The 71239-nt window shown below is 45.3% G+C and overlaps 5 protein-coding genes across 5 annotated transcripts; 3 read left to right on the forward strand and 2 right to left on the reverse strand.

The window, feature by feature from the left end:
* Positions 1 to 6301: 6301 nt before the first annotated feature.
* LOC128715276 (tuberin) lies at positions 6302 to 14041 on the reverse strand. The gene is made up of 6 exons (XM_053810161.1): positions 13969 to 14041; positions 12994 to 13892; positions 10212 to 12916; positions 6881 to 9488; positions 6627 to 6794; positions 6302 to 6550 (listed from the first exon to the last, which is right to left on the reverse strand). The coding sequence occupies exons 1-6, from the start codon at positions 14039 to 14041 to the stop codon at positions 6302 to 6304; spliced, it is 6702 nt and encodes a 2233-aa protein (XP_053666136.1).
* Positions 14042 to 14461: 420 nt separating this feature from the next.
* On the forward strand, positions 14462 to 20200 carry LOC128706755 (uncharacterized). Its single transcript, XM_053801698.1, has 9 exons — positions 14462 to 14571; positions 14677 to 14881; positions 14946 to 16086; positions 16161 to 17188; positions 17371 to 19085; positions 19157 to 19271; positions 19345 to 19592; positions 19664 to 19760; positions 19850 to 20200. Exons 1-9 carry the CDS (start codon positions 14462 to 14464, stop codon positions 20198 to 20200), a joined length of 5010 nt encoding a protein of 1669 aa, XP_053657673.1.
* Positions 20201 to 21163: 963 nt separating this feature from the next.
* LOC128718527 (uncharacterized) lies at positions 21164 to 22354 on the forward strand. Its single transcript, XM_053812149.1, has 3 exons — positions 21164 to 21294; positions 21367 to 22185; positions 22258 to 22354. The coding sequence occupies exons 1-3, from the start codon at positions 21164 to 21166 to the stop codon at positions 22352 to 22354; spliced, it is 1047 nt and encodes a 348-aa protein (XP_053668124.1).
* Positions 22355 to 22658: 304 nt separating this feature from the next.
* LOC128719583 (spermidine synthase) lies at positions 22659 to 23673 on the forward strand. Its single transcript, XM_053813209.1, has 3 exons — positions 22659 to 22786; positions 22860 to 23457; positions 23536 to 23673. The coding sequence occupies exons 1-3, from the start codon at positions 22659 to 22661 to the stop codon at positions 23671 to 23673; spliced, it is 864 nt and encodes a 287-aa protein (XP_053669184.1).
* Positions 23674 to 25251: 1578 nt separating this feature from the next.
* Positions 25252 to 29328, reverse strand: LOC128706867 (protein suppressor of sable). Its single transcript, XM_053801809.1, has 3 exons — positions 28537 to 29328; positions 26564 to 28309; positions 25252 to 26469 (listed from the first exon to the last, which is right to left on the reverse strand). The coding sequence occupies exons 1-3, from the start codon at positions 29326 to 29328 to the stop codon at positions 25252 to 25254; spliced, it is 3756 nt and encodes a 1251-aa protein (XP_053657784.1).
* Positions 29329 to 71239: the final 41911 nt, after the last annotated feature.

Genomic DNA, 71239 nt, shown 5'->3' on the forward strand with positions numbered 1-71239 from the left:
GATCGATACTAAACAGCGTGTATGCCGCATCATCGTGTAATGGGCTCCATAAAGGAGTTGATGTGTAAAAGTGAATGATCGCTGATCAAGTAGATCGTCCGACGCGGGTAGTGAGTCCCTTGTGTTGGTAAATCAACAAGGGAGAATTCATTTGCATTAAATTATTCTAATGCGCTTAGAGAGGTATGTTGTCGATTCTACGCGTTGAGATCTGAGATCTTTGCATTGCTGGACATTTAAGAACTTTTCGGTGAAGTCATTAAATGACGAAAGATGAATGCGAAAAGAGATTCATATAAGGAAGAGAATATCAGTTTTGTTTCATTTATTCTTCTGAAGTTTAACTGTTAGTAATTGTACTAAACATCCTCCAAAGTTAGGAAGGCTTTTCGCCGTATGGAACATAGCGATCGCTCTAACGAAACATCCCATTCGACGAGAATTACCCGAAGGGGAAATAATTGCATTTATTCTCACGATGACTACCTCAAGAATCCTTGACATTCTAGCATGGTTACCCGACCAGGTTGTGAAACTTAGAACCACCACAACAAATCAAAGCTGATGTCTGGCACGAAATTCATCGCCGAATAGCTAACATTCCGCAATGTCTACCGTACGGCCGGTGAAGGTGACCGTTTATATTAATTATGATATACCGGATGCGGTGTGTCATAAAGAAATTCAACACCACAAAATAATGGTGACGGAAGCGCGTTCACACGGCGGGCAACTAAACTCCACACAGAGCCTACAACTCCACTGCAACATCACAATTCCGGGAGATGTAGAAGAACGAGTGTTTTTTTTTTCTCACATCTTCAAACCACATAATACGCTGGGAAAAGTTTAACAAAGCATCAGTAAATATTTCTTCCCACTCGATCGGTGAATGCTTTAGGTTTATGTAGGCATTTGGACCCGGATCACTCCGGACTCGGTTAGGTTAAGCTCGCTCTGATTAACGTCTAGTGTTTGAATAATGGGAAAAATCATTGCCTGGAATGTGCTTCACCGGACCGTGGAGCGTTGTGAGTCTTATTGACGTATAGGAAGAGATCATTAAAAATGTTCTACATCTCCAGTTTCAAATTCTCATCCAAATTTACTGCTCCAATTTGTGTTTAACCGAAGCAATCACTTCACAAAGATCGTCTCGCCTAGCGTCCTACTTACAATAGCGCCATTAGCACGAAAGTGTGAAACAGATGACGACCATCGTTTCGAATCGTACTTTCGTTTTTACCAACTTTTAATCACAAATTAGAGAAACACATCAGATCTGAAGCCTACTTACCGGAACTGTTTTGTCTTATCCTGCAAGTTGGTTACGAGCGTTCGGCGCAACGGAGCCGGCGATGCACCCGGCGATACATCCTGCTGCTGCTGTTGGGCGACGATGGCCCGGGCAAGAATTAAATCTTCCTCGCGCATTTTACTAACCCCTAGGTGTGGAAGATTTCTTTCAACTGACACAATCACTCACTGGATCCTTCTTCTGGAAACACACACCCACTCGAAACTCGCTACCCGCACTTCAACTTTCAGCCTACTTTGACGCAAGCAATCTTCAAGACTGATCACTGGACTGATCGCGCTTGGCCTATCTAACCCTAAGCACGGAAGCACGCTGGGATAGCGCAATCGGGCTGTGGCTTCTTTCACGCAACGCTGCACTCCAACTGCCGGAAAAATGTCCAATTCTGTTTATTTCCTCACGCTTCACACAATACGACACGGTACCGGATGCACAATATTTCCTTATAGATTGTGCAATAATAAACATCAACAACAAATAGGCACTTTGTATAGTATCTGACAGCGTAGTTTGACTTACTGACTGTGACTAGCCCTTCACCGACGCTGGTTTTTGGCTGTGTGTCATTATCTCTCACGTCTACTTACGATCACTGCACTACGATCAGGTAGGAAACCAACATGTAACACGCTCCCAACACACATTCACGCCACTAGTGACCGAAATTGTGAACAACTAGTTCTCCATGGTGCCGTTCCGTTTGCGTTATGCTTCTTCGCTTTGTAATCTTTTCAGAGGCCAGGAACTTCAACACAGAAGAACGCCGATACAACAACAAAAAAAAACGCCCTCCACTGCACACACGCGCGACCGCGACTGGAAACGTCCGACGGTCGAAGGTGGAAACCGAACTGAAGTCCAACCGTTGGGATTCTTCCATTTTTCTACGTTTCGCGCGATCTGTGCACCACAACTACACCAACAACGAGCCGCGATCGGCTGGCGTGGGGTGGGGGCGGGCATCCGAAAGGTGCGAACGGGACGCTGCTGTTCGCCCCGCACGTACATCAAGACGTACGACGATCTTCTCGCACGGACACCTTCTCCAACCCGTGTAGGATAAACATTTGCGCGGAGTACGGCGATCGTACATCATGGATAGGAAAGCTACGACACATTGAAACAACGATGTTGTCCGGATGGATGCGCAGCGTGTTGGATGTGATAAGATGTAATGTATTTCTCAATGATTGATTGATTATTTAGCGCAACCCTGGAAATATCTACCAAAAGTATTTATTGGGCAACAGAAAGGTACGTGATCTTAAATAGAATTCTAACAAACGTGATCAATTGGTCGTAGTTTGGAAGCTACCAAACTAGTGTTGTGCTTGCTGATGACTCTTAAGGCAGGTGGATTGGTTTGGTACATGACGGACAAGTGCTATAGATCTAACAAATCCTTTATCTCTTTGAAATAGAGATTATGTTCCATCAATCGATCTTCAATCAACCAAGTTCAATCTGAATCAGATTCACTAGATTCATCTTCACACTGTTGAAAACTGCTAAACATAAGCTGTAAAGGTGTCGTGGTCTTGCGAAATCAGTGAATTATTTTCGTATATTTAAGATATCTAGCATTAATTGCCTCCATAGCAAAAGAACGCATAAGAGAAATATAGTAATCGTCAGAAAAAATTTCTTAAACAATTCTTAGCCTGGCCATACCGTCATACTCATATCATATATAGCTGTATTAGTTAAGTTGTTATGTGTTGTGGATCTAAAATCAGACCGTAAACATTGTCTAGGTATTAACAATCTATTCTGGAGCTAGGAAATTAGTTTTGCTAAGTATAAAAGGGGCGTCTCCTGGAGGAAAATTTTCCACTGTGAAGTCATTCCTCTAGGTTCTAAAGATTCTAGCAAAGAGCAAACATCTAGTCCGGTGGTTAGGATAGGTGACATTGCTATAGGAGGAGACTACTACTAAATTACTACCTAAATTTCTAAATTTCCGCTGTATATTTTCTATTCTTATGTTGTTGAAGCGGTGACCAGACAATAAAAACAAACTCCACGACAGGAATTATTTGTATAATAACAAATATCCGTTGCTATGAATTTCAAGACTTCAAAATGCGTACCAAAATACGAACTCTTCAGGTATTCTTCAGCCAACCAAACATTTCTATAGATGCTACAGAAGGTGACATATAACTCCTATAAAACATCAAATTACTTATAGCAATTTGAATAACAACCACACATCAAATTAGTTACATTAAATGATCGCACCATGCATAATGGCGATCGTTCTAGCCGAAGTTATATGCCGTTCCATCTCTTCAAGCTCGACCTCCTGCGAAGGATACTCACACTCGGCACAGGACTGACGGCGCAGCTGCAGGATCTGCTTGTGCTTCTTCCAGCACACGATGCCAGTAGTCATCACCACCACTAGCAACACACCGCCAACGCCGTAAAATATAGCCGACCACAGCATACTCCTGCAGAACGGTAGTTCGTGATGCGAGCGCCTAAGGTCCTTCACCTCCGTGCTCATGTTCGCGAGCAGATACCCGAACAGTTTCCGCACCTTGTCGTGGCCAATGCTGAATCGTCCCGCACGTCCAAAGATCCACACGTACTCCAGCTTGTTGTGTCCGAGCTGAGCGCACGAAAATGCCAGCAAATAATCTTTCTCGTGCAGCCCGAGAACGGTCGTGTTAAGAAGGGTCGTGCTGCCCGGCTTGCCACTGTCGTACATATGGGTACCGCGTAGTTGCAGCTGAAACGGCTGAAAGCACTCCTTCTTATGCTCCAGCACAATCACGTACTTGGAGCTGTAGTGTTCCTCGATTTCCAGCTTCTTGTCGAACAGCGCCTCAAAGCGTACGTTGGAAAAGTAAAGGATTTGTCCATTTTTACCTTCGAACAAACGAATTAGAAATGGTTCGAAGCGGATGGCTTTTAGGAACGGACATCGCCCGTACACCATGGTGCCTTTGATGTGGACGACACACGCTACCAGCACCGTTACGATTAACTGCCACATCCTTTGTCGATCGGAAACGTTCGATTGCCGTGGTCCTCCGAGGAGTGGTCCACGCAAACCTACAGTCTAGACGAAATCGAATCAAATTGGAAGCATTAAACTATTGTTATTGTCATTGGACGGCACCTGTTGTAATTAGATCTGCACAGATCTGCCTGATAAGGAAGGTGTACGGTACCACATACCGATTGCGCATTCGAAATGTTGTGGCCCCGAGGGTATCGCCATGCTGAGCGCTGGTGGGAAAATTGTACACACGAAGTTTGAAAGTCCACATTTAATTGCTAGGTAGGCTAGCAGCGTGGCTGTCCACGGTGACAGCTGGCGTATGATTTAGGAGACGCCCGGAGAACCAATGTCCAGAGCTTTCAATTTTCATCTGAACTTGTGCACATTTACTTCACTGATTGCTGTGGAGCGGTCTAGTAGCAGCAAGCAATGTGTTAATGGAGCGAATGAGAATAGAAAAAGGAAGGGTAAAAACTAATGAAACTTAAAAGTCCAGCAACGCCTTCACAAAACCTCCAGACCGGTCTGTCTGAGGGTAAATTGAAAAACGGTGTCCTGGTACACTGCTGAGGTTAGGTTGATTAATTGATATTGCATCTGAAAGCATGTTTGCCCCAGGCCATTCACGTATGTATCACTCCAAAGTTCGATTGTCAGCTTCATGCTCTGGAATATTGTAAGTGAATAATTTTTAAGCTGATACACAGCTTATTCTTCAGTGCAAGGTACTACATCAAGCTCAATCCTCATCATCTATAGTTAAATGATAATATGTATGTGATTATTTAAAGTAATATATTTTTTTCCATAAAATAGGGCACAATTCATACTTACAAGCATATTGGAGAAGCTTATTAGCATAACGATCTACTTGGATGTCCGGAACTAGGTTTTAGGCGTCAGGTCCAGGTGGAGACTAGATCCACGAACACGATTGGACAAGGTCCATGTCTCAGAGACGTATGTGAGTATTGAAACTGTATAAGTTTGCTCGTCGCTGAAGGTATTTTGAGTAGAGGTGATTCCCCAGACTGTAGAAATACCGGTTGACAGCCAGCAACACTCCAAAATAGATGCAATTTTGGACCACTTCGAAAGTACGCAACCTGCTAGGTCATATAATGGCTTTAACTAGACTTATTATTACATCGCAGGCGAAGATAACCAGGCCTGCACTACAATCTCTAATCTTAGCCAAGATGATATTCGTTCCGCCATCTTCGGTGTGTTAGACCAAACGCAAAGGCACGAGATCACTATTTACTGCCACCACTTTCTCACTGTATTCACCCTGTTGTAGTGGTGATGGATCTTGCCATCAGAATGACCGATCTATTTTTTTATATCTTCTTTATTATTTGTACGATAACAAGTATGCAAACATTATTGATATTATGTCATCAGCTGCAGTCGCTAGACCGTATCTCTATATCAGTTCATGCGTTGTTCTCTCCTAAAGGGGTTTCGAGCGATGGGGGGAAAAGAGTGGCGGTATGTAAGCCGGTGAAGAATAATCCTACCGCGTGTCTTTTGCCTTCCTTTCGTTTCAGTTCCAGATATTTCCCCAAACGATACGAAACTGGCCTATCGGTCACAAAGGATAATAATCTCGCATTAATGCCCAACACAGGTGCGCACAGGGAAGTTTTCGAAGCAACATAATCCGTTAACACAATCCGGCGTTACCGTCCACGTGGCACACGTGTTGACACCTTCCTTGCCCATTGCACAGCTCGTAACGATGCACTATCACGCCAGCAAAAAGGTACCCTTACGCGGCCAACGGAAAAGGTAACGTACGATCGACACAATGCGGTTATAAGGTTTACAATCATGGACACGGAGGGAGGGAGGGGGATGGGGATGGTAGGAGAGGAGAGAAAGAGAGATAATGGATTCCAATTTAAAAAAAAAAACACAATAGAAATATGTATAACAATTGTTCTGCCGGTGCGCTCGGTCACGATCCTTGCTCAGACGGTGTACTTTGAAAAATCGTCCACATGATAACTGATGCCACTGGTTGCACTGTTGGCGGCCGAGCTGAGATCGTTTGCCGAGCCACCGCCCTGCTGCAGCTGCTGTTGCTGCTTCTGCTGGTCCTCCTGCTGCTGCCCATACCGGGAGCGAATGTTTTTGATCTTACGCAACCGCTCCAGCCAGTTCGAGGAGTACGGGCTAGAGTTTTTCGTTTTCAGCGATTGGGCAACCAGCGAGGCTAACTGTAACCAGAACAAAAAGTGCACATGTTAGGAAACTGTTGCTTTACAGTATCATATCCCCCAATCGATGACTCACGTTCGCATGCAGTGCCATCTGGCGGGCCAGTAACGGTGCCGTATGATCGGAGACGATTTTCGTATCCCGCGTCACGTGCTGGGCGATGTCGTCCTTCGAGCGGATGAAAACGCGATTGCTGTTAAGCTCGATTGGCTCCACAATTACGCACGCGTAATTATACTGACCCTGCAGTGACGAAACGAAACCCCAATCAATTAATCTACCACTGCACGAGAACAGGCTCGTTCTTCGCTTGCTAACAAACAACTCACCCGGATCGTTTTCAGGTCATACTCCTCACCGCTCTCGTTGTACACGATCGTGACGAAATCGTTCCCGATGTGCTTCTTCTTCTCATTACAGTGCGGATCCTGCCGCTTGTTCGGCATCAGTGTCGCAACGTGGAACGTTAGCTGCACGATGTCATCCTGGTAGATGTACGTGAACGCACCGTCCTTACCGTTGCTTTCGAGATCGATGAAGATGTTCTTCTCTTTGGCGTCCTTGATCGCGACCAGCGTACCGAGACTGCTCAGAAACTCCGCATACCGCAGGCTGCCGTACCGGTTTTTCAAAATCTCCGTCTCGTTCCCTGCCTGGCCCGGCCCCACATACAGCACACCGATCTTGTGCATCTCGAACGGCGGTATCAGATCGAGCAGTGCGATCGCCTTCTCCGGATCTTTGTCCATCAGCAGCGGACACTCGCTGCCGAACTGCCCGTGGTGGTACAGCTGCAGGAAGACAAAGCTCGGACTGACCACCGTACGGTTGATGTGCTCGTTGCGCATCCGCGACACGTTCGCCGCACTCCACTTGGAACCATCGCGCGAATAGTGCTCCCGCACGGTGGAAATGGTTTTGGAGCGACCGCGTGGCAGATTGTCATTATCGTTGGTGGCACCGCCCATGCCGAGCAGGCCACCCCCCATGCCTGAACCACCCATCGCTGGAAACGATGGCGACGCGGTGCCGGAACTGGACTGCTTCAGGTTGGTGGTGTTCCGCGCTATCAACCGGGGCGACAGTGGTACCGGCGATTGGGGCGGTTTGCTCGTTACCTTCTCCATCGGCAGCTTCAGGCTGAGCGCGGACGAGGATGACGTGTGCGTGATCGGATGCATCGCGATCGGTGCGATCATCTGCTGGCTCGCTGCGTTCGACACGGTGGCGCTTTGTGAGTTAATCGCTTCGTTCGATGCGGCCCCACTGTCGGTGAGTGCGCGCGTTGCTAGCGTTGCATCGTCCGCTGAGTGTTGCTTGCGGGGCGCCACCATCGAGGCGGGCATCGGATCGAGTGTGTTGGACTCGGGCAGCGAGGTTGTGATCGCTGTCGCCTTGTTCGCACTGAACTCGGCTTGATGCTTCGCCGTAACCGTGCCGCGAACCGTCGGCGGCGCAACAGCCGATGCATCGTGCATGTTGCTCTGCATCCGCAGTGCCGTCGGTGGCGGAGGCGTTGAGCCGGCGATTTCCTCCGGAATTGCCTCACAGCTGACACCTTTACCGTAGGCGGATTTTTTCTTCTCCACCACGGCACCTTCGGTGGTCTGGCCGGGAGTAGTTACAACAGCTGATCCCGAATCGCCGCCAGCAGCAACCACCATGCCGGCCGTATCCTGTCCCACGTTCTCTTTCGCTTTGCTCAAAAACTGACTGTTCCATTTGGTGCCCATCTCGGGGCTTGAGTTGACTCTTCGAACCGGTTTGCGCGTACGGCCCTCCGTATCGTCAAACATGACACCCTCGGTACCATCGTATCGAATTCTTCGCCCATTCTCATCACTATCATCGTCATCGTCATCCTCGTCGTCTTCATCGTCGGAAGCTAGTGCGGTGCTCGACTGCTTGCCGGGAATGTTAATAGGGCCCGATCCGCCACCACTCAGCGATGCACCCTCTACACCTCCCGAGAGGACATTCTTCAGCTCCTCGTCCTCGCTCTGTTCCTGTTCCTCCTCTACCGACGGTTTCTTCTTCGAATCGGTTTTCTTGACCATTTCAAACACTTCGTCCGAGATGGACACTTTTGCACGCGTGTGCTGGTACACGGACGCTTGCTGCACGGAAACATTCACCTGTTCCGCACTTCCCAGGTTGGATGGTTGTATGTCACCTTCGGATGTAAAGGATGGTCCGGCCGCTAATCGATCAACCATCGTCGCCGATGGAATATCAACACTGCTACCGAAGGGTGTGATTCCATCGGTACCGTACGGTTGCTGGCCGCCAGCGACTATTGTCAGGTAATCCGTCCCGACCACCCCACCGCCGACGCTGGGCGCAAATAGTGATGTAAGATCCTGCAGCGCTACATCACCCCCGAGTATATCGTGCGAAACTTGCGTTTGGATGCGTGTTATCCACGAAGTAAAGCCGGTCGGTCGGCGAACGCATACTTCCGCCCAGCCCGTACACACGCAGGCGCACGGTTGTACCGGCTTGTCGAACCCGATACCGGACGACGATGAGGAACCACCGGTCAGCGAGCTACTGAGCTGCTGCGGTAGGATCAAACGGTTGCCGATGGTGGCCATTAAACCTGGTGGAGCGCGCGGTGCTACTAGTGAGCTAGTGCGCTGCAACTGCAGTTCCCCTCCAGCCGAACCCATTCCACCCATACCCGGGCCAATTATAGGATCCGCCGAGTCGGGATTACTTCCACGGCGCGATAGTGCTTCCAGCGACCCGGACGAGTAACCTTCCTGTGAGCCCTGGCGGAAAAAGCGATTGCCAGCTGTTGTAGTTCCAGTGGCCGCTAGTCCGCCGGCAGACACGGGCCCGTGGGCGGAGTGCGGTGCCGTTGGGAATGGTGTTGCCGCTGTCGAAGATGAGGTCGAACTGGACGTCGTCAGATCGGTGCTGTCCGATTCATTTGCGCTAAAATGATAAAGTACGGCCACACAGTAATGAACCGAGTTTTAATATTTGTTGTCTGTTGAAACACCAGCTTAAATGGATTATTGTTTTAATTTTAAAATGAAAAATAATGAGGACATTGGTATTTGTTTAATCAATTTTTAACAACTCGAAGGTAATGGCTGAAGAAATATTTTTTTTTTGTTAAAAAATAGCATTTAGCAGAATTGTGTGTAATTTAATGTAATTTAACACTAGAACTACCGAACCAGTCATTTTGGTGAAAAAAAAAACTTTTGTAAGTTAAACATTTATACCGTGGTTTAAGAATCAGTTTTAAAACTCTTCGAAATTGATCACAAACTAATTTTGAAAAATTAATCAAAACGTTTGGTATTTCTAATGTAAAAAAATTGGCGCTTGGCTAATAATAGGTTTGCACCATGTTTAGTACAAATGCACTAACTGTTCAATAGTACTTGAAGCCATTCTGGATCATTATTTTACTATACTGCCTACCTTGAACCCGACCTTAAGAATCGACAAATGAACCATTTTATCCTACAGGTAGGGTAACGCAACAAATGTGCTGGAAGGGCCAAATCGATTAATACTTGCATGCAGCGGATGAAGATGATAATCCGAATCGAAGGACATTGGTAAAAACAATGGGGGTGGTGTTCAGAACGGAACAGAACAGGTGGGAACAATTACCCCGACACAACAGCAAACTATCGATCTTACCTACTGTGTTGCAAACTGGCTTTGGTATACCTTTTATTCGACGTCGATGCCGACGCAGGTGTCATCGGGGCTCCTCCATTGTCGGTTGGGTACAAGGTTTTGCCAGTACCCGTACTACCACCGTCCGCTCCCAGCCCTATCCCGGACAGTCCGGAATCTTTGCCGGATGAGGCACTGCTAAACTGTGGCTCCGGTGAAAGCGGCTGTCCACCACCGACCGTCGTCGTGGTGGTCGCGGTGCTTGCGCTACTATTCGACTTCGACAACAGTGCATGGGTGTTGGGCTGGTGCGGGTACTGCTGCTGATATGGAACCAATTTTGCACTACCGGAATCGGCTCCGCTACCACTGTTTGCCGCCGACTGGCAATACTGATGGCACCGATCGCACAGCCCGTTCCGGAAGGTGACGCCCGAACAACCGCTCGTCGTGATGGTGATCAGATCGTGCCCGACCAGCCAGGTCATTGATTGACCGCCGGATAGCAAAAAATCGGCCGACGGCAAACGCTTCGAGATGCCGGAGCAGGGCGAAAACGTGTGGCGCACCATAAAGTCAACGCACGTATCCGCCAGCTCACAGTGGAACCGATACATATCGTCATTGAGCGGTGAAATCGCGTATACCTTCTGCGTCGGTAGCTGTGCGGATGATTGCGCGATGGAAACGGCCGATCCGGACGCGGTGGACGATGCGACACCAGCCGTACCCGATGGGCGCTGGCCCGTTTGTTGCTGCTGTTGCTGCTGGGATTGCTTCTGTTGCTGTGCCTGCTGTTGGATGCGATCGCGACGGCGCGAACTTTGCTCCGTCAGGCTGGAGCTACGCTTGCGCTCGGACGAATCTTCGTTCACCTGCGAGAACGCTCGCGATCCATCCTGAAACGGTACGTGCACGTACGATTCGAGACCCTGCACGATAAACTTTACCAGCTGGTGGCGCATTGGCAGCTTGCACTTGATGAACCAAGCCGCCACAACGTAATGCGCCAGCGAAACCGTATAGTGATCGTACCGGAACGGGTTGGTAAATGGTAGCGACATCGCCATCACGCACATGTACGTGCGCATGGTAAAGTTGCCGAACCGGAAGCTCGGCACCAGGATGAGCGTGGACAGAAATTCCAGCACCGGCAGTGCGACCATCTTCGTGCCGGTCATTTTGCTCAACTCCAGCAGCAGGTCGGCCATCTTCGGCATCAGCTGTTCCGGCATCTCGAGCAGCAGGATCGTAAGCATGCGGATGCATTCGTGCGGACGACGTGAAATTAAGCCCTGCTTTAGCGCGTCGATGATGTTCTTCTGCGTGTTAAAATCCAAATGCTGATGATACATCGCGAGACTCGACAGGGCGGGTAGTATCAGCTCCATGTAGTCGGACATCTTCGGTACCATGTTCGCGGGCAGCTGCAACTTCTCCAGCTGCATCTTATCCGTGTACATGCGGTAAAGTGTGCGGGCGAGTGAGTCCACATCGTTACCCTGGATCAGTGCCTTGTTCTGCATCACGCTGGGCAGTTCGGTCAGCACAAGCTGAATCACCTCCCAGTCCTTTTCCTCCTTCAGGCACAGCACGATCACCTGGCAGCCGCGCTTGATCGAGATCGTCGTAAGGTTCGTGGCCGGGATACGATCCATTGCCTTCGAACCAGCATCGGAACCCCCGGTGGCGGTTAGATTTAACTGGCTGGTCGATTGACTCGACAAATATGGTTGCGGCTGTAGGCTCTGATGCTGGTACGGTCCCTCTATGCCTAGGTAATGCGAAAACCGCACCCGATTACCGTCCTCCGGATCGGGATAACCTATATGGAACGAACCGTTAGCGCGCGCCTTCATCATCCAGGAAAATATCCGGTAACGAACGGTGGTCACGTTCGCCAGCACGTGCGGACGCTGGTAGTGCAGTTCGAGCAATCCGATCAGCATGCTATACACACGGATCGCGTGCAACGAAGGCAACCGGTACAGCTTCACGATAAACAACCGTATCAAACCATCCACCAGCAGTATAATATCTTCGGCATCCTGCTCCGACCGAACGACCTGGTTCTCGTCGTACGGACGGTGCAGCAACTTTTCCACTATTTCCAACAGCTCGATGCAGCGTTTCGTCTCGCAGTGGATCGTAAACTCGATAAGCGTCCGTGCAACCGCCTTCCTTACTTCGGCATCCTTCTCCAGCGGTACCGTGCCCAGATGCACGATCACAATACGCTCGAGTATTTCATCCTCGTACGCCGCTCGGTTGGCAGACATTATCCGTTCGAGGGCTTGTATCGCGTAGATTCGCACGTTACTGTTCTTCATGCGGTAAAATCGATCCATAAACTGGCACAATTGTTTCAACCACTCCGACCGTGTGGCCGATATTTTACTGGCCCTATAGTCGATCAGCTGACGAACCGATGCTTCCGGTCGTTCGGTAGACACGTGCTCGATCAAAGCGTACACTTTCTCCGGGTCCGCGTTCATGATGCCCTGCTGCAGGAGCGTTTCGATCATGTTCAGCGTTTCGTGAAAGTGCGTAACGACCGTATGTTCCGCCGGTAACCGATGTATGGCGAGGTTGTGCGAAATCTCCGTCATGATATCGCAAATAATATCCCACGTTGGTTCGTTCAGCTCGTTGCCCGACTTTTGTATTAACCGATTCATGCTCAGTATTACTTCGTACGTAACAATCACATGTCTACTTTTCAGTGCCTAAAAGACGGAACCCAAGATTAAGCAATATTCGAACATAATAAACCATCTTTTTTAAATGATACGCCTCTACTTACATTCCAAAAGCTGGTCAACACTAGCGAAGGCGAACAGTTGAGGATCGGCACAACGCTGATACCCCACAGTCCGACGTTCGTGTGAAAGATGGCCCCACGGAGCAGAGCATCGTCCTGGTGAAAGGCCGGATTGTTCAGTATGTTGCACATCGTTAGCAACGTCGCATGCCCGAGTGCCGTCCCGAAGAGATTCTTCATAATCTTCCAAGAGTGTTGACAGTACGCCTCCTGGTTAACCATCCGGCACAGGATGATAATGAACAGCGTGAGCGATTCGTTCGGTATGATCGCGTAACAGATGAAGCAATCCAGCACCGACAGACACAGCAGTATCGTGTTCGTTTCCTGCTTGTTGCACGTCATGTCGAAAATGTACGACACAACGCCGACGAGAAACTTCGGTTCCAGGCTGGCGGCATTGTACTTGATCAGGTTCACGATCAGCTCCAGCAGCGAATCAATCAGACCCGCCTCGTGGATCGGTTTAATCCACTCGAGCAGAAACGGGCCGATCTCCTTTTCGAAATGCTGAATGTTCTTGCCCGTCTCGGTGAGCTGCTTCAGCATCTCCAACCGATAGGAAATATCTTCCGGTTCGCTGTGGCTTTCGATCACGCGATAGAACTGGGCCCGCATCATCCCCAGACTGTCGTACTGCCCCTGTATGAGCCGGCAATAGAAGGCCAGTGCGCACTGGCGTTGCTCCATCAGCTTGTTGCCGACGAGCAAGTCCTTTGTCAGCTCCCACAGCGATTGTACTGCGTCCGGTTCGAGTCGGGACGTCATCACCTGTTCGCCAAAGTCTCGTAAAGCTTTGCATCGTTGGGTGACGGGTGTTTCTGGCCGCAGCTCGCGTTCCAGTTCTGGCGAGATCGGTAAATCATGGCGAGAGCTTGACACTAACCACAAAAGAGAGACGAGAGAACATTGAAGCAAATGAGAAAAGCGCCTGAAATTGCTACACCCGAATCTTACCACTGCCGGGCTTGTATATGCGGAAGAACTGCTTAATCTTGGACAGTTGGTTTTCCCGTTCCCTGGCAGTCATCTTGCTAGCCGTACTGCACCAGTACCGCGTACGCGTTCACTTCGGCTATGGGTTGGTAACGGAGTGCATCGGTTTGCAGAGGGCTGAAATGTTTATTGGCTTTGTGAAGAAGGATATCGATGGATTGACTATTTTTCACTCCTCAGCACCACCAAACCCATCCTGATTTTCTTGCTTTTTTTCTTTAGGAACGGCCTTTTGACACTTCACCGACCGTCGGGCTGGTTCGCAGACGTCACGCGACAGCTGACAGCAACGGCCAAGGTGAATAGAACGTATCACAAAAAATGGACGACGCTGGGAAAATTTGACAGCTCGTCCAATCTGGTTTGAACCCAACCGCCGCTAGCAGTGCCGTTTGTGTTTGTTGAAAAGAACGCGCTGTGCTGCAGTGCCCGTGTGTGCTTGTGAAAAGAAAAGATGAATTTTGACGAAAAGAAGGAAAATATTCAACCGCTCCGATGTGGTCGAAATGTGGACCAGCTCGAGTATGCATTCGTTTCAGCGGAACAATGGGAAGAGGAACGAAAGTAAGTTTGTTTGTGCGCTGTGCAGCTGCTTCCTGACAGAGGGATCAAGATGGAGAACAATATTCATTGGACACTCGTGCTTCTTTATTGCACTCCTTCGAACAGGGTTCACGAAAAGGAAATCGACAGCTATGATGGTGATGATCCTCTGCTTCCGTGGTATGAATACTTCTACTGGATGGAACAAACGAACGTAAGCAACTTCAAGCCCATGATACAGGAACAAGCGCTCCGTCGGTGTGTGCAGCTGTTCGAAAACGATCAACGGTACATGCAAGATCATCGGTTCATCAAACTGTGCATAAAATATGTAAGTTTCGCGAGTTTCTAGCATACCGAGTTGGTGCTTAATTTCTTTTCTTGTACAAAATCAGATCGACGCCCAACCCTCTCCGGTGGAGCTGTACAATGAACTGTACAACCGTGGCGTTGGCACGCTGTGTGCGGAGCTGTACATTGCATGGGCGTACTATTACGATGCTGTCGATAACTTTGCCAAAACGGAGGATGTTTTCCAGAAAGGTCTGCGAGCCGGTGCAGAATCGAAGGCTGACCTGGAACAGGCACACAAAATGTTTGGCTTTTCCATGTCACAGCGCATGTTGTACAAGGACGAATGCAGTAAGCTGAAATTTCAATCGTCCCTCGACGAACGCCGTAATGCGCTAACTTCACTAAGAACGTCGCGCAAGAAACATGTCGGCAGCGTTCGCACCGGGTTAGCAGTCAAGAGCTATCAACCTGGCATCGTCCAACAGGAAAATGTTGCAAAAAATGCAGATCGCGCCAGCAATGCAACATCGAATGCGATCGTTTTTACCGACGATCCTGGTAGCGCCGAGCCGGGCAGTTCCATCGTTCGTCCATTCTCCAGTGTTCACAATGAACCGGAAAACATTATCGATGCGGCACGTGTGGCCAAAGTGAAAACGACAGCGCACAAAAAGGCAGGGCTGTTCAGTACACATCAAGCGCCGTCGTTCGATATACCGGTGGATACGGAAGAATTTGTGCCGATCCCAGTGCTGGTAGACAATTCTACGAAGGGAGTATCACTGTCGGCACAATTTTGTCGCCGAAACAAACCACAAACTCCCTTCGAAGTTGGCATTTGTGTGGGAGATCCGAAGGAGCGTGCTATCCCAATGTACGACAAGATTCGGCTGTACTGTCGTGCAAAAGAGCTTAAAGGTACGGCTGGCGGAAGAACAGAGTATTCTCCCGAGGAGCTACGCGCCTATGGGTACTTTGTGCGACGAGGCATTGAGAATCGATTTACCCAGGAACATGCACGGGTATGGGGTCGAGGATATGATGTCGGTATACGGCTGCATCCGCTGCACGTGTCTAGAAGCAGAACAATCGAGTCCGATAAGATTGCATTTGAAAACCCAAAACTCGATAGCTGCGACGGGAACATTCATACCAAAATTCGGAACATTTATTCAAACCCAACGGAAGAACAATCTCTCGAAGAGCTGCTGGTGGAGCGATGGTTAAAGGGGAAAATTAAAAGTAAGCATGAATAAGACTGTTGTTTGCATGAACATACAAACTAATGCTGCAATTCTTATACCTATCTATTTTAGAGTGCATTGATAGACGCTACCAGGATGATATCGATCCAGTGGATATGGATGAAACGCACGTCGAATCGAAGCGGATATCCATGGGTCCGGCACGATTCAGCATGGCTCCCACAGCGCTGCACAACGATGGCAATATCCAGCCTCAGATGCGACCACGTAAATCCATGTTCCCCATACATGCAACCGGACTGGTGGCTGCCAGCATTCAGGAAGAAACTGAAGCAGAACTGCAAAATCGAAGTGCTAAAGCCAACGATGTTAATACAATAGAACAGTCCTTGCGGGGGTTGAATGTACCATCACGAAAACGACTTTCGAATGAAGTTCTTCAGCAAGAGGTATCGAAAAAGGAGGATTCCACACCAACCCCGCTGAAACATGCGATCGCAAACGATCTTGCGATGAAGCACCGGGACGAGGACTCTGATACGGAAAGTGCGCCAGTGCCAGTAGCTTCAAAGAAAGTCGAAATTTTTGTCGACGACAGTGATGAAAATGATGAACGAGATGAAAAGCTGCCAAACTTTAAACCACCGAATCCGCAGACGAATGATTTCGTTCCATTGCAACAGCAGCAATCCTACTATCCCAATGATACCTGCTCGACACAAATGTTTAATTTGTTCGTTAAAAACATAAGCACACCTGTTGCATCGCATCGTAAACAATCGCCCGAAATGCCAATCACATCAACGGCGAGTTCATCCGCAAAACGAATTGTCGTTTTTACGGACGATGAGGAAAATGGGGCCGACAATGATCAAGAGAAAGGGCCGGAACCGGACCGGATCGGGCGAGACATTAGGCAGCAACATTCTAACGCCGGAATCCTGGCAGCTCCCGTGCCCATACCGGGTGCTATAATAAATGACGAAAATGCTGTGCCCTTGATGGACAATGTAACACCACCGTCTGCCTCTTCTGGGTGCAATAGCACACAGAGCCACAAGCAGCTGTCGACGATCATGGAGCGAACGGAAACAAGCACCGTCTCATCGACGACGACCAAATCGCCGGCTGATACGCAGGTAAATATAAAGATTAGAGAGATGCTTTTTTCTGGCACTTAATCAATTCAGCATTTGAGACTCACGAAAGATCTTGAGCGGTGGCTTCCTGGGGAATAGTGATTCCGTATTTATTCAGTCGTGTCCTGCTAGTTACGATTAAAATCATGTCTCATGTTATTATGTTTGTTTGTTTTTGTTAGGCCAATTCTCCGGAGGCAGCTTACGATACGCACATCCCATCGGTATCGTCCACGAAACTAGCTTTTTGTGAAGCTGCTGAACCGGCAAGGAAATCTGTTTTCACCTTACCTGGTGACGACGGGAAAGGATTCTGTATACACATCGATAGCACCGAAACGATGGCCAATATTCCACTCAAACGTATGCCTATACCTGATGCACCAGCAGTACAGTCGGATGATAAGGAGAATGTGTTAGTGACACGCGCAGCAGGTTCGCCCGCAAGACTACCCTTCGTTATTCCGTCCGTTTTTCAACTCTCCGAAGACCCAACGGTCAGTGCGTTTGGCTTCATGGGCCCTGGCACGAATAGGAATGTCTCGCACTTGGTTCAACGTGAATTGGAAGCCAATTCGATTGCCTCCTTCAGAATGGCTACGGAACGTACCAATACCGTCCCTATTCACCTGGTAAAACCTCAATTTACGATCCCTGAACTCGATAGTATCGTTCCGTCGGGTTCGTCGATGAAAAATACTTCGACCAGTAACAACGCTAGTACCATGCTTACGAACACCTCCTCGTCACCATCAACAGTTGTGAATGTCGAACAGAATACGGTGGAAGCAAAGAAGAAAAATAATTCCCTGCTGGATCTGCTTGATACAACGTTCTCGCCGAAAGTAACGCCAAACAGTGGCAAACCGAACGGAGGCAAGCGAGAATCTGAAGCTGCCCCAAAAGAGGTAGAACGACGCAAAGAATGTTCGTTCGATGTGGACGATTTTATCAAGTCGCCTCAACCGAAAAGTATGACCGAACTGCCTTTGGTCGAGGATCGTTTAATTCCATTGGCCCCAATTGCTCCACTGAGCAACTGTAATGATTTGTCGCTTCTGTCCATGCCACCAATAAAGATGGAGAAATCGCTTAATATCGATGCGAGTCTTGCGTTGCCCTGCTTCCACATCAGTAAGCCAGCGCAACCTGCAAACACGATTGGAACGGTGGGACGAATAGATTTGGACGACTTTCCCTCTCCGGTACCACCGCCAGGAGCTAGTAATGAGCGCACATCATTCGACGATATCAACACGGTGGCATTTTCCCTGAACATTAACAATGCGGTCAACTCAACCATCATTCAGGATGGTTTCAAAACTCCTGGGAAACAAACGCGCCAAGTGAACCAGCAGCTGGACAATTCCAACCTGCAAATCGTTGATGTGAAAGGTGGCGTGGCTAAGACGGACGGTTTCCTGATGCCGCCACTTCCAACAGCAATGAAGCAAAGCGCGCAACAGGTGTCAAACGTTCCACAAGCTCATTCGAACAGATTGTCGCCGGTCGACGATGGAGGCGATGGCGATATTTCGATTTATATTCTCCGTCCTGCGATCACGCAAGATGAGGAAAGATGGGACGACGAAGATGAACCGGTCGAAGGTCAGCCAAACAACGTGTATCAGCACAAGCCGATAGATATGGATGCTACCGTGCAGCAGATTAATGCCCACGTGTTGGTGGATGACATTGATCCGTTCGAAAAGCAACTGTTGGAAGCGTTTCTGGATAGTGTCGACTTTATGGCGTACGTCGCAGAGCTGCCCTCGTGTCTGATGGTGAACAAGGTGCAACCCTTGAAGAAGGATGCGCTTGTGAAGATGAAGCAAGACGATGTAGCATTCCTGGTACAGCAAAAGATCGGTAAAGGAACGTTTGGGACAATCTTTAGGTGCGTATCTTTATCGATCGCTTATGTCTGTTTCCAGTACTAATTTGTTTTTCTTGCGTACTTTTCTCCAGTGCCACGAATACCACCACCGGGAAGAAGGTTGCCTTGAAGCAGGAACGCCCTGCAAACCTGTGGGAGTACTACATCTGCTTAGAGCTTCGTAGCCGTATCGAAAGTCCAGACATCGTAAGTGGCAATTGCATGTGAGGGATCTTGAAAGTCTTTAATGTTGTTAAAAATTTCGCCCACTCTTCCACAGCTTCCCGGCTTCATGTCTATTGATTATGCGATCATTGGCAATAATGCGAGCATTTTCGTATCAACGTACTCGCAGTACGGCAACATTTTGGATGTGTGCAATCTGGTTAACAATGTGACCAACAGAAACGTGGATGAATTCATCGCCATGATAGTGACCACACAGATGCTCTCCATTGTGGATCACTTGCACAGCTGCCAGATAATTCACGCGGACATCAAGCCGGATAATTTTCTCTTCATGGGACCGTAAGTGATGGTGGCGCTGGAGGTGTTACAGGTTTTATGTTATAAAACAATTATATTCCTTTATTACACAGCATTGCACTCGGTTCAAAGATCCCATGCATTCAACTGATCGACTTCGGTGTCAGCATCGATATGAAACGCTTCCCGGACGATGTGAGATTCAAAAAGGTATCCTTCTTGTTGCTCTCACACCTTGCCACTGTTGGGCTTGGTTTGTTCTCTTGTTTTAATACTGTTTTTTTTATTCTTTTCCGTAGGTTATCACAACGGAAAACTTCACGTGCATCGAAATGTTGGAGGATAGGCCCTGGACGTATCAGCCCGATCTGTACGGTGTTGCCGGCACCAGCCATGTGATGCTGTTCGGTAAATACATGCAGGTGCAGAAAAATATCGCCAACTGGGGCATTAAGACGATGATGCCCCGATACTTTAAGAAGGTCGTTTGGGAGAACTATTTTACCACGCTGCTTAACATACGCGACTGCGATCATTTACCGAACTTGCAAAAGCTGCGTACATCGTTTCTGGAGGAGATAACGCTGCACGAGAAGTACATTCAGACAAAAGTATCCGAATTCAACCACGTGCTCACAGCGTGCAAGTGAAAGACGGCTTATCACAGGTGAGAAGATTCACGCCAAGCAGTTTATACAATTCATTTTAACAAAGATCTTCACATTTAGTGGCAATTTGTGGGTTCATTTCATTGGAAGTAAATAAGAGCAATATATAAGATGTAAGACGGAGGGGATTTTAACTGAACCGGATAACCTTGCTTAGGAAAAATTGTAATATTAATAACAATCATATATCCAACAGTAAATTTAATAATAATATTTTCGCTGTGTAATATTTTCGCTTTTTTATTTCAAGAAATGATGATCAACCGTATGTAATGAATGATTTATTTACAATAATCACAAAAAGACATGAACATGATAGTAATTATTGAAAGTTCTAGCTAATTATAGCCGAACATAGTTCTATTCCCAAATAGCACAAATTGAATACAAATTATTTGTGCTCAACGGATGAGTTTGAATAGAGCCAGGTCTACGTGCCGTCGTAAGTCAAGGTTTTTAAAAATGTCATTCACAAATGAAGCAAAACAAACACTGTTGCATCGATTGTTTACAGTTTTAAAAGGAATCCAAAACGAATACAACAACACAACTCTCAGCCAATAAAGAATAGGTAAAAGCGTACAGCTGATAAAATATAAATGGAAAGATCAAGAATGAGCTGACGACGACGATCGGGTTTCCAGATGCAGAAAAAGTGGTAATACAACGCAAGTTGACAAGCGGACTGGTTAGTATTTGTACGCAATCATCTGCTTTGAACCATCTTCAAGTGATGCCGGTTAACTCTCTTATCGTTACAGACAGAAATATTCCTTCTGGTTCTTATCTGAATGCTAGCAATAGCTCCCCCCGCCCATCAATCAGCAGTGTTTTGGCATCCTTTCGACTGGTGAAAAGTGTGATAAGCTTTCGACAAGCATCAAATTATAAAAACGTCGTTTTTTTTATATTCTGCCACCCGCTGGCCAGGACACCAAGCGTAAAATGGACACGTTCGTGGAAAACTTTCACGCTAAGAAGGACGTCGAACGAATGGAGTACGTTCCGTTAGGACGGACAGGTTTGAAGGTGTCGAAAGTTTCCTTCGGTACGGGTACTTTTAGTCAGCTTTACGGGTACGACGATCACTTGCCTGGTGAATGTGGTGAATACACGGCATTAAGTTAAACGCAATCTTGGTTTTCCAGTGACCTGGACGAAGAGAAAGCCGTGGAAGCCGTGGTGTTTGCGGTGAAGCAAGGGATAAATTACTTCGATACGGCCCCATTCTACGGTCAGGGTCGTTCGGAGGAGGTGCTCGGAAAAGCGTTACGAAAAATACCACGGCAAGCGTACTATGTCGCTACGAAAGTGGGCCGTTACGAGCGAGACTTCGAGCGAATGTTTGATTACAGTGCAGCTAAAACGCGTGAAAGTGTGGAAAGAAGCTTACACCTGCTCGGCGTAGATTACATCGATGTGGTACAAATTCACGATGTAGAGTTCGCACCGAACCTGGACATTGTGCTGGAGGAGACCCTGCCCACGTTGGAAGCATTGCGCAATGAAGGAAAGTTACGCTTTATCGGCGTGTCCGCTTATCCGCTAAATGTGCTGAAGCAAATCATTTCCAAAGCTCTGGGCCGTTTCGATACGGTACTGTCCTACTGTCGAAACACACTTTTCGACGAGGCACTAAAAGATTACGTGCCATTCTTCCAACAACATCATTTGGGCATTATTTGTGCATCCGGTCATGGTATGGGGCTACTTACAAACGGTGGTCCACAACCGTGGCATCCAGCCGATCAACAATTGAAATCAGTTTGTGCAGAAGCAGCAGAATACTGCAAGCAGCATTGCATCGAACTCGGTAAGTTGGCCATGCATCACTCAATTGAACTGCCCGGTCCGGCAACGTTTCTGGCAGGGATGCAGACTACGGAATTGGTCAACATCAATCTGGACACATACTTGAATGGATTGTCGAAAACGGAAGCTGAGGTGTTGGCGTATCTAAGGGAGAGGTAAAAACGGAAAATATCACACCAATTTTTTAAACGGTTGTGAAGGTACACTCTATTTACTTGCTGTTTCAGGGTATTTGCCAAAACGAACAAAACACACTGGGAAGGCGTTGAGCTGGAGTCGTACTGGGCCGCTATGAAAGCGACAAAGTCAGAATTAAATGTATGAACGGGTGAGCCAGATCTTATCAAAGTTGGCTGTTGTACAGCGATAATCAGCAGCGGGTGCGCTTTTTAAATAAACGTCAAATCGAACCACATGGAAGCCTCGAAACGTCATCCACATTGTGTGTTTTTGGAGTGTTGGCAAACGGAAAGAAAGGGAGGGGTGATGCACGGGCCTGGAGAACCGTGTTTTTGATTAAAGTCGTGTACGTTTAATTTGTCTCGGCACGCAACAAGTGTGTACTGCTGCGTTTTTCGCTGTATAAAGTGTGTGTTAACGGTGTGGAAAAACGGTCCCGCGATACAGCATGAATCCTTCCGAATGGTTTAGTGAAGTTTCCAACGAACTTTGGCCGGGCCAATGCTTCTCGGTGAAGGTAAAGAAGGTACTTCATGAGGAACGGTCCAAATATCAGGACATCAAGATCATTCAGAGGTACGCAGCGGACGCCCGTGCCGATGTTTCATAGGAACTATTGAGGATATGATTTCCATTTCTAACTTTCTAGCGAATCGCACGGTGTGGTGCTGATCCTGGATGGCATCATTCAGTGCACGGAACGGGACGAGTTCGCTTATCAGGAGATGATTTCCCTCCTGCCGCTCTGCTGTCATCCAAGCCCGCAGCGCGTGTTGATCGTCGGCGGTGGTGATGGAGGAGTCGCACGGGAAGTCGTAAAGCATCCGTCCGTGCTGGAAGTGCACCAGGTGGAGATCGACGAACGGGTGGTGGAACTTTCCAAACAGTATCTGCCCTTCATGGCGTGTGGATTCGAATCTCCCAAGCTGCGGCTAACGATCGGCGATGGGTTCGAGTACATGAAGCAGCACGAAGGTGCCTTCGATGTGATCATTACGGACAGCAGCGATCCGATCGGTCCGGCCGAATCACTGTTCCGCGAGTCGTACTTCGAGCTGGTAAAGCGTGCCCTTAAACCGAACGGTATTATCTGCTCGCAGGGTGGCAGCTTCTGGCTGGACGCGGGGCATGTGCGAGAAACGCTCGACTACTGTCGGAAGCACTTCCCGCGCGTGGCGTACGGGCTGGCGGCCGTTCCATCGTACCCTACCGGTCAGATCGGGTTTTTCATTGCCAGCCTCAATCCGGTAAGTTTTGATGGCGGTTTCACACCGCGTTAGCAACGGATCATCTATATTAATCCGCTTGTTGTAAAACACCACCAGGAAACGGATTTCAGGGAACCGGCACGTAAGTTTGCGGACACAGAAATCGATCAGATGGGACTGCGGTACTACACGACCGACGTACACCGGGCGGCATTCACACTGCCAAGGTTTGCCGCAAAGGCTCTCAATCCATAGGTTTCTTTTTATCTCTTTGTTTTAGCCCGTGCCTCTTATTAGTAATGTTTTACACGATGCAATTAATGTAACTTTTTATAGTGGTGAACAGATCTAAAGAAAGAATTTGCATTTTAAGGAACGAGAACATGCCCATTACACGCCCCAGTGAGAAATGTTCCGCTTTGTTTCAATAAATGTTAAATGGATATCAGTTTTTTTTATATAAAATCATAATTGTTTATTATCTATCTTTTTTGTATTAAGCATCTATACAGAACATCCTTTTAAATTAACAAGTTTGTCTGTTATTGTTCTAAAATAATTTACATATTCCGTAATCTACGCTCCTCCCCTGACTAGACTAACGACAAATAGACGTTATAAATTCGTCTCTTTTTTGCTGCAGCTGTAGCAAAAAAAAAAAAACAACATTTTAATCAGCAAAACTTCTTCACGCACTTGGTCTCCAGGGGTCATATGTCAGTCTGACCGTCATGCAAAGCACTATCTGTTACTCATGTTACAACTTGAATGGTTTCGCTTAGTTGCGTTTTAAGAAACGCAAACGCATAGAGCAACAGAACCTGATCTTCACGACTGATTCGATCTGTTTTGTTAACGACCTTCACGGTACTATTGAATTGGAAGTACAAGTGGAAGTTGGCTTAATCCATCGGAATGTAGAGTGTTTTCCTCAAGCAAGACGCGATAACAATCAACAACACATTACAACCGATAGTTGACATAGTTTCACTTATAACAAGCATGCAATTAGTTACATTTTATAAAAAAGGGATCCGTGTTTCCAGAAAGGTCAGGAAACAAACAAAAGGTTTCCATTCGAAGCAGACAAATGAATCGGTTACACAAATCAATGCATATAAATATGGTTTATAGCAGACAAGCGGAGCGCGCATGGTTGAAATGTTTTCATATGTACATTGTAGGAATTTACAATATTATTTCCATATAATCTGCCTGCTTGCTGCCCGAATTAAAGGCCTTACGAAGGACTTCTAATCGTACATGAATCAAGCTCTACCGGCAGGTCTCTCCTTCTACTAAGTTGAACTAAATCATGTATCCCCCCCCACATGCATAGCCCCGGGGAGGGATTTATATATATATTCGGGTGATGTGATGTACAATAATTATATAATTTATTTCTTTTAAGCAGGGGGAAAAAAAGAATTCTAAGACGTCGTCACAGGAACTGATTGTGTAAGTTCCTTTTACTTATACCCTACTTTAACCTCTTAGTAAATCTCTTTATCCATCGTTCGATTTTCACGATGTAAACATGTTTGCCCTGCGCCTCAATACAATGCTAGGAAGGGGTTTCTTCTAGTTTTGAGTTTTGAGTGTCCAAACGGATATACAACAATGAGGAGCACACCAATGACGGCGGTGTATCTGCTCCTATTCACAATCATTTTTCATATCATTCATTCTTCACATCTCGCACGCACACTGGGCAAAGCGTAATAGTAGTAGTATTAGTAGTAATATTAGTAATAATAACCAAATTCTCCTATTGCTTTTCAGCGACAGCTGCTTGTTAATCTCTTTTTGCTTGCTTCTGTTTCTGGAAGTGATCTACTTTTTTCGATCCATTCGACGGTTGTTGATGTTGTTGTTGCCATTGTTTCGACGGTTCATATTATTCATATTACCCTGTCCTCCGGCGTTGTTTCCATTGTTACCGACCATCGGTGGACCACCGCCGCCCCCATTGTTATTCCATCGATCGTTGTTGTTGCGGAAGTTGTGTCCGATGCGATTGTTGTTGCGCATGTTTCGCATGTTGTTCCCGTTACCATGGACCCACGGTGGCAACGGTCCATTGTTGCCGGGTCCGTCATTTTTGTTCACGTTCCCCATCGCCAGGAACTGCTCGAACGGCATGTTTGGTGAAACGCCCAACAGTCCCGGTCGCATCATGCCCGTCGGTGGTGGCCCAGACTGCGGTTCCTGCGGTCCACCGAAGGGACCACCTTTAGGGCCGAGAAACATGGGTGGCATGTTGGGTTGGTGGGGTGGCGGTATGGACATCGACCCGGGCAGTACACCGATCGGTGGCGGTACGTGCAGCGGAATCGGTAGCTGCATCGTTGGCATCGGTCCACCAATCGACGGTGGTGGAATGTTCGTCGACATGGGAAGCGAAGGTGGTGGCAGATGGTTCGGTACGGCCTGCACCTCACAAAACGTAACCGAATCGTCGACGTACACGTTCAGATAGGTGAGAATCTGTTGCAGCATGTTGTTCGTGCTGAGAAACTTCATGAAGTCGCTGAGCTGTGCGGTCGACCGGTCCGAGTTGTGGAATTTCTTCATCTCCGTCGACAGGATCGCTAGCTGCTGGTTGACCATGATCTTGTGCTGGGAGCCAAGATCTTTATACCAAGCGGACTTTTGCAGGATTGCTTGCACATCGATCTGCGGTATGGAGTTGTTGGCGGCCGCACCACCTTTCATCGTACCAAACGGACCACCGGTTGACTGTTGTTGGGCTGCTGCCGCTTCTTGCTGTTGCTTTTCCGCGTGTCGCTTGCGTGGATCTAACCGTGGACCGGTGCTAATAACGGGGGGTTTGTTCGTGATCGGCAGAGACGCGGGGCTACTGTGCAGGGGTGATGTGTTGGGATTCGGATCGGGAGATTTAATACCGTCGCTGGTGTCGTCCCTATCGTCATCGTCGTCACTCTGCAACCCGAACAGTCTCCGTAGCCGGGGATCTTTCGTACCGACCGGTCGTGCCATCGAACGGCGAAGTGTACCGTAGTTGGGTTTCGGTACATCTACCACATACACCTGTGAGAGAGGAGTTTGGAGAAATTGAAGAAAAAATAAAGAAAGTTGTTTACATTAGACGAATAAGAGTCGGAATTCTCATGAAATGCTTTACCTTATAATGGATCGGTGCATGTGACCCAATCGAACCATCTATTTCTGTGGCCGGCACGTAGTTGGCCATCATCGACTTGAATGGAAACCCTAGCTCACTCGATGCTTCGCGTCCAATAGTGCCGCTGCCGGCGGTAGAGTATGGATCATCCTCCGCAATGTTTAACGGAAGCAGTTTATCCGAACCGTACCGGAAGGGTGTTGCCATCGGCGAGCTTCGGCCACCGTCTGATGACGCATTATCCGAGTCGTACCAGTCGTAAATCGACGAACCGGTGGTTCGCTGCTTCGAAGCGTTTGATTTCGCCGATGGTGGTTTTGGTTGCGCCGGTACACTGTAGACCTGACTGCTGTTCTGCGAGTCTGCCATGGACGGTGTCCATACGTCCGAAAGGCCCGGCAGCGTTCCGGGCTGTTCATCCTTAGTCGCTGGTGATGGTGATCGGTGCGATCGCGGCGATTCATTGCTATTCTGCTGGTGCAGTGTTTTATCTACCGTACTGCTGCTGTACTTCAGTATATCTCCAAGACCTTGGGCATAATCGATTTTGGGCGGTATGAGTGGTGGTAAAAGCATCTTTTCTTCCCGCTCCTCCTCCATACCTCCCGTCGCTCCGTGTTGTTTCTCTCCCACCGGCGGATCATTCTCGTCGGATTCTTTTTTGTCCTCTTCCTCCTCCTCATCGATGTTAATCTTCAGATGATTCTCATCGTCGTCATCGTCGTCGTCCTCCTCCTCGGGAACGTTCAGTAAAGAACTCGAGTTGGCTGCTACCGCATCCAGATCTTCCTCGTCCAAATTCGAATCCTTGATGTACTGCGAATAATCAACCGTGGGTGGCTTAAGAACGGCACTCCCAGCCGATAGCGTCTCATCGTTGGTGCTGTTTAATTTACCCGGTTCACCTAATGGAAGCACTCGCATATCAACGTCTTTTCTGCTGCTATCGTGTGCGTTTGATTCCTCCGCAACCGGTAGCGCACGCATGTCGAGATCTTTTGCCGTTTCCCCTAGGGGGCGCCTTCGTTCGTGGCTCGCCACTGCAGAAGCTGTTTGTCTTTGCGCATTCAGCGCCCGCACTTGCAGGTCATGTATTTGCGTAATGCTAAGCCCCAGTTCGTTCAGTTGCGCCACCGTCAGCTGACTGATCTCGTCCAGCGTCCTAATGCCCATCTGCTCGAGATCGCTTATCTGGGCCGGTGTGATGACACCGGCCAGCTGCATGTTCATATCACCTCCACCCTCGAACGACGGTTCACCGTCGCTCGATCGGCCACCATCGTCCTGGCGCTGCTGCTCGCACCACCGAGACTTGCGGGAATGCTTGGGGCTGACCATGCTGTTGCTGTTGGGCGGGTGCGCTGTAACCACGTCCAGCAGTGAAGGGATTTTGCCACCGCTCGGCAAAGGGTCGGGCTTAATGCCGTACCGCTCTTGCAGTTTGCGGTGGGTTGCGCTCAGCATGTTGATTGCACTATCGCGACTAATGCGCTGAAAGGTGCCAAGAATCTCCTGGGGTGCCGTTTCGAGATGCTTTAGCAGTATGGCTCGCAAATCGTCCGACAGTGGCTCACCGTGGCTGAACAGACACTTGTCCTTCTCCTTACACTTCATGCCCAGGTAGTAGTACTTGCAGGGGAAGTCTTTGTGCATGTACAGACACTTTTCCCGCTTCGCACAGCAGTCCATTAGGTAAAATTTACATAGCTCCATCTTGCGCGGTCCAGTCGGTCTATGCTTTTCGTCCTGAAAATGGTGAACAGAATGGTCTCAAATACAAAGTACATTGGGGATTGTCATATGCTACGAAGTCGTACAAAGCTTCGCTCGGAAATTGTGATTTATGTCTATAACGGTCTCAACTTCCTCCAGAACTAAATCTGTCCAGTTATTTACTGCGTCTGTGTCAGTCTTTGAAACGTTACTATTCGAACATTACTAACAACGCCGGACACATTCAACAGAATACTTACATCCGAATCATCCCGCTTCCGTTTCCGGCCCTCCCGGTTCGGTTTGCTGTTATTGCTTCGCTGGCGTGATTGTTTCCGCTTCTTGCGGTTATAGTCCCGCTCCCGTTCCCGCTCCCGGTCGCGCTCCCGCTCCCGATCCCGATCGCGCTGTTCGCGATCCCTTCTACTCCCCCGATAGTGTCCGTCACGCATTGCCGAATCATCGGACGAATAGTGAGTATCGTCCGCCTCCGAATCGGATCGACCCGAATCCCGGCCCATCAGATGCTGCGGGCTGCTGCCACGCACATTCATCATTTCATACTCCAAATCCATCTCCCCATCGTCATCCGGTTCACCGCTCAGTCGTTGGTGCTTGCTGCTGTGCTGCCCGTCCCCACTCCTGTTAGGTTTCTTGCGCTTCTTCGACTTCCGGCTGGAGGACGATCCCGAAGGTACGTCACCTTCCGCATCATTCGCGTGATGCACCGACATTGGCATCGGCGGTTGAACGCCATCCTTTTTGAGCGCATTCGCAATGGCATTCTCAATGTTGATCGCAAAATCATCCACCACGAGTGCGGGCTTTTTGGAAGATCGTTGGCCTTTGTTCGAGTGATTTGTATTTTCGCGATTGTTGGCCGTGGCTGGTTTACCTTCGCCATCACTATTTGCGTGCTGATCGTCGGGTTTCGGCACGTACTCCACGTAATCATCCGGAGTCGGTGGAATTAACGGTGGATCTTCCGGCTGCACCTCGTCATCCTCGTCGTCTTCGATCTCACCGTCCTCCAAATCTTCTGGATCGCTCATTCTGTGACAGTTCTTTTAGAAAAGATTTTTCAAGCTATCGTCCAACGATCAAGTGATCCTCTAAAACCTATCACAATTGGGAGAAAAGGGTAAAGACAAAGCAGGTATATACATCAGACAAAACGATCGGTGGAAGCTAAAGTGTTCATAGCATCTAGCAATAACAAGAATTATGGCACTGTGTGAATGATTGTTGATAAAATTGTTCCCCGCGTATCCCAATCGCAGTCGTAAAGTCCCTAAAGAGTAGTTGGTGAGCAATTACTGCGCCATTAATCGAACGTGTTGAGTGTTGAGAATCATAAATAAAAATTCGATGCGGTAAACAAACATTTGCATAACATTGAGCATATCATTGGGGCATTCCAGCTGTTGGCAGCATATATTCATCACACGCGTGATGCATTACCCTCTTCGTAATGCACGGTACAAAAGGACAAGGTCATATGTGAATGTGGCGTGTGTGAGTTTTTATAGTTCCATGGCACAAACATTAGACCGCACGGAGTTTCATCTTTCCGTGCGTGTGCCGGGAGAGATGAGCAACATACATTTCGAAATGGCTGAAAATAAAGTGTCACATTATTAAACAAATTATGTTTCATTTTCCATATTATGCTACAACATTACCGCAAAAGAGACCTTTTTGGGCAGGTGCTTTTACATAAAATCAAAACAACACAGCGAAGATAAATATTGGCCAACACACATATGCACGATACTGTTTCTAGAAGAGCCATTCTTTACTCGGACCGCGTGCAAATGTGTGCGTGAAGTACTGTCGTTAACGGAGAGGGGAAAATGAATGTTCGCCTAGACAGGGATAGAGTTCATTTCTAAAAATAGCTTCCAAATGAGACGGTGTTACCGAACGCTTCTCTCTTCACACACCAATGCACCGCAAAAAAAAAATTAAGGGGATTTGCTCGGGAAGCAAACTCTACAGCGCTAAGGGAGGTACAACAACAACAAAAATGGTAATGGTCTTCCTCTATTAAATTGTTCTACATGCGATTGAAATGTTGCACTGATTGGATCTGCACGTGGCCAAAACCTGGAGGGAAAATGGAAGAGTAATTACATGCTACTGAATCACTGAATTTGGTTTTGCAATATGTCGAAATACAATCAAATAAGCACCGAGCAGACAGACGACGTGACGTCCCTGCTGTGCCTGCCGTGAACTACTGGGAAGAGAGCGCGCGAGGTGTTCCGTTTCTTTTCGACGCATATGTTCAAGCCCGTGCACAGCAACACACTACTATCGCACACACTGCAAGAATACTTTTCTCGATCAAGCAAGCGCCGTTATTGACAAATCCACATAAACGCGGACGCACACACACTCTCGCACGGTAAGCTGATTGTGTGCGTGTGTGTCGGATTCATTCTCGCCGTTTTCTCCTACCTCTTCTTCTGGCTAACTTCTCGAATAAAAGATGGCTACCGAATCCAATATCGTTTTTTTTCCTACTGCCTTATCCTTCACAAAACTTATAATGCTTGCTCTTTCCCGTAGCCATGAAGTACCTTGCGTTGTTTCGCTCATTGATACACTGCGATTGAATGGAGGACATTATTCTTTTTTTTTAACTTTTACCCTTTTTACTATGAACGTAGAAGATTGTTGCAAAATCGTGTCAATGGAAATGACCTTATCCCGAAATGTGTACGAAAAAGATGTTTTGTAGAACTGTACGTTGGAAATTTACGTCCGAACGAAACGAAGCCTCGCGCGATCTAGTTGCTCACTTTCCAAAATCACATTATTTTCTCCCTGCAAACGGCGACAATTACACCTGTGCTCAGGGGGTACCGGACGCTAAATTATCGAAATAATTATGGCATATCTCCGCAGCAAAGCGCTGAGAACCGAGGAGCCAGCTGCTAATCGGTCGCTTTGCATGGACGAAAACCGATAACCACCACCCGGGGGGACGGTCGGATTTTCCCCTTTTGGCCAACCAAGATGGGCCGTGTAAATAATGGGAAAATCCAATTTCACGTCGAATCCCCGAGGGTGTTATCGAGCTTCGGAGCCCATTTTTCTCGAAGGTTTTTTTTTCACGCACGACGACGGAGGTAGGAACCGCGCCCATGCATGACGCGTCCGGGACCCAATCATTCCGCAGGTGCGCCATAACCCTTGGTATTACGCGATGCTTAGCAAAGAGTTGAAGTTTTATCCGAGTAAGGTATACCGTGTTCTGTTCGTTTTTTGTAAACGCTCGATTGACTGTTGCACACTGAGTTTAAGCGCTTTCCAAGTACCGCGTACTATGATGACCCCGTTGCGCTGGATGAGATGACGTCGTTGCTTCTGTCGCTTTTGTTCATACAAACATGGCTTTTTCGCTATTATTCATTCGGTCATTTGGCAAGTATCGATTGGTGAAAAAGCTTATATAAGAACGACTGTACGAGACTGCATTGATTCAACAAATTTTCCGAACTACAGAGAAAAAAACGACCTCCTCTTTGTCTGCAAATTTCTTTTGAAATGAGGTAGAGAAAAATGGACAGGGAAGAATTCAACTCCACGACGGCGGTGTAAACGCGGTGGCCGAAGATTTCCGAGCGCGACGCACACTTTTTCGAACAACCGGAGGCATGTGGCTTTCGAGTATGTTAAAATTATTGTAGAGCCTAGTATTTGTATTTGTTTATTATTATATTATGCGCAGGTTATCTAAAAATTATTAAAGAAGTACACACTAACGGAATGTAGTGTAATGTGGATTGAAGTAAGCCGCAGAATCAAATACGCCTCATCCGCACAGTGGGATAACCATATTTTATATCGAATGTCGGTTAAAATTTAAATGCAAACCAAATTGAACTTATTGAATAATATTTAAAATGGTTTCTATTCAAGGAAAGATACTTAAAAGTTTGCGATAGAAACAACAATCACGCTCAAGTTGGCTTCCACGCACATCCGCGTGCATATGTAATTCGTTTTGTGCATGACGTTTGGATCGACCACAGTGCGCAGGTTAATTGAAAGATGCGAGCTTTTTGTCGAAAGCTCTATACAATAACTTTTTTGCTTACAGCTTTTAAATGCTGTAGCAAAGAATGATTTTGTATTACAGCCAGAACGGGAGGCGAATGAAGCTGCCCAGCTCATAAAAACAATAAACAACAACAACATTACAACCACAATTGATGTGGCAATAAAGAGTTATATAAGAACATTCTTTAATTAATTCATTACACCCTAGAGGTATAACATTTTTATCCAAACCGAGGGCTAGCTCACTATTTTCATTTTCAGATGTCTGCGGAATTTGTTGTTTTGTACAGTGGTCGGCTACGTACAGCCCTTAGGTACTTTTATTATGGCTCCTGATCAATCCCATGCCAAGCTTACCGAAATTTGATATGTTATACTGTTGATTTATAAGATATGTTATTGATATTGTTGAAATTATTCCTGAGAACAGTGAGAACTTGACATCTTTCTAAATCTATTTTTCTATACCTCTTATATTCGGTTATCTCGGCTATTGATTTGGTGGACTTCTTCGGATGTACTACTTTACTTATCCAACGCTACAATCGCATTGAGGTCTTGGGCTACTTCATGTCCACTCTAAACTGTTTATGGTAAGGTACCATCGTCTGCCAATCTAATATCCCGATCATCAAAGGAGGCCGCACCAACGTCCGACCGACCGACCCCGACTGGGTTGTCCGGGTTGTCATTCTAATGACATGACTAGCCCACCGAAGCCTAGCGAGTCGAATTCGCTCAAATTTAGACAATAATACCAACCAGATAAATACATTTTTGTTTTATGAAAAGTCTTTTGCTTAAGTATTGTTACGCATGAAGTTTCTTACACGTAGATGCAATAGGCTGATAATACGGCAAATGCCGTCATCATGGAAGAAATAAATAAATAAATAAATAGAGATGCAATAGGCTTAACGTAACAAAGTATCAAAATCCTATCAAAAGCAATATTGTCTCTCATATTCAACGCGTCAATAAATGGTTTTATTGAGCTTTTAATCCATATGAAGCTTTATCATTCTTCTTTTTACTGTTTTAAATTTCTCTAACGGTAATAGAGTAGGCAAAAGTGAGTTCACTGACACGACACGACCGTTTCCACACAATTGTTACCCTGCCGGCATGTACTTGCCACCGGTCACAGCCAATTACTTTTAAGGAAGACTAAAACCACACATTCGGTAGATGGGATTAGCAATTCACATTTTTGCACGTCCAATTACATTTTATTCCTTACCGCCCTAAGCTCAGCCTGCTCGTCTTTATTCGCACGCCCATTTTCTTCCTCACGCTTGCTAGTGTGCGTGCGTGTGGAGTTCCAGTTCCGGCTGACTTACTTTTTACTGGTTTAAAATTAATTATTTATCTTTCGCATCAGTTTACCCGTTCAGCTTGTCAGATTTCCAAATCTCGGCAAACGAGCTGGAAGCCACTTACACGTACAGCACTAGCGCCAGCGGAAGTTGAGTTTGTGCAGTAGCAAAAACAAGGAAAGAAAGAAAAAAACCAAATTAACCACCCTTTCGCTGTTCGTTTGTTTCGCTACGGTTTGCTGATTTGTTTCGAGTCTGGTTTTCGGGGGGTTTGTTTTTATTTCACCACCCGCTAGATCACGCGGGATGGCATCACGCGACCCGAACTTTGGCCTGCCCAAAAGAGGTCCCGTAAAGCGGTTGACTTGGCCTATGTTTACGCACTATTGGACGACAAGCAACAAAAAAAAAAAGGAATCAAGAAAGGGAACAAAAGAACATTTTTCTCAACCACAAATACAGCGCCGGAGGAGCTTTTTTAGGCGGGGGTCGGTTCGGTCTGGTGGGGTTGCGTTGAATGTTTACGACCAGTAAGGAAGCAATTCAATGAACGCTTTATGATTCCTATCTGTTTATTCTGGCTCGCAAAGTGATCTAACTGAGTGTTTGTCAATGCCTGCCACCGCCACGCAACGGCCACCACACTGTCACGCTGGGGGAAAGGATGTACAAGGATTGGCGGAAGTTTATGATGGAGTTTTTGCTTTATTGAGGTTTTGTGATGATCGACGGCAGAGCGTGTAGAGTGTAAAGCGAGAAGGATGGAAAGAAACCGAGCGCTCAAAGACAACCACGACGGGGCGGGATTTACACTCAGTGGGGCTAAAACATGCGTCTGGCGGGATGAAAAAGGGGGTTGAAAGATTCATCACAATGGTTTATTGGGTGGGTGAAATGCCGTAGGTGTTGAAAGGATTTAGTTTTGTTGTACTGTTTTTGTTTTTATTCCTGTTTGCAGATTGTTGTGTCTTTAGCAATAAATTTTAATTCAAAACCTTTTGCCAGCTTTCAGCATCCGTCCGATCAACGGGGGTTGGAATGGGGCAATAAATTGGATATGATAAAGGATGTGGGCTTAGCCGGTAATGATAATAGTATTCCACAGTTTGTAAAACATATCTAATAAATGAATAATTTTATTTAAATATTACATCAATCTTTGACACTGTTGGTTGTATTCATAAGTATTTATTCTTTAAAAAATACAGTTGTGGTCATTACAATAAGATCTTCTGATATATGCCCATTAAAGAGACCAATTTCCAACAACTTGTGCCTTGAAATATTTTTATTTCATTTGTATACTAACTTTAAAAAAATCCATAAATTACAAATGTAAAAACAACTTTAAAATTTTATAACAATGCTCTTTGAAAATGCCAATGGTTAATAATAATGATTTAATAATTGGTAGTTTAAAGCACTTTTTGCATAAAATGAATCATGCAAGACAAAAGCTTATTTACTTGCGTTTTTAATGTAGAATTTACAATGTTCTCCAAGGGTTTTATGTTTGTGCTTCTTTGAGTGGTCTCACTTAGTTGACCATCACTGTAATTAAACTAAGTAAAAGAGTAAAGAGTGTATCAAAAGTGGCGTGAATTGAAACTTATTAAATACAAACATTATTTTATACTTACTCACCTATCAGTTCTCTGATCCGTTCAAGGTTAAGCGCCTCAACACCATCACTTTGGACACAATTTGGACCTACAACTTCTCTTTGATCCATGTCCTCGTCTATGACGGCTTAAAAGGACTGACATTCTAAAGTCATGAACAGGCTACCACAGATAGAAACGAGAGATACACATCGTCATTATTCATAATAAGTTTAGCGAGCAGAGGTCATTACTCTTAAGCGTACGTTTATGGTTGATGGTTTTTTCCTGAATGGAAACATAGAATCATCCACTGATCAGATCTTGCGGCAGATATTAGAGAAGAACGTCATATGCCAGGTGATGGTGGATGGAAAACTCTCAAGGCCCTTTACTACCACTAAGAGTTTGCCCTAGGAGATGGATTAGCTTGTCTAGTCTTTAACATAGCGCTAGAGGGGGCCATCCGCGACTCGGAGGTGGAAATTTCGGGGACCATCTTCTATAAGTCAATCCAGATCCTGGTATACGACGATGGCATAGACGTCATTGGTTTAAGGCTCTCCTACGTAGCAGATGCTTACCAAAGGGTTGAGCAGGCGGCAGAAAACCTTGGGTTGGAAGTTAACGAGGCAAAAACCAAGTTGATGGTGGCACAAACAGCGGCCCTGCTAATAAATCCTAACTTACGCAGGGGTGACGTACAAATAGGTGAGCGCTCTTTCGAAGTCGTACAAAATTTCACCTATCTTGGGTCAAAAGTCAGGACCGACAATAACATTGATGTTGAGATACGCGCTAGGGAGCTGGCTGCCGACCGGTGTTTCTACAGTCTGAGGAAACTTCTCCACTCAAAACACCAAGCGCGACGAACGAAGCTGGGACTAGATAGAACCTATATAGTTCCAGTACTCATATACGCCACTGAGATGGGGACTTTGTCGAAAACTGACGAAACCCTCTTATCCGGATTCGAGAAGAAGATCCTCAGAAGAATTTTTGGCCCCGTATGCATGGAAGGACAATGGAGGAGCCGTCACAATGACGAGCTCTTTTAGCTGAACTTACAGTCGTACAGCGCATTAGACTCGCCAGGCTCCGGTGGGCTGGGCACGTCATGAGAATGACACTGGACGACCCAGCCCGTAAAGCCCTTCTAGGTCGTCCACATGGATGGTAGGTCCAAATTAGGATGGAGTGATGGCGTTGACGCGCCAGAATGGTCGGCATAATGGATTGGTTTACGACGCCACCTCGTTACTTGCGTTACGTTACGCCTATGGTTAAGTGAAGGTTTACAATCCTTATAACAGACAACGAGCATCTGATTCTGTGTGTCTGAAGTCATGAGTCTGATTTTATTAAATGATTTCTAGGTGGATTCTCACTTTGATGTACGTCTCTTTAATCTGTAACACAAGGCCTCATTTTATTTTTACCTCGAGCTCATTTCGCTGATAAGATGTTGTCTATATCACCAGCCCTTGTCTAGTATGTTGATTGACTCATAGAAGTTAGTTGCATCCACGAATCTCGGAAGATCCTCTTTAGTTTGAGGTCGAAAAGAGGACAGGCTAGTTCATCTTCTTGGTATAGACATATGGGGGTAATACAACATCATCATTGGCCATTACGGACATCGAAGATTTACAGACAAATTCTCTATGTATGGTAAAGATGAGACCAGCTAAATTGATTTTCCAGCTTCGAAATGTTCCCCGATCTCTTCTAATGGTCGGAGAAGTCGATTTGGTGGAATTGTTTAAACATTCATTAGTTTAGCTCAACAACTCTATTGCGGAACAGCTCTACACTGAGCACCTTTCAGCTGCAGCAAAATTTTGAATCTTTCAGCAACTAGTTCCATGCCTTTGCTTGCATCCAACAGCTAAGAGCTTTAGTGGGTCGCACGGTTGTTATTTAATTTCGGCACATTCATCATATTTATCGCACACGTCACGATGCGCGTAATAAATCGTGTGCCAATTCATTTGGCTCCGGCCTATTCAAATTCACATTCGAAATGTAAACATTGTGTTGATAATATTTTTCCACCACCCACCACCCCACCCCGCCCCATTTTGTTGCTGAGAGCACCCGAAAATGATCCAATATCGCACGGACCGGCTGGAAGCGTGGATCAACAGTCACGGATTAGAGATAAGTTGAATAACCATCGGCCCGAGAGTTTGGGGACCGAGTGCGAGTGCGACCAACGGCTACCCGACAGGGGGCTAGGCGCACTATCCAATCGTGCGCATCGAACGAACGTCCGTCGGTCGGTTCCCAATTTAATATGCTGACATGACGAATGAAGAACAGAGTCGCCGGGCGTGGAGCCATCGGAGGTTACCTTGTCCACCGCCGCCTGCGTGTATATCTCGCGTGCACCACGTCACACATGGTTGGGTTTGAAAATTTATCACCTCGAAATATTTCTGTTTACACCGACCCCGATAAGCAGCCAGGGTTTCGGTATTATTTAACCAGCCGTGTTCGGACCGGGTCGACGAAGTTTGGCGCGAGGACTCTGGAAGGATTCGGGCGGGAAGTGATGGCTGATGAAAGCTCCCCATCCCGTACCGGATGTTGGATACGTGACAAAAAAGGAGTAGTCGTCGTCGTCGTATTGCTTAACTCCTTCCCATCACTGTCAATATCCCGAGGAACTTAAAAACGAACTCAACCTTCACCCCCAGAATAATAGGAGAACACATGTTCAACTGCGACGCGACATGTTTGGGAAGGGGAGGCGGAAACACAAAACCCTTCCAACTGTATATACATATTGTTAGTTGTGCGAATGGTTCGAACCGCACATCCTATCTAATCGCGAAAACATGACACGGTTTAGCGCAAATAAAGCAAAGTTTCGTCGCTTATTAAAGGGAAACCCTCCGGAGACCGGCGACCGATTCTCGGAGATGCTTCTTCTTCCAACAATTTACAACCAGCAACCCGGGCTCGCATGCGTGTGTGTGTGTGTTGGGGGGGGGGGGGGGGGGCAGTAGTGGGTGGTTTAATTTATCTCCCATCCCGTTTCGGTAATGGTTCTCAGCGGACCCGACCGTCCGAATGGTAAACCGTCCGGCTTCCACGCCGTGCTGTCCATGAGGATGCAGTGAACGGCGAGCGTAAGGATTTTGTGAATAAATATTGACTCGCCGTTTGCCATCTTCTACGGTATCCCCACCAGGGCTACGGTTAAGGAACAGGGGGTGAAGTGCAGGAGCGTTCCGGAAGTGAAACATTCCTCGTAAATAGTCGAATAGTCTGGGGTTTTCGGGAGGGATGTAGTACTACGCCGGACGACCTCGGGCACTCTTATTAGTTTGTTTCCAAGTGTCAAAAGGTGTGCCGATGGTTGGGTTGACCCCTGTACGGTGGCGTATGTGTGTGCTGTGTGCACCGGGATTCCGTACGTACTCTGCTGTGTTAGGGAGCCTCTGGAAGCTTAAGATGCGGTCAAACAAGCGGAACGGAAACATTACGTCAAACGAACAGAGAGAGAGAGACTACGAACAGAGAGAATGATACTGATTGTCACAGCCGGCAAGGACTGCAGGACTTGGAATTGGTTCCAGGAAAAAAGAGCCTAAAACATACACACACACACATATCCGTAAACCACTCCCGGGGTGTTATTTGCACTTAACCTCACTTTTCGCATTGTCACCCATGACATCTGGGGTCCGTCCGCTCCCTCTCTTGGAGTCCTGCGGACATGGAGGGGAAGGGAGGGGGTTGAACCTGCTCGGTTATGTTAGTTGTTCCACCGGGAAGTACCAATCGGGCGTAACTGTTCAACTTCTATTTCCGGATTAACCGCGGTCACTTTCGGCATTCGTCGGTACACTGCAGCGGACCGGACACGGATGACTGCTGTGCGGGAACCGAAGAACCACCGGGTTCAATTTTTCGACGATACGATCATCCAGGGTTGTGTGGACGGAAAGAAAGACAAAATTAAACAACTGGCAAAGGTAAAGGATTCCCCTAGTACAATCATCACCGAGCACTCACAAAACTCGTGGCCTGCTTTGGTACAGGACCTGCCATGACTATTGGTTGCTATTTTACCGCCACAAATCTAATCCTCCATCTTTGGGTTGAACAAGGGAGGGGTGTAGGGGGGGAAGGGTGAGGTATATGTTCCACTGTGTGTACCCAAACAGAGACACCGCAGCAGAAGGGCCCGGAAGAGGACACAGGTGAATGGTTTTCGCACGCCTCGGCCATCGGGGTTCGTGAGTTGCGCGAGTAGAAATTGAATTTCATCTGCTTGAACCGATCCGAAATGAATTACTTTCTACCCTGCCCCGGTTGCCCTATCGGGCGGGCCATCTACCGCCAACCCGACTCGCCCACGCTAATTGTCCACCGTAGTGTGTGAGCCCGATTGGTGTACCGGATTGGAAAGCGCCTCGGTAATTAGCTCGTCATGCTCCAATGCTTCCCAGGTGTATGTGGCAGTGGGGAGATCACTGTCTGTGTCTCTCTGTGGGTGTGTGTGTGTGTTTGCTCTAAGGCCGTTTTTACTATCACCGGGTATTGTGGGGTGGTTTTTCCCCGTATCCCAGGTTGCGCGTCCCGTCCAGCAGCGTAAAAATACGTGACAGCTCTTAAGCAGCTGACAAGCGTCCGGCGAGTGGTTGATGGTTGTTGCGGGTTCGCGCTTTCGCCGGTCGGCCGTGACATAAGCCTCGATGGGTGCGGTAGATCGTTAGCACAGGACTTTTAGTGGTAGGAGAAGGAGGAGAAAGGGGAGGCGGTGGGGGGTGGGGGGAAATACACACACAGCCAGAGGACAGCAAAAAAAAAAAACCAGCACGAAACGATCGCGATGAAATGACGCGCGCGGGAAACAGCTGTTTCAATTTTTCAGCGATGTAACGAAAATTTAATTTTCCAATCCGCTGTCACTATCAGCTAGCAAACCATGTCTCACAGCCCAGCGGCAACACCCGGGGGCAGGAGGGAGGTGGTAGCAGAAGCTGTGCACGTACAACGCTTACGTTTGATAGAAAACCGGTCCTGTGTCTCGTTCGCCCTCCAATCCGCCCTCCCCCCGACATGGAGGACCTTTTCACCTCCTCATCACCCCTCTGAACAACCCCTTATGCCTTGTCGAGCTGGGGGAAAAAAGTCTCGGAGTGGAGAATGAGAAATGCTAAAGAAGGCGGACGAGTCAGATTGGGGTGTTGAGGTTAGTAGAAGTGAGAAGAGGGGTACGCGGAAAACGACCAGAAGGAAACGTACAAATCGACGAATCGATAAATCTCAATCAAAAGGAATTCAATTTAGTTTAATTCAATACAATGCTGGGGAGGACAGGACGGCTTTCCAGAAGGTAGGAGGTGCGATAGGGGGAGGGGTTGTGCTCCTCGTGCCTTTTGCCGGGTGAGCGCATTACAACGGACAGCGCCACGGACAGTGGCAGATAATCGTGGCAGAGCTTTATTTTTGTGTGTGTTTTTTTTCTCTCCCTCTCTGCAGCGAGTGTCTTGAGTTAAGGGGAGTTTTTGTTGTGTGCATACAGCCCGGTGCTTCTTTGTTAGCGGCCAGGCTCCACCCAGCCAGCTGCTTGTTAGTGCAGCTTGGCAAACAAACGAAACCGTCCGGTGATTCCGTTCCGCGCTATGGTGGGATTTAATTTTCATTGGAACCGGTAAACAATAGCACGTACGTGCGACACGGGTGGACAGTTGAAGTAATGATTCAAGATCGTGTGCCCGTCTTCCGGTTGGATTAATGGAACTCGCGATGGATCGTTTCGATGCGATGCCTGAGAGTGCACGCCTGCAGCACACGGTTCGATGAATCACCGCACATTATGCGCTGTAAATAAACTTCAAAACACGAAACAATTGCGCGACGATGCAATGTGCAGGACGGTATGCATTCGGCTAATGCCACGCGTTAATAAGCGACACCGCTGCGCGTGCAAACTGTCCAGGCACACGCGTCCCTGCACAGGCAACATGCTGCTGCATTTGCGTTCGCATGCGTGCGAGGAATTTGAACGCGTGCTGTTTGCGAAATCGTTCGGGCGTGTAAAGGTAGACAAATCGATCAATTGGTGGCCGCGAACGATGCGAGTTTTGGGACAAAAATGTTGACGGAAATGCTCGGGTGTATCTATGATGGATGTGGTGTGTTTAGACACCGTACCGTGATTACAGACAGAATGCATTGTTTAGCTGTTGGATCGCTGGAATATGAAGTGATTATTCAGCTTTTCGGGGTGATCGTGAGCAGTACGAAAAAGCGGGCTAAAAAATCGGAATAAATTGATGAGTTTGATGGCCGAAAATGGTAATGTTTGTTTGAGTAGTAGTTTGCGTCACTTCATTAGCAGCCGATTTTCAAACTGTGGAATATTTGCCAACATCGGGACTTTTCATGATGAGTATTTATTGCTGGTTGCTTGTTTGATTACATTCAACCCTGTTTGCATGGGGAGACTACATTCAGGATTATTTAGGCAGTTGGGGGAGTAGTTTTTATGTGCATAAAACCTTTACAGCACGGTTTCGCATTACAAATCTCCTCTCACCAAATAAATCCCCGCGAGGGCCATGACTGAAGGTAGTACATAATAAGCTCTCCCTTGAGACGCACTAGATTGTTACTACAAATGATTCTACAGGCGAGCAAACTGTCTGATGACCATCTGTCCACCTTTCCATGGATCCCAGGGATTGACCTTTTGAGAATAAATGCTAGCTTTTAATCCAATCGGAGACTCGGATACTAATTAAACTTTGAGTCAAACATTGCCATCGTGTGGCTTGAGCTTGGGCCGTTAGGTATTCGCAGCAATCAAACTACTCGCAGTGTCCTCAACGTAAGTCGTTCCCCGCATTCGTTTGATTATTCGTTTTTGTTGGCATTTATTTCTTTGCATTGGAGAATATCTGGAAGCAATATGCGTACCATTTTATGGAGTTTGTAGACGAAATCCATACATTCTTTCCTACGACCTTTGTTAGCACTTAGCACAACTGATGGATTATCATAAGATTATCACAAGGAATAAAGCTTCTAAAACTATGGATTAATGTGTGAATAGTATCCTCAATTACGTTATGTTACTTCATTTAACTTTAGTTTAACTCTTGATCTTGAAGATCTCATAAAGTAGGAGTTAGTGACTCCTTTGAAGTCCTGATCGGCGTGTCTTTAAGAATTGTACTCAGGCATCTACTATTTTACCTCAGTTTTGTAAATGTTGTAAATATTGCTTCGTGAGACAAATTTTGGCCCTAACCAGACGTCCTGAATATCTCCTGCGACACCTGAGTGTTTGCATCCACATCTCCTATCTTCTGTGACGACTCGGTACCTTAACACTCCGCTTCGTGTTTTCCGGTACTTTATGCAACAGATTGACTTCAAAAGATTTAAACTGTGGTTTTTGAATTTCTCACGACTTGTACCATGTAAAATTACATATTTCAGTACAATTTTACTATTATAACTTTTTTATTTTTTCAAATTTATTTTAAACAGTAAAGAATGTAGAGAAGATCATAACAGGCAGAATTTTACATGCATAATAACACAAAATATTTATTTTGATGTAATTGTACTCTTCTTTTGTTAGTTCCTTTATCCAAGGTGTACAATTTTTTACCTAATTCCTAAAGATTTATATATTCACATGATTTATATTCCCCATCGGGGCAACACAAACTATAAATTTTGCTTGCGAGAAATGTTCTACAATTTTTCCATTAATAGTTTATAAAAGTACACGGCATCCTTGAAAATAAATAAAAGTATTCGAGAATCGCATTATACGCCCTTGAAGCATTAAAATTGAACAGAAAGCATTCTCAGGAAAGCCCAAGTCTCTCGTTAGGCTTGCGAAAGCATAATTCGTTACAATCAGCTGACTGTTTCCTATTTCAACCAATTTTTAACCAATATTCGCTAAGCTCTATACACATTGAGGGAATGTATCAAGAATAGAAATACTTAAAATATTTATAAATTCCCTTGTGCAGGATCGTAACTTTCGTGCTCAAAGAATAATTTCTCTAGCTGCACGGCTAGACGCCTTTTGGGTAACCTTAGCGGACCTTCTTGAAAAGCACCACTCATCATTAAAAATTAATTCCTGATCAGTATTGGTTTTATCGAACCACAAAAGTAAAGGAAAATCCGACAAAGCTGTCAAAACTGTCAAATGGAATTGAAATGGTGCGTTTGATGTTTTGCAACGACGGTTTTGTGTTTATTCGTTTTCAGCGGGAAAAAAAACTGATTCAAAAACAGGCAGCGCAAAGCTACACCGCAGCATAACTATCCAACGTAAGAAATCTTCCCCAAAGCCAAATATAAAGAGATCAACAACCATACACAGCCTGGTTGGAAGTTCGGGATATATTCTCGGTATTCGCTTGTTGTGCCTTTTGAAGTTTACCCAGTGGTGGATGGCTTTTTTTTTCGTGTATTTGCCAAATGAGAACGAATTCGATCTCGGTGACAGTGGGGAGGTACAGAAATGTGCTACACATCTTGGTCTTATTTATCTTCAAAGAACTAACCAAACGAACAAAAAAAAAAAAATAAAAACGGCGACTACATCGAAGTGGGATCAGCAGTCGTGCAAGATGCCATCTCTGGCTGGTCGGTTCGATCGAGCAAGAGTATGCCGCGGGTCTGCTCCCTGGGATCTGCCCACACACCCACACAAGGTCCCATGCGTTACGGCTAAAGCTGAAGTTGATTGGATTTTAATGAAAAGTGCGAGAAGTAAGCAAAACCTTTACACACGGAACGGCGAACTCGGAAGCTCCTTAGTGAGTGATGATTCTACAGCGTCGCGTCACGATCGGGGCCGAATGATTACTGTTTTCTTCTCCCCCCCCCCCCCCCCCCTCCTCCGGCCGGCGTTGTGTGTTTGTGTCCTTATCCGTGTTTACCTTTGTGGCCAATTTCCCTGTGTTTGATGGTTTGATGGTAAGCTTTACCGATGAGTTTACTTCGCACACCGCTTCATTCAGTAAATACGCTTTCCGCTGGCGCTGGCGGGATATTTTTCCGTGCTCACCGCACGAGAAGGAGAGTCAGCTTCGTTTGGAGTTGGCCACGGTTGGCCAGGGTGTGCAAATCGAGAGGAAACCTTTTCCGGGAAAACGTTCGAGGCACATTCCGTTTCATACCTTCAATCAAATCGAAGGTAGAAAAGAATTCTTGCCCTCGGACCGATGCTCGATTAACGGTTCAGAACTGCCCCGGAGGGTTCCCACCCCTTGTGGAGCAGTGTGTGTGTGTACCACCACCTTCAAATCGGTTGGAAAATCGCCCACGACTCTTAAAGGTGTTGGAATGTAAGGAATGTGCTCTTTAATTGCCCTCCAACCTTCAATGTCTAAGGGAACGCAACGCCTAGTTCCGACCACGTACAGCAGGTACTTTGTATGTATGCGGTTATTTGCATGCATGCGTGTATGTGTGTTTGTGTGTTGCCCGTGGGAGTTTGTTTTTGCTTCACGTTCGCCACCTCTGGGGTGGTCCCAGGGCATGAATATTCAATAGCAGGAAGCAATAAACAACATTAATTACCGCACCGTTTTGTAGCGCTCGGACCGGGCGGGCGATTCTTTCGGGTACCGGGCGTCCCAAGGTGGCCAACGCCGGATGCCACCCGGGGAACACCACACGCGCCCGTTCTCGTAAGTACCCAAAACAGCCCGAAGGCTGGTTTCGTGGGGAAAAGCGGGTCGGATCGTTGTCGGATCCAGCCAGCGATCGTCAAGACTGGGCACCGAACGATATTTCGCCCCTTTTTCCGATATTGATAGATGCGTTTATCCTTTTATCTAATCCAAACAACACAAAAGGTGTACCAGGGGGGGGGGGGGGGGGTCTGTGGGTGGGCCACGTTGGGTGGTTTGTGTATCTAAGAAGCTTTAAGAGGATACCTTTGTTCGTTCGGCTCCCGACAACGCCATCAACGAGCCGGCACCGGGTTTGTGAATGATAGCGCCTGCTGGGGATACTGCGGGAAAAACCCCCGGCCATATCCTGCATTGACCCGCTGACTAACCTGACCCATCACTCTGGTCGCCGCTATGCCGACACGGCACTTTGTTGTCGCTCATCGATGATGCTGCTGTAATCGACGTCCCTCTTTCACGTCATCGTTACATTCGGTCGTCAAAATCGATCAGCGGATGCATTGCAATATTGCCATCGATGCGATGGCGGTACCCTGCGGTCCTTCGTTGGGACGGTTCACGCACAATGGTTTTGGTTTCGGTTGGCAGAAAAGTAATTGGATTATTGCCATTTGCTGCCGTTAATTAACTGTTGGCACTTTTGGTGGTGTGTTGTGTGTTCTTTTCCCGCCTCGAAAGTTTGTAACAATTGTTGTTAAATTTATTGTTTAATTGTGATTTAAAAGTGTTTTTTTTAAGTAAATATTATTTTAAAAATAGAATAATTTATACTACGTTAAATAATATTAAAAATAGCGAATACTGAAAGAAAAGAATGTAAAAAGCTTAATACTAAAAAAATACTTTAAAAACACAATACCGACGTGACGTGCCCGCATTACAAACTAATCTATTGAAACCGAATTGTATCACTATTCGTCCCTGTTGTAACTATTTGTAGAAAGGTGAGGGTTTTTTTTCTGCTGCTGTATTACCTTCAAACACGTGTTAGTTTTCTATTCCATCCAACATCCATTAACGGTGTTCAACTACGTACGCCACACTGCCCGGGTTGTGCTTCCAAGCAAGCAGAAAAGCGTAACGAAATAGGTCATCATCCGGCTGTCGTCCGACGGTGCCGCGCGATAGCGGGGCAGGCCATTCGGGGACTTCATTTACATTCTGTAATTTGGTCGTTTCGCGAGCCACCATCGGAATGGCGACCACGTATCGTTCGCAATCACGCCCCGGCTCGGTTCGGCTATCCGTATTCCGTTTCCATCTCTTCCGACACCGTACAGCGAACGCGCCCCGCCATGGAAAGGGGCCGGGTTTTTGTGGGGTCGGTCTCGAGGTGAAGGACTACGCTATCGCATGGAACACGGGTGGACACCGATGCGTGCAACAATGAGTTTGATTTCGATCAATTCCCGGCGAACTGTAACCGTACCGGGATGGGGGAGGAGGGGAGCACCCGGTTTCGCTAACCGTTTTGTGATTGATACTTGTATTACGAAACTCCCGCTGGGGGATATTTTACCGGTGTTACAACCGGTGCTAGGACGGTTGTCATCCTTGTCATCGTCCGATACCGGTTCCATTCATACGGGGTTTCTAGAATGTTTTTTTTTTCTTCTCACTGTTCGCTCGTTACTTGTGTCAGATCCTTCCGGCAGGTAGGGTTCCGTGTCCGTGAACGGATTTCAATTACCGGAAGCTTCGCTCGTCCGATGGAGTGTGGGGTAGTGTAAATTCCAGCAAGGTGAAACATTTTTTTCCCCCACATTTATTTGACTCTTATTAGGATGGGATCTTGTGCTGCTGCCGGGAAGGAAACAGCGAAGCTTTTTAGCTTATTACGATTTGAATCCCGGTCCCCAGTGGGGTACCGTCGCTGTTTGGGTTTAACTATTTTGTACCAATTTAAGGGGTATGCGATGAACATTGCAGCATAAAGTTGCTGCTGTCCGGGACGGAACTTACCGGGAAATTTCGGGTTGGATGGTGTTCATCTTTCGAAAGTATTTTCTAAAAATAGCATCACGATAAATAATTTCTTTGCACTCTCTTGCTGTCTAGCATGCATATGTGAACCACAGTGACGTAAAGGGCTCGTAACAAGCGGATGAACTTTACTGGACGAAGGTCTGATGGAAAGCACGAAAATGGTACGGAATAAATGCATAGCAAATGCTGTGGGTCTTTTTTTTTGAGTGCTTTAGGTTAAAAATAAAAACGATTAGTCCATGAAACTAGAACAAATTTTAGGAATTGCCATTCTCCATTAAAAACCGTTGACACATTGCTGTTTGGTATATCGAATCAGAAGATGCATGTTGATTTTATGGAACTACCAGGAACCAGAAACATCAATGATTAAACAAGAATTTAGGAGAATTATACATTCTCAAATGCCACTTGAAGTGCTCCGATAGAAACAGACATATAGCCAGGTGTTATTGATATTATCACACATAATATATGAACTAACTGTATTTTGGACACCACTTCCACCTGGATTGGTTACTTATGGAACATAAATAGTAACTTTTTTTGTTTCATGGATATCAAATTTTATGAAAAAAAACATACAATGAGTTTTATTGGAGACATTCATGAATAATGGGACAATAACATTGTTGTAATTATTTTATTGATATTTAAGATTTTCTCCGGAGCTGGTAAACTATTTTCTCTTTTAATAGAATTAATTAATGTTTCCAGATTATTTTTATAAAATCTAATAAATTCCTGTTGGATTAGGATGTGAAAAGCTAATGCCGCTTTGTATTACTGTCTGTGTGCCTGTTTTGCAGTCTTCAATATTTGTCAAGTGTCATATTACCATGTTGTGGTTATTTCTATTGAATCTATTTATTTCTTGTTAAATTGATTTCTAAAACCCTCGAGCAATTCTCCGTACTTTTTGCAATTGAATTGGTGTTGAGGTGGCGAATTCTAGCAGCTCAACTTCATGTTGTCAGTTCCGCTGTAGACATGTTGCTTCAGCCCTTCTTCCATGCTATTTACTGCTAAAACTGTCAGTTTGATCTTAAGTGATCTTGTATCTTGTGGCACAAAATCAGAATTTCATCATTTTGTTACCCCCAAAATGGATTCTCTTTTCGGGGAAAGCAAGGCTTGCTATTGTGTGATGTTTTTCCAGCAGTCTAGCAGTGGGATTAATTCTCCCCAATGAGATACGTTTCGTCTTAAGTAGAACATGTAACGAGTTCGTCAGATGCATACATGAATTTATAATAATACAGGAATTAGATTTCGTTTGTTTTAAGTCGTCTAGGTTGTCCTTTATCTCAAAGGGTTCCCTGTTTGCATCGTCAATTAGTTACAGTGGAATTCCCTCGAATGTTTACCAAAGAAGTTGTCAATCAATTATCACCTCCGTTCTCTTAAAGTTAAAGTGGAACATGGAATGGAGGGAAGTTTTCTCGGACATGATGGATATCCTCAGAGTAGATATTCTGCACAGAAGTCTATTCTAGTCACACACTTGCGAAGTTTTCCGACAGGACGAATATGTCAGTTAGTACAATAAGTTTTTTTGAACAAGATGTTTTAAATGGGAAAGAATCCATCTTTACATCCACAAATTCTGGTTCAAACAAAAATATCACAAAATGGCCTCAATTTCCTTAAATTTGAAAGCCCTTTATGTCCAGCCTACGTAAATATTGTAAACAATTAACAAGAGTTCTTCAATTCCCAGCGTCATACACGAGATGAATATGAGCTGTACAAATTCGTAACGTATTTTATTGGATGAAGTTATTAAAATACACCCTTTGAAAACAAAATTGCAATTAAGCGAACAAATCTTTTGCTGAGCCAATTGAAAATTTAAATTGAAGATGCAAAACTTTCGCTCGAGTTTTTGCTTCCCGGGGACTGCCCCCGGGAACACAGGAAGCTAGCGAATAAAATCCCAAACTAAATCGGAACTAACTGCCCCGTTGCCGGAATATATGAACATGCAGTTAAGAAAGTTTTGTGCCGTATCATCATGAAGGCAATATCGGGGCTGGCTAACGGCTAAGCGTACGGTTTCGCCCACACGGCACATCGTACTGCGGGCGGATTGTATCGATTTCCCCGAAAACGTAACTTTAATAGACGTGCATACCTTTTCCATACCGTACCGTAGCGAGATGAGACTTTGTCCCACGTCTATTGCATGTCCTTTTCACATGCATCTTTGCTGCCTATACCTTGGGTACGGGGCCATGTTGGGAAAGTTTTGCAAATAACCGCTCCGTTTCCGACAGTTCCCATTGCTTAGATTCCCGCCAGCAGAACGGGAAAAGGTGTCTGTTTCGGTGGCAGTTTCGGTTACATCCTTCCAGCCCGTAGTGACCATTTATTTCGTCCCGATGACCACACGGTTACACGGCAAAGAAGAGCCCGGTAACGCCTTTCCCTTGTCATCGTACAGTCCGACCCTCCCGGGACGGACGAAAACGGCGATTGTGGCGCGTGACTTTGGAACTCGGTGGAATAATACTAAGTAAGAGTGGGAAAGAATCGCGCCATTTGCAAAAAACAAAGCACATCGCGTGCGTGTTACTCCTGTACCCGTACCCTGATTTGTTTTAGTTTTATTGTTCATCTTCCTTTAAAAAAAAAAAAAAACACCAACACTGTGCCCTGTTTAGTTTGTCGGTGTAAGAAAATGTTTATTTTATTCCAATAAACATTTTGTACGTTTTTTTTCTGTTTCGTTTGCCCCCCGACCTCTAGCTGCTTTCTCACGCGCACGAATGGAACTGGTCGTGGCTAAAGCGAAAAACAATAGAGAGCCGTAAACCAAACGACCAAAAGTACGCATACATACACGCTACCACCCACCGGTTGGCCCATAACTAGCTGGCTGTAGTAAAGGTTCCGGTAGAGAAATGTGTGGTGTCTTTATTTCACTCCCTTTCGGAGTGAACACACCACCGTGAGATGTGGTTTTTGGAAGGTATGTTCTCTCCGTGTGTCCCGGCATAAGATTGGCCCAAAGTTCGGCAACCACCGGTAGCCCGGATGCTGTGCCCAGACCGAGACCAAGACTTACTGCATACACCGGGTCGCCATTCTGCCCGGTGCCGGGTCCTATTCGCTGGCGCACTTCCAAATGGTGGATGTGTGAATCGGGAGTAGTCTTCCGCACCAACACACACACACACACACACATTCGGGCATATAAACCAAACCTCCCGGGACACAAGGCACACACGATACGATCCGCTGGAAACACATCGTACAAAACTGCTATTGTTTTTACAATTGAAGACCAACTTATGAAGTGGCGTGCGAATATAAAGTGCCGTTTCGGTCACCCTGCGAAAGGTAGTGTGTCGCAAAGAAGCGTGAGAAGAAACCCCGTGTCTTACCTTTGCCGTTGCGAAGTCCTCCGTGCACCCTCAAGATGTGCATTCTCGCCCCGGAATGCATTTGAAAAGAAAAAGAACCGCGCCGAACATGGCACATATGGTACGCATCCGACCGCGCTTTGCACATGCAGATTCGTTCGCACTGGTGAAGACTTTAAATGGGACAAATATAAATGTACTAGAACAAATAGGCACTCTGCACTGGAAGGGTCGAGGGCACGCTGCAGGTCGTAATGTGAACGTGAAGGCGTTTTTGGATCACGAGTTTTCCCCTTGTTCTTTGTGCACGTAACGTGCGGCGATGTGTGGGGAGTGGATTGCTTTTGTGGAGTTTGCGACATTCGCGCACCGTCTACTTGGATGCCTTCTCGGTGCCGAAGTGGGCACCGTGGGACCGTGATCGATGAATATTACACCTCTATTGTGTTGAGTCTAACGGTGGCATTCACGGGCTATCGGCAAAGGTACATTTGTTAAGCCATCTCTACTGCCATTTACGGGGTTTGTTATGTATGTTTTATGAACTGGTGGATGAAGTTGCACTTGGAGTTTCGAGGTTGATACACGATTCGCGATCGGTACACGCTGACGGCTAAGCTGTGTACTATTAATTATAGTAAAGCAATTACTTTGCTATAAAGCTGCATCAATTGGAACAAAGGCGAAACATCACGAACAGCACGAATCCAACCTGCTCATAATTAGTTTTGTTCCGCTCAGAAAAACTGCAAATGAGTTAAAGTTTCATTTCTTTCCATTTTTTTGTGCAAGTTTTTCCTCTGTTTCACTTGTTTTGTTTCGGGGTGCTGTTGCTAATCCTCACTGCGCACCGAAATAGGCTTGAGTTTCACACATGCTTGAGAGAAGGTGAGAAGCGTATTTAAATTTCTTGCCACCGCGAAAGCAACTCTTCATTTTGCCTAATGCCAACAAAAAGGGAGCGAAAGAACGCCGTGCGCAGGGTGGTTTGGAGAAGAAACTTTTCCCTTTATGGCAACGCTACGGTGGAACGGACAACGCATTTATGGGGCCGGTTCTTTTGCTCTCTTTTCTCGGATGTTTTGTTTTTTTGCTCTCTCCTCCTTTATTCCGTACTGTTGGACGTTGTTTGTTTGCTTTTAAAACATCGCCATCATGCATGCACACGAGCACCACGAGCAATGGTGATAATGGTGTGTTGCTGCTGTGTACCGAACCTTGCTGGTTGGCGTTGAACGGGCAGCCCGCGTTCCTGTGGGTGGCTGGAATGGTCCCGGGAAACCGGATGTTGCCGGGGTTCGTAGTTTTTCGGTAGAAAATCTGAGAAAAGGCAAACCCGAACTGGAGCATGATTAATGCGTACTTAACGTTTAGTGTTTGTCCAACGGAGCACAAAACTTAAACAACATGGTGCCCGTTTCGGTGTGCATTAGTGCAGTGTGTGGGTAGCGTATTGTTTTCGTGGCAGCGAGTGCATGTGCAGTGCAGAAGGATCACATTTTTCGCTTTCTTCGAGGTAAAACTGGCTTCACAAATGTGAGAAGGGCTGGTTATTTTGCTTAAATTTGAATGTAACTTTTTTAATTTTGATAATATTCAGAAATTCAAGTGAGATTTTTTGATAAGTGTATTTAACAACTTCGGTTTTTAAGTTTCAATTTATGTAGATATTACTCCTTGACTAATCGTACCAGTCCTGGCTTGTGAACTGAGCTAATAAAAAATATCAATGGTCTAACTCGAACTTTACATTATTACTGAGATTTGGTGAATTGCATCTAATTGTTGTTGTCATCTTGGCATAAGTTACATAATACGCATGAAGAGAGATATAGTAGAAAGAAGCAAACATTTTTATTCATTTTTTGGAGAGATTATGATAGACAACTTCTTCAGTTCAGGTTCAGTTCTTGTACATGTGACAGTTCTCAAAGAAAATTGCTGGAGTGAAACTGTACTTAAAAATTAACTATTTAGGAATTCCTGTCTAGTTGAGAACTCAATTTACTACCACCAAAGATTTGCGCCAGAGGGATGAACTTTATTGTCAACTGAACAACTTGATGCTCAAGAGAACCTTTCAAGACGTGAGGGTGCAAACGTCATGGCGCCAATTTCTATAACACAATCGTCATCCTGGCATAAACTGAGGACATAAGAACAATGCCTCCAGAGAATTGAGATTGACTCCCAAATAATCTCCGTTTGGGAGATTAACCGATCATAAATCACAAACATGATGGCACCACCACTGGCAAACATGTGAATATAGAATAGATAACAAATGCCGATAACAGATAACAGGTGATCGGTAAGCGCGTCTATAACGTTTTCGAGGATTGAGTGATAACCTATAACAGCTTTGAATCGAAGCGACACGAATTCGTCTATATTTTGTGGAAACTTCTTCACTCAACAGTCTGTCGCGACGAATCAAGTTGGGGCTTTGTGTGCCATTGTTAGTCCCAGTAATCGAATTTATTCATCTGCCATCCGGTCAGTCCAAATGCTGACGATCCAGTCTGTTAAAATCTTTTCAAGGGATGCATTTAGCTATAGAAGAAGTAACAGGACGGCCTTTGATGTGGCTCAAATAAAGTCAAAGTAAGTGAGAAATGGCAGACCTAGCCCTCTTGAGGTGGCTGCTCGACGTAGGAAAGAAAGAAGCAGGAGTTTAGGTCTAAACGGCGTTAAAGTGATGATGTTGATGAGTCCACCGGCAAGACATCAACGTCCACCAGTAATGGATTTGGTTGAAGAGACGCTCGATCACAACATGGTTAAATGTTTTAGACACTACCAAGCAATATACAGTACGATAAGATCGGTTGTTTGACTTGGAAAGTAAGCAATTGATGCCATTCAGGTTTTTTCAGGCCTCTAGCAGTTAGATGATCGAGTAGAAACATCGTCGGTCCACACACGGTAGAATTTGCATCTTATCAGAATCGTTTCAACAAAATACTTGGGCATTTACACTACTGAATATAAAATAAATTTCCTCAATATAAGCTTGATAACTATTCTGGCTTTTGGCTTCTGAATTTGAACGATTCGTTAGTATCAGTTTAACTGAATATTCGACAATTCCACCAAGGACTACTATCCCTAGCTCAATACTTGACAACCATTTATAATTTTAAAAAATCAAACTGAATGCTCGTTTAGAAAATCTGAACAAGGCAGATTTTTATTTCGTTAATTTCAACTCCCATCGCCCATCAAAAGCTATTATCACCAATCAAACAATGTCCCTATTTCACTGCAAGCAATTAACGATTTCCGGCAAAAGCGAGCAGGGGTGGGGTGGAAAACAAAACATTCGCTTCCGTCGCCCCGTTCTGAATACATCTCATTTGCAGCACACAATATCAAGTACCATCGATGCATAATCGAATTGAACAAAACTCTCTATTGATTAGCGTTTTGATTGCAAAAACCTACCGATAATTGCTCTCGACACGGCTGCACCGGCGCGGAATGTGAATCACATGCCGGTAATATTTTCTCGCCCCAGCAAAACAAACCTCCAACGAAACGAACGATAAACCGTGCCCAACGTTAGCCACCGCAACGGGTGGCCCACCAACAGCACTGCCATACCATCGAAATCGGTATCGATAGTTATAATAAAATAGTGTATGCAAATTTAATAAGCATTATAAGCGAATCACGACGTAGTAATTAATGGCATTTACGCACATTAATTTCACGCTCGCCCTCAAAAACGTTGTATCAATAGGTGTGGGGTTTGGTTTTTAGCACCAGAAGCTATCGCACCAACCCGCCCAGCGTGTTTTGTTGCGCTGGGTTCCACTCGGTGGCAGATCACGAGCGCAAAAACTCCGGTGGGTGAGCAAAGGGCTCTCTTGGGTGGGAATGCGTTTTTGCCACCTCGAGAGGGGGGGCTGGGTTTTCACATGTACCACGGGCACAGCGGGTGGCATAAATCAGTCGGCAATTGGTAGACACCTCCGCGCGGTCAGACCTTTGCCTTCGATCGTCCCACTGCCTGGTCCGCAAAATCGGTAACCACAATTGTACAAAACGTCACCAGCAAATTCGTCATCGTCAGTTAAACTTTTACGTGCATATTTGTCGGTCTCGCTGGGTGCGGGGGCCCGTCAGGGTTGGAATCTCAATTAAAAGACCGTGGTCCCGATTGGAGATTTCGGAGCACCCTTGTGTACTAATTTGTTTAATAATTTATGCACTTTTTAACCTGCTGCTCCGCGCACCCTTCATTATGTCATGCCCGGTCAACCCGATCGCCACTGCACTCGATTGACCGTGGTCGCACACCTCACAATGTTTTCGATGTAAATTTAATGGCAAACCCGAAAGCAAATCATACACGTCAAATAGTATTCAAACGAACACGAAATATCCTTTTGCTGGGACATTCAATTGTGCCCTTTTCTCGTCCTCATTCCCGCTATACCCGCGAGTGATAAAATGCACGAATGTATGGAAAACAGACAGCAGCATAATGCAACATGCCAACCGGTGGATCCGGTGGTGGCCAGACCCGTAGAAAATGGAGCACCGTAATCATGGACATGAATGTGCCACCATCGATGGCATTGCAAAACGTTTGGTTCAGGTCCGTGAGCCGCTAGGTGACAGTTCTGGGCGGGATAGCTATAGTGAAGTAAAGCATGCCTATCGCGGTTTTAGACGCGTCCCAGTCTGGTTGTGTATGTACGGGGACAAATATCGGGATGTACACGCTACAAGCGACCAGGGAACCGAATTAGCTCAATCGCGGCGTCCAGTTGGGAGCTGTCAGCTTCGGGGAAGCCGAGTTGCATGATAAATAAATTTGCCGTAAACTTCACTGCCTCCTGTCCAAATTGCTGCCGCACTTATACCGTGGCAAAGAATGTGCTGGGGAATGAGAAGGGGGATGGGGAGGGAGCTTAACGAACGGCTCCCAGTAGCTTTGGGCGTTGTAGAATTTATAGGTGTAACAGTGTGTGCTTAAATTAAATGTGCCTCCGTTCCTATCCACACAACCACACTGATGGGCAGTTTGGGCAGGCTCCCCCCCACCCCGTCCCCTATTAAGGGTATGTTTTATTTCGACCGAGATGCCGTCTGATATGGGTCGCAGTGGGCCAGTTGGGTGCAATTTGAAATTGGCGAGTGGCGAGGGGAATGGAACAGGACACGATCGTAATGCTGTTCCAACGGCAAATATGGCAAGATACATTGCCGGGGTAGAAAAACTGATTTGGAATGATTTCATATTTATAGCCCCATTATAGCGGGCGTTTACAAGCTGGAGCTGGTTAAGCGGGAAATAGATCATCAAGCTATATGTTGCATTGGTTTAATTCGAGCGGGCCACTAATTTTGGACAGGAAACAGCTTTATTTGCTTGCATTGGTGGAATGTACTAATGTATGTTTTTTTTAAGAAGACGGAGCAGAGTCCCGTTTATCCAGCAATAAATTCGGACTACACGGAAGGTATTTTTGGTATTGCTGTAAAATGCTTCAAATTGGTTCATTGCTGAAAGTTTAGCTTAAATTAGAGTTTTTTGTACCATTTACTATTTGCTGTCATCGGTGTTGCAGCTTAAACGTCAAATTGCCTGTAGAACTGTCATTTCCGAGCAGCACGGATAAACCGTCACTCGGTTAATACGCAAATGGATATCCTTTCTACTGTTTTTCGGTGTACAGTCGGACAAAATTACTACCGGATAAACCGGTCAACACGGATAAAAGGTGCATCTGTGTTTTGCTGATAAATATTTCATTTCTGTCATTCCTGAACGTTTTATTGGAATTTGGAACAACATGGAGGTCTTTTAATTTTTTAATGCACCTGTTAACGGTTTTCCATTTAAAATGACAAATTGCCTTTAGAGTTGTTATTTTCAAGTAACTACTTCAACTATATATTACTGCTTCTTTTGTTTGTATTCAACGAACAAGCTTAATGACGACCGGATAAATAGAAAACACGGATAAAAAGTATCAGCTCTAATTGTTTTTCAACGTCGTTCTGAGTCCAAATAATTTGTTTTAAGGAAAATTTGGTAGTTCATTAGATTTTAACAATTTAAAAGCTAAATGAATTGAAAACCATTTTCTTAACAAAACAGAAAATAAAATGGCAACTTTGTGTTTAATTGAGCATTTACGACGTATGTTACACTATGGTGCTTCCTATGGCACGTAACAGCTTACAGCGCAGTGATGCTGTGTAATACCGCATAGTGCTTTTCAACTGTAGCTAATTATAGAATAGAATGTATCCCATAAATTTGCTCCCAATTTTACACCACCCTGCACAGATTGACCGAAAAACAAAAAAAAAGTGCGAAAACATCAATTTAGACTTATAAATTAATGTATACACCTATTTCGTGCATACCTCCGGCGTCGTGTGTAACCCGTACACCAATAAATCATAATTATTGGTATTTTCCAATAGATCGGATAATCATTATTCATTTCTAATAATTTCACGCCGGAACGCTTAGCCCGGGTTGTTGGACTGTTTGGTTTGCGGTTTTGCGGGCAAAACGGGACGGTTCCCGCAGGGGTATCGGTAAATGATAAATGACAAGCACAGGAATAGTGCTTCGGAACTTTATGGAAGGGGTGAAAATGGGATAAAGGGGGATGTTTGTAAGCTCCCCTCTGTCTGTCTACTGCTTCTAACGCTGTGCCATCATTTTGCACGATTACTTTTTTCAATTCAAATGCCTTTCGAACTATTTGTCCGCTGACGAGTGGTTATTATTATCCTTTTGAAAGGCTCACTTCATATTGCTGAGGGTGTTTTGTTCTGACTGTCCAAAGGCTTTCCTGCTAATGACCATTTTCCTCTTCTAATTTACTAGACGAACAGAACGGAATACCTGCCATGGTAAAGTTTCCCGTTTGGGAAAAAGTAATAAAGGAAATAAAATCAGGATGAAGGGTCGGTTTTTTTTTTGTTGATTCTGTCCACCATCCTGAAGGTTCTTCACGACTCAACGTAAGGAAATTTGTCACCCGAACGTGAATGAATGTGAAGGAAGAGGGGGTGTGGGCAAGTGGAATCGGGGAGGCAGGTTGTTCCAGCACGAATAAATTCCGAAGATCACCGTTCGGGGTCGGTACCGACCAATTCATCACCGGCTAAGGAGCAGGCCAAACCGGTACCGGCAACTAGCCGGGGAAGAGAATGGGCTGCTTTCGGGAGGGGAAATTGGGAGTGGATGGGCTAAATCTGGTTGATTATAAATTTTGTTTTAAACTCCATCCCAGAAACGCAAAAGGTTCTTGCGCTTCCGCCCGACGGGGTCACTCGGTTCCGGTCGGTTGCAGTTGAATGGGACGGTTCATTGATGAAACGGTGGCAGGGGGGATGGGACAGATGAGCGGGGATGAGAGTGTTATATTGTAGGGATTTTTAACTGACCGTTAGAGTTGCTATCTGCCCTTCGAAGTTTTACGAAGGCATCGGAGCAAGGAGTGAGGAAAACGGGGTAGGGAAAAGAGGGAAGCGAGCATAAAATATGACAGTCAAATAAGCTTGAATAACTGTGGAACTATGCAGTTTCAGTTGCAGATTTATGTGATTGGAGCTTGTATGCAGTGTACGTGTGTGTGTGTGTGGGTGTGTGGAAGCGTTTGTACAGATTTTTTTGTTGTCAGCCTCAAAATGCACATAAAATCACACCGAGTGAGTGAATTGAGCGGAGCCGAGCGTCGTGATGGTGGAGATTTTTAACGTTTTCCCATTCTTCGTTGATGACGATGATTATACCCACTCCACCGATGGATGGTCATGATGGAAACGATGATGATGATATGAGTTGAAACGGAGCTAAGTACACACCCAGATGGAGCCATCCGCTACGTACGTATTTATTCGTCGTTAGCAATTTGGTGAGCAAAGTAAGATCGTGCAGTGCAGTGCAGCTGTTTGCTGCAACCCGTACACCAGCACACTTGCGGCCGATTCGATGCGTCCCTTAGCCTAGCCGGCACGTGCCGGAAATTTACCGACTTATGTTGGGTGAGTGTGTGTGTGTTTTTTTTCTCCTCTTCGGTTTGATACTGTGTCGCTTTTGTGCTGCTGTTGTGACATATTTTTATGTGTGCTTTGGAACTCTCAAACCACCACCTAAGCCTGCACATACAGCCACACACTTATGATGGTGGGTAAAAGATTTCTTGCCATTTCCTTCCCATTCGCCTGCACAGTGGGCGTAGACCGGAACAAAAAATGTTCTTTTTTAATTTTTAGATACAAGTTCGTCTAGTTTTTTTTTGCAATTCAAATTAGGTTTGAAAAGTTTGTACACGTATATAATTCTATAATTTTAAAGAACAACTTTGGATGATCTTCATGCATAATGTTCTGCTGCAATATCAATATTTGTTATTGTTCTTAAAGGATCATTTAATATTTATATTAATTATTATATTATTATATTACTATCTATTTTAATTATACCGCGCGATTTCGATAAAGAGCACTGCAGTGAACAGGATACATATACGGGGAAATCGGGGCAAAAAGTCCTCATTTGGTAGGATTACACATTTTCGGACACCTTAAAAGCAATATATTGGAACGTGTTTACTATGATTAGTGATGAGAAAGATTTCCACTTTCAGAATTACTACGATTACTGTTCATTATTTAAGAGCAGAATTATTTTATTATTCATAATTTATAATACTTAACTAACATATTTTATTATTCAACTAATTATTAATTTAAACCACATTTTTTTCAAATTTCTTAACAGCTTATATTTGTCTTGGATGTTGCATAAGCACCGTCCACTGTGCACAGCCACTGCCATGTTTGATTGTTCGTATGGATTTGCGTGTGGTGTGTGCATGTATTTTTTTTTTATTCTACAAGTTTATTTATTGCGTCTCCCTGTATCCAGAACGCTTAAATCCTTCCAGTGGGCTGGAAAAACCCCCTGTACACGCTGTTCATCTTGCTGTCGTCCAATTTTTGCACCATTCAGCCGGTTCGGATCTTGTATTTTCGTTTTTCGCTTCCCTTTTTTTTCCTTTGGTAAAGTGCTTTGAAGTGGAAAATATCATGATCCTTTGGCCGGTTGTTTGGGGCCGGCAAAACACATTGCACGGTAGTGGGTAAAAGCGATTACATTTCCGGTTTGCAAATACAGTCCCATATGCGAACGTTGCGAGTGGAATGTTGCGTGTATGTAACACTTTTTTTTCGGTACGATTTCAGCTGGCGGGGATGAGTTTTCTTTTTACGAAAAAAATGTATTACTACAGTATTATGATTACTGATATGAGTGCAATTGAATAGGTAATGCTGCAGTTATGTGAATGATTGATTAAGAGTACGCTTTTGGCATAAAATGACTGAAATAGAATCAAGTTTGAAAAAGAATTTTATTATATGAAATTCGAACGAACGAAACTCAAAAATATCTGTTGCCCTAGAGAACTTGAAATCCGAGAACGGCAAACAAAGTACCGTTCAATGGGATGGAAAGTAAAGCTTAAAAAACACAAACATACATAAACAAATAGTTCTTTGTTTAAGCATGTTGATAGCGTTGTTTTGTAATATACATATTTGTGCCCCACATTGTATTCGACTTTCAGTGAATAGCTTTACAATTGGTAAAAAAATAGAATTTCTGGTGATGGATTTCAATAAAGCATGGTCGTTCAGAGCTATCGGCTGATATGAAATAGCATAAACCGTATGGAATGTAATAGAGCAACAAAAGAGGAGGAAAAAATCCACAATTTTATCGTCCACCTCGCTTGATCATTTTAACTTGAATGCGATTCAAAAACTATTTGTTTTTCGGCAGCTGAATGGTGTGATGGGTCGGGCGCGGGTTTGTCCTAAACGCACACGTACCGGTTAACGAAAACGCGAATGCCACCGGCCTAACGGTGGCTTTGCTCGGACTTACAGGTCGAAATACGTTGCTCAGTTCCAGCACGCTTGCAGACGGTCGTCCGGTTCGATCCGAACACGTTCATTTGGTGTAGTGCAGGGATGTATTGGACTCGCCAACTGGATAACGTGGCGATGCATGCACTGCTAAATTTAAAATGATATAAAAACTGAATGGAGGAAAAAAACAACCAATAACTGTGCATAGTTTCAGTACCGATCAATTTTCAGCCGGGCAGGATTAGTGTGCAGAGTCGCCAAAGCAGTGCAGGGATTTTTGCAATGTTCTCCCTTTTAGCGGGAATGTGGAAAGTATAAAAAAATGCGGTACCGTCTAGCGTATTCGTGCCGTAAATTTAGCGCATAAAACCGTGGAACCCGGTTCGGGAAGTTCGCGTCTGCTAGCTTTTTGAAGGTACGCGGTACGGCGTACAATAAATGTTGTCATCACTACACAATCTGCCCGGTGGTGCAGAGTTTGGCTGTATTTCAATTAGGCGCAGAAATTCTGTGTAATTGTTTATCGCTTAGACGAAGCAGCAGGGAATCTGGGAAAAGTTTCTGAAACTGTGTTGGGGAAATAGTAGTTAAAAAAATAAACAAACAAATTTCTGTTGAAAGGAACATGATTCATCGGATAAAAGGATTACGTGTGTTGGACGATAACTTGCTCGTGTGACTAATGGGTGGATAGAATCGTACCATGGATGAGTTGTTTGTTCCATATGGCTACAGTTTGTAGCGTTACATACATTTTATTTGAATGCAAAGCACAGCGATTTAAGATAATTGTGTTTCTTTTGTTATGAACAATTCGGTGAAAAAGTGGAAAAAGTAAAAAAAAAACATTGGTGATTCTACAGATATTAGAATAATTATTTATGATCTTTAGAATTGGTCACTAATCTTCTGGTGACTGATTGAAGATCACTCAGGAATCGTTTCTTCAATGGATGCGCCTGGTAATTTATTATTTTTATTAGTTGGCACTGCTATCATTTCAATTTATATTCTATCTATGCTTTCAATGACTGTTTTATCTTCGTAACTGTTGTGTTATTTAATTTGGGTAAAGGGAGTGCTTTCGTCCTTTGCGTAATGTAATATGTAATGTTACTTGTTCCTGTTCATCTCACATAACTATGCAATTGACTAGGTGCTAGGTGTTATCGAGTCGCTTTCTTTAAGGACTTATGGCTCAGTGAGGGTCTCACTTGCTGGAACAATTTCGATGTCTTTTTGAGCACAGGGATTGAGATGAATCTTGAAATTATGAGACGCATGGCAGGGAATTTTTCAGGTCCCTTATTTTTAAGATTCAATACTGCTCGTTGGTAAGATCATTTCTCATAACAAGCGAACCCCTAGAACCTGTATAAATTTCCTTCCATTCCGTTCATTGTCGACTCTCGTTATTCATTGCCGTACCTTGCTCTTAGGATGGTCGTGAAAATTCTTTGCTGAGTTGAATCCATGCTTTCAGCTTCTCGTCTCATAAATTTGTATTATTTCTCTCTTTATCCTCCTTTTGTTGTATGTATATTCTAATACTTTAATACATATATTTAGTGGCTAGTAAGTATATGATTTGTAAAGTCGTTTCAGCAAGCGGTAAGAAATAAAATTAAACGAAAATTAACATAAGCAATAGAAGACACCATGGTGACTCTCAATAAATGAAAAGTTAAAGGTAATATATCACTAAGTTTTTTTTTATATTTGAAAATAAGCAAATGCCGTCGTCATGGAGAAATAAATAAATTTAAAAAAAATTAAATACTAATGGAGGCGCATGGTGGTTCACGATTGAATAATATAATTAACTATAATGGTGCCTTTATCTTATTTTATAGAAAAAAAAAAGTTGTATCACCACACTAACCCATGTTATTCATATTACTTACTCATAAAAAAAAGAAGTCTGGAGGAGGTTGTTACCGTGGGAGCAATTTTTAATTGAATTAAATATCTGAATGTCCTTTTGCCTACATCCGCCTTGTTGGACTTGTTTTTTTCTTCCTCCTCTGTCTAATAAACTAATTGTGCACCCTTTTATAAATGTGTCTAAGTATGCATGTGTGTGTGTGTGAGAGAAGCGTTAGTTTGTGCTAATGGCGTTACATGCAGAACGAGCTCGTTTACCTGAAGCTACCGGTTTGTTTTTGCTGCTGCTGAAAAGAACGCTAGGTTGCGTTTGAAAGCTTCCCAGGCACATGTGATCTCGTCCATCAGGGTGTGCACATGCCAACGTTGGTTGGGTTCACCGTACCGTACGTAGCGTCTCTTTGCTTTGCTTTGTACCTTGGCTGCTTTGATTCCCAACCAGCCACCCACGGCATCTAGTTCGCCGGAAAATGGGGCGGATATCAGATCGAATGGTGCGGTGTCGCGGTCACGGGTAAGACCGACGAGCCGGTTGCAGGTCTAGGTGAAATAGCAATTACGTTTTATGCTTCCCGCGCTTTACTGCTGCCTTCTCTTTCAATTATGTTCATTATGTTCGCCTCTCAATTAAGCTTTCTCCCGTCCGTCCCGGGGTTACGGTACGTGCCGTCTGTCCTGCACACGGTTTCTCACCTGTGCCGTGGCGGTTGGGCCTTTTATGCAACGCTTTGGTTCAAAAATCGCAAAACCGAAAAGGAAACCGGTGGCATTGCCACGCTCTAAGATGTAGCTGCCCGGGTGCCAGCGACTTGCACGCTTTACGCTGCGGCACTTGAAGAACGAAGTTGAAGACGTGATTGTGGGGATGCGTTGGGGTGGCGCTTGTTTGCGCTCAGCGCTGGCTGGTCTCGCACGTTTTGTACCCGAAAAACTTCTTGCACACAGTGCCGGTTGTGCAAAACCCGGTCGGTCGGTCGGGAGGATTGTTGTTGAAGATTTACCACGAAATGACGCAATTCCACAGACGCGATCTGCAATCCCTTTACCGTAGTCTCATTATGGGACAGTGGGCAAGGTGTATAGAGGTGGTATAGGGGGGGGCGCGAGGTTGTTGGGAGGATTTGAGCTGGTAGAGCTTTTGTTTTTTGGGCACCGTTCCTGGGGGGTCTGATATGAAAATTTACTTCAACTTGCCTTACAAACACTCCGTTACCGGGGCAAGAGTACGGCGAATCTTAAGCACCGAATCGTGCAAGATCAGAGCATAAAATCCTCTAGGTAGTACGTGAAATATGGACAAGATCGTGGTAAGGTTTGGGCAGGGCGGGAACCGCTACTTAACCCACACGGGGGCAGGGCTGTGGCGGGAGGCATGGGTACGTGTGGAGGGACAAAGAAATGTGTTAAGGAAATGTATGGGAACCACTTGACGGAATGAGACCATTCGGTCCTGTTAGCAGCGTGCCCGTATCACCCGCAAAGGTCATCGTATCACCGTGCCCGCAAACGTACGGACGTAAATAGGGAAAAGTTTTCTTCTATTGCTGTTGCTGCCGCTGCTTCTATTGTACTAAATTACTGATTTTATTTGCAATTCACATAAAAACAGAGCCCTTTTTATTTTGATTACCCTATCGCGTCCTCGACCCCTTCGACCCTCGACACATCCCGGTTAGGGGTATACGCCTTGTTTGCTTTTCGTTTTGTAAACCGAGCTAAGTTAGAGCAACGACGGGATGGAAAGCATTAGGGCTATTCTGGTGAACGGAAGTGTTCGAACAAAAAAAGCTTCAGCATGGTACAATGCTACTGCTGCTGATGGAAATGCGGCGGTTGGAGCAGATTGGAGATGATTTTCGGAACAACAGCTCGCAACGAAGCTCCGGGCACGGAATAATCTCTCCCGACCGAGGGCCGGATTGTCGGCTGGCTAAAGTAGGCATAAGGGCGATTCATTTGTCGATCGCCTCTGGGCGCCCCGGGACGGTAGGAACAGTCGGTTGGTTTTATCGTCTTATCCATCATGGCTGGATGTCATTGTGCGTGATGCTTTGGTAAGTCGTACCGTTCAAGCAGACCAACCCTACGTGCATGGCACAGCTCGGCTTGCAATGGCTCTTGATGTTTTATTTTCCGACGATTGTAGCACCACTTACGAGGTAAGGAAGCTGTAGAAATAATTGTACGCCATCCATGGTGGAATGAAAAGTGTCAACGCTGGATAGGGTAGCATATGGTTTGACAATATCGCTTAGCTTGCATTCCATTAGCATTTGTCGTGTTGTGCAAGATTGTAGTCAAATCGAGAGAGAAAATGGGGGAATTTATAATGTACCCTGGTTTCTTTATTAAATCGTAAACGGGTGAGTACTTTCCCAGAAGAACTTTGCTGGTCTAGCTTTACGATCTCAATGCATGAGTAATTGTTCGATTGTTGCATGAGTTGTAAGATGAGATTAATTTAAATGTGCCATATAAAGCAATTTAATTGAGCATAGGAGTATGGAAAACTTATACGCTATTTTTTGTAGAATATTTCGTGCAATGGATTAATTGTGATTGTGGAATTTATATGTAAATTAATATTTTCTTATATTTTCGTCAATTTATAAAATGCAAGAGGTCGTTAATTTAGTGCGTAACGGAGGGAAGGGTGAAGGAGGACAAAGTCCAGCCCGATAAGCCCGTTAAGGATGTTATCGGGCGGCCCGTTAAGGATATTATCGGGCGACTCCATCCAACCACGCTTTCAGGTTCGTCTCATTTGATGGGCCTCGTACCAACCTCAATTCCCCCAGAACTGTAATTTCTGAAATCAGATCAATACCACCCTACCTATGCAAATAGGGGCCCCTACTATCATTCCGCCCAGGCCCTCCAAGCGATTTGATGCACCACTGGTTTTAGATGTTAATTGGTTCAAAACCTGAGAACTGTGTCCAACTCCTGAGAAGATATCAAACATACTCGACATCTTCGTCCGAATAGTTGACAAGACCTACTTATCAAAGAACGTCAAACATTGGTGTGGAATCCGGTTGCATTGCAGTTCATCAACCACAAAGGAGATATAAGTTAATAACGAAAGGAATTTCTTTACAAAGTTTCAAGAAGATATGTCCACGATCTTGTTGTACTTGGATGTCAGCACGTAGTGTGTTCCACTAGTTGTCGTCTTCAGCAAGAGGCATCACGAGCAGCAGGATAAGACTATTGAATTGAACCTCAGCCACCCTTGATTTGAAGTCAAGCACTTACCTAAGAGTTCATAAGAGTAATGTTGCGCGTCAATCCGCTCAAGGTATCTCAGGTGTGGTAAATAAAACAATTTTGTGCGGCTATTAAACAAAGCTTCTACTCCAATAAATTTGAAACTTAATCGAAGAAGCAGCTGATCACCAAGGTAACGAATGAGTTTAATCACACACCAGCCTTTTTAATCGTCATGTAACATGATTCTGAATAACAAAAGACCTTTGTTTTATTTCGTAAGCAAAATGTGAATGTCCATGGGGTTAATATTACCAATTTCAGCCAGGCATCGAAATCAGCAAGATCGATCGAAGGGGCAAGATTCGTAGAAGATACTCGAAGATGTTTGAGGCAAAGTCCCTAGAAGAAAGGTACTGATGGCATTGCAAATCATCAATTTTGATCTGACACATTGACAACACAAGGTAACACAAGGTTGATCTTTTAGTGATATTGTCAGTTGAGGACATGTCCTGTTATGCCTCGTACAGTTGGTCCATCTTGATTAACAATGGTTCTTAGAAAGAAAATAAAACAAAAGAAATAAATTAAAGTCACTGACGAAGATATTACACACTATCTATTTGATTGATGTTGGTATTACATGGAAAATCATTTGTCCTGTTCTGCTGTACTGGGTGAGTGTGTGGCGCTGAAACACACAGATAATTTCCAATATCGTTCATTAGTGGAACCAGTTTACCAAGAATCCATTGGACGTTTAAACAATTTTCGTACGAATGGGGCGTCAGTTGGTAGCTTTTACAGCGATCCACATTCAATGCGGGCTTCCCTCAACTTATCGCCTTACGAGTACGGCATGTTTGGCGCTGCAGGAATGCCACTGCACCGGCTTTGTACCGCCCATTGTGCGATTATGAATGCTTGTTTCTGTTTGGCAAATTGCACCTGATGTTTTTCGTACGTGTATGCCTTCACGAAACGTGTTTCAGATGACCGAATGGGTGATCTTTTTTGGGGAACGAAGGCGCTGGTACACGGGTGGTTATAATACGGGCCGTTTGGGATGTTGCAAAAACGGCAACAAACTGCAGACAAAGCGTGGGCTGTCAAAAGTTGAGCGTTAGGACTTTCGAGTCAGCAGAATATTGAATGGAAAACCGAACATGACATTTCATCAACCAGTTTATGGACACCGGGCAGGGCAAATTGATGCAATATTATTGGAAGAATAATACACGGAATATTCACATATTCCGGGGAAAATTGTGCTCTCATTGCGAAGTTTAGAAGTCACTAAATTCTGTTTCAAGCTACTAAAAGTACAGCAAGATGTTATAATCCATCCAAAACTCATGCTCATTACAGCAGGGTTGAAACTTTTTTACTAGATTTTATGTACAAAAGAGCGTTTGGGAAATGTTTCCTACTGCTATTTCGGCTATTTGCTCGCACAACTCACTAGCAGAGTTAACCGAACTGTTGCCAGATGTTTGAGCGTTTACCCGAAGACTGTGTTTGTGCGCGGTTGTGCGGATGTGTGTGTGAATGCTTTTCTAACCGGTCCGTGCGGAGAGGTCTGTGCGAATGGTTGTGCGATGTGAACCGAGGGGCAAATTTTCCTTGACGTTCCTGTGCTCTGCACAGTGCAGTGAAATTGTGAAGAGTTTGAAATTTGCGGATACGGTTGAACGTGACTTACATGGTTGAAATCTGTAGCAGCCACTACTCATCTCACCAGGCACCAGTCACCAATGCCGGTACCGTTCGCCGACCGCCACGACCGCCACCAACGCCACCGTCATCAGCATCAACGGCTTCATCAGCATCAATATTAGCTGCCATCGTTACTGGTTCCAAAAGTTTACGCTACCAGCTTTTTGGCCGGCACGAAAATTACGTAACCGGCTTCTTCTACCCCCCCCCCCCCTCCCCCCCGGGGGGTTTGGCACGAGACAAAGATGGTCCCGAAAACCAGGATGAAGCAGAATGAATGCGGGTGGTATCGGAAGGGTTTCACCGTGGCGTCCTGATAAGGCACCGGGAATGTGTATTTGTGTGGTGTTGGTTGGGACGAATGGGTTGAAATAGATGGGTGCCGTCGAGAGAGATTCACGAGTTCAAGTTTCTATTTCCGTTCCGAGCTGAAGATGATGGTAGTAGCATTCCCTGTACAGTCACCACAAGATGGCATGCCCTGCCCTTGCTTCTTCCCTCCATCTTCCCCATCCACCTTCACCGAACAACACCCGGAAGAGAGACAAGTTTCGAGCGAAGGAAATTCGTACGACATAATTGTCACACAAGAACTTCTGTCTGCGGTTGTGTCTGTAGTTACCCTGCCCTGCAGCTTAGCTTATGTTTGTGCGTGTGTTTCAGCTGTGTGCGCACCGGCCAGAACTGCAATGGAATCGTAACGAGCGGACGAGTGTAAAAATGGTGCTCGTCCGCTTTGCCGACCATTTTGCCATGCCAACCCCAAAAGCCATCGTTTCTTGTGGTCATTTTCTGAGCCATTTTGCCATCGCTTTCGATCGGGTTTACGTCTGCTTGGTGCGCGCTGGTATGCGTCCGCCGTAGCGACGTGCAACTTCCTTACCACATGCGGGGATGCGGGAAGTGAAGGGATCAACTCTTATTATGTTGCCGTGCTTGCGTTCGGTGGAAAGTTGTCCACGGCATTTTCGGTTCTGGCAACACCTTAAGAACGCTTCCACCAAATTCGGGGAACTTGTTAGCTTTGAAAGCTGGAGAATGCTTCGTTTCTCGGCGAGGGGAAACTTTTTCGATACATCGGAGACGGGTAGCTCCGCGACAGCTCGCCCTCCGAGCTGGATGTTTTCGATAGAACTCCACTCAGTAAGAAACAACATCAACACCAGCAGTGAGAGAAGAGAACAAAAAACAACACTATAGCAACGTGAGAAAATAACGCTGAACGAATATACATTTTCCAACCTGCAAAAGCAAAGTTTTATTTTAATCAAGCAACGAGCTTCGTTCGCTTCGGAAACATCACACGAATCAATTCCGAAACTAATTTAGTGACTCCCCGGTAAATTGAAGAGTGGAACTTTCGATATCACTTTATAAACGGCTCGATGAGCACTGCTGATTGGGTTTTTTTTTTGGTGAATTTTCCGGCACCCGAAAAAAAAAGAAATAACAGAACTTGCTCAACCAACCTGGCCAAAGCGAGCGAGCACTTCTATTAGAAAGTGTGAAACATGGGTATGGAAGTACGGGTTGCTATAAGCGGCAAACGGTTGCCGTAGTCTTTTCAAGGATGAAATGATTTAAGGTAAGCTACTTAGCTTGTAACATAGACGGAGCTAGGGACGGAACAAACAGTGTTTTTTTTCTTCTTCAATGTTTGTTGCTGATGGTACGCACATTTGCGGATTGACATAAATTTTCGGGTCAGTTTTTTTTTGGGTGGTGAGGTTTTTTTTTGTACATCCGTTTTTTTCGCTGTACTGCTATTAGCATGTTCATACAGCTTTAGAGAACCGTAGAGCCTAGATATTTTACAAAAATAGTAGAGCACTGTTTTGACGCAGAATGGCACTTTGGGATATTTCCAAAGCGTACTTAAAATATGGCAAATAAGACGCTTCATGCCGAGATATCGTATTGGGGGTTCTTCCGAATGTTCCATCCAAAGCTGGATTTCGATTGAAAACATTAAGTGAAGTGTTTGTGGAATTTATGGGATGTGTTTGAGACAAATCATAGCACCACTTTATCGTTGCAGACAAGCACTCATAATTGATGATTTATTGCGAACTTATAATTGCTCGCATTCTTTGCTGGTGGCATTTTTTGGCATGGAAAAATAACGCAGCGCTGTTGAGAGTTATTGTATTATATGTTAATATTTGATGTTTGATAAAAAATTGTTGGAAATAATGAATGATATGTAGTAAATTCTAAATTAATAAACAGACGTTTCTAATATTTAGTTAGTGAGATAAATTTGTGGTTCAGTTTCTGTCTGTTCACATCGTCAGAGCAGAACATCGTCTGCCTTACTTAACCTTAGGCTTACATAAATTTGAGGATTATTGAACTGTTGTTGTAAGTGATACTAATTTAGAAACATGTTGCAATAATTGATGTTGTTTAGTTATCATGGACAAAGCAGCAGCTAAATCAAAGAACTGTTCAGAATTAACAGGATATAGTTAATTCTAAAGCCTTTGCGCCAAATTAACTATGAGAAATAATCAATATAAATTAATAAATACTTATAAATATTAGTTCTGCATTTCCTTGCATATCTGATTATAAATGACAATGCGTGAGAAGTTCGAGGTGATATGCGAGATGCCCGCAATCGCACACAAGATAGTCGCATGTCCCAGGGTAAGGGTTCGGAGCCCTTGCTATCTGCTCAGAAATATGCACTGATTGTCCAATTACTTAAGCGATTAGTTAAATAGCCCCTATTCCAATCGCTCCTTTGCTTGATATCGAATACTTCAGGTGATCTTCATGTTTTGAGAATAGAAGCGTTGAAGGGTCAAATAGGAAAAGAAGAAATGCTTGTGCATCGTTATTCCAAGGTAATGGTAGCAAATTGATTACCAATGTTCGTGAATGAGCTTTAATACTTCAACCAATTGTTGCGGTACCAGGACTTTCATTTGATGAACATAAAAGAAAGAACCATTGCCACCGATAGCTTCACCGGTATCAATACCAATTGCTTAACCATTAGAACTCAAAGTTCCACAAACCAATTTACAGTGATGTGGTAGTGAATGCTCTTATGAATTTTACATTACAATACCCTCTCAGCTTGCTTGTGGTTGCCGTTTAGGCTTTCCTGAATTTGGACTTTGGATGGAACCCCCCCCACCCCCTTATGTACGACCTAGTGTTCAACGCATCGAACAAAACCGGGACTGAGAAATGGGACATACATTTCGTATGAACTAGATTTTAATTGAAATGACTTGCCGATGGATGATGGTTCTGATGGAAAGCAATAATGTTGAGTGCAGTGGTTCGTGGAATTGAAGATGTCCCATCGTACAGTAAGTTTGTACCGACAAATGCAAAGAAAAAAAAAACTAGTTACAAGCTTTGTTCTTTCAAGTGAGCTATGAGAAGAAGATTGATATCAGTTCTTAACGTTGTTTATTGGTATCGTAGAATTTAGGTACAGATTCTTTACAGCACTGCAAAACTGTGCCGTAATAAATCTCGAAACCCCAAATGTCCTGCAAAAGGCGCATCCTTCTTGGTGAATCAACTACATACAGCGGTACCAGCCACGAGTGCCACGTTCGATCAGTTTGTGCCTCACCAATTGACCCCCGCATGACATGTGGTTGTGTGGTACGTTTTTTTGTCCCATGTAAACCTGCCATATCTAAACCGCTTCTTGTGGCCATTTGTTGCAGAACAATTTTTCTCCCACTGCACTCGGGGAGCTTTCACCGGGCTAGTAGTGGCAACATCGTTCACACGCACGTCAGATTTAGGGTAGCAGTGGAAGGATGCCCTCTACCGAATAGTGGAGCACACACGCATCCCCTTTAATGCTCGTCGATGGTAAGATGTGTGGACAGAGCCTTAACGTTGCACACCATAATGAATGGTACGTTTCTGATGCTGTTGTTTGTATGTGTGTGTGTGGGTTTTTTTTTATACTCCATTTTGTGGCAGACGTACAATCGCCCAAACATTTCAGCTGATACGCGCACAACACGATCCCGGAGCGTATGTCGTTCTGTGGCGAAGCTTTTCTTAGCTTTCACCCCCTTCCAACTGGTTCGTTCCGTCGGGGCGGTGGTGTTTTTTTGCATCGCTGGGAAAATTGTCCCACAAGAGGCACCGGGCACAGATTGGGTGTAAACGGATGTTGCGAATGTTTTGCTACATGTATGTGTGTTCGGTTTGGTTGTCTGTATAATCACATCCTACC

Source organism: Anopheles marshallii, chromosome 2, assembly GCF_943734725.1.
Source record: "Anopheles marshallii chromosome 2, idAnoMarsDA_429_01, whole genome shotgun sequence".
Taxonomy (NCBI): domain Eukaryota; kingdom Metazoa; phylum Arthropoda; class Insecta; order Diptera; family Culicidae; genus Anopheles; species Anopheles marshallii.

Coding starts and splice junctions, on each gene's coding strand:
- LOC128715276 (XM_053810161.1), bottom strand. CDS start 14,041: ATGACTGCCAGGGAACGGGAAAACCAACTGTCCAAGATTAAGCAGTTC. Junction 9,489..10,211: donor GCCAGTTTGCAACACAGTAG/GTAAGATCGATA, acceptor TTATCATTTTAG/CGCAAATGAATCGGACAGCA. Junction 6,795..6,880: donor ATGACCTGAAAACGATCCGG/GTGAGTTGTTTG, acceptor TCGTCACTGCAG/GGTCAGTATAATTACGCGTG.
- LOC128706755 (XM_053801698.1), top strand. CDS start 14,462: ATGAATTTTGACGAAAAGAAGGAAAATATTCAACCGCTCCGATGTGGT. Junction 16,087..16,160: donor GTTAAAGGGGAAAATTAAAA/GTAAGCATGAAT, acceptor TATCTATTTTAG/AGTGCATTGATAGACGCTAC. Junction 19,593..19,663: donor AATTTTCTCTTCATGGGACC/GTAAGTGATGGT, acceptor TTTATTACACAG/CATTGCACTCGGTTCAAAGA.
- LOC128718527 (XM_053812149.1), top strand. CDS start 21,164: ATGGACACGTTCGTGGAAAACTTTCACGCTAAGAAGGACGTCGAACGA. Junction 21,295..21,366: donor ACTTTTAGTCAGCTTTACGG/GTACGACGATCA, acceptor TTGGTTTTCCAG/TGACCTGGACGAAGAGAAAG. Junction 22,186..22,257: donor TTGGCGTATCTAAGGGAGAG/GTAAAAACGGAA, acceptor TTGCTGTTTCAG/GGTATTTGCCAAAACGAACA.
- LOC128719583 (XM_053813209.1), top strand. CDS start 22,659: ATGAATCCTTCCGAATGGTTTAGTGAAGTTTCCAACGAACTTTGGCCG. Junction 22,787..22,859: donor GACATCAAGATCATTCAGAG/GTACGCAGCGGA, acceptor CTAACTTTCTAG/CGAATCGCACGGTGTGGTGC. Junction 23,458..23,535: donor TCATTGCCAGCCTCAATCCG/GTAAGTTTTGAT, acceptor AAACACCACCAG/GAAACGGATTTCAGGGAACC.
- LOC128706867 (XM_053801809.1), bottom strand. CDS start 29,328: ATGAGCGATCCAGAAGATTTGGAGGACGGTGAGATCGAAGACGACGAG. Junction 28,310..28,536: donor GGAAGCGGGATGATTCGGAT/GTAAGTATTCTG, acceptor CACCATTTTCAG/GACGAAAAGCATAGACCGAC. Junction 26,470..26,563: donor ATGCACCGATCCATTATAAG/GTAAAGCATTTC, acceptor CCTCTCTCACAG/GTGTATGTGGTAGATGTACC.